The 72,089-nt window shown below is 41.1% G+C and overlaps 2 protein-coding genes and 1 non-coding gene across 3 annotated transcripts; 2 read left to right on the top strand and 1 right to left on the bottom strand.

Annotated features, from left to right (window-relative positions):
* Nucleotides 1–4,310: 4,310 nt before the first annotated feature.
* trnad-guc (transfer RNA aspartic acid (anticodon GUC)) lies at nt 4,311–4,382 on the top strand. The gene has a single exon. It is a non-coding gene; the product is annotated as a tRNA-Asp (tRNA).
* A 19,165-nt stretch (nt 4,383–23,547) lies between these two features.
* LOC139434457 (uncharacterized) lies at nt 23,548–39,325 on the top strand. The gene is made up of 9 exons (XM_071204290.1): nt 23,548–23,694; nt 23,942–24,013; nt 24,161–24,212; nt 24,330–24,442; nt 24,823–25,102; nt 25,185–25,294; nt 26,287–27,678; nt 28,169–28,182; nt 36,013–39,325. Exons 1-9 carry the CDS (start codon nt 23,548–23,550, stop codon nt 38,996–38,998), a joined length of 5,166 nt encoding a protein of 1,721 aa, XP_071060391.1. The 3' UTR covers nt 38,999–39,325.
* Nucleotides 39,326–49,516: 10,191 nt separating this feature from the next.
* On the bottom strand, nt 49,517–50,776 carry LOC117453086 (PRKR-interacting protein 1-like). Its single transcript, XM_034091946.2, has one exon. The coding sequence runs from the start codon at nt 50,571–50,573 to the stop codon at nt 50,151–50,153; it is 423 nt and encodes a 140-aa protein (XP_033947837.1). The 5' UTR covers nt 50,574–50,776; the 3' UTR covers nt 49,517–50,150.
* Between the last annotated feature and the right edge of the window lie 21,313 nt (nt 50,777–72,089).

The following is a 72,089-nucleotide window of genomic DNA, read 5'->3' as shown; positions in this document are numbered from 1 at the left end:
ATGCTAAAACTTTAGGATTGTCTGTAGGCGTTTCACAGTGTTTTTAAAGTTTAAATGGAATATACAATGCATATTTTACTATGTTAGGAAAGTTATATACAAAACGTGAACGTTGATGAACGTTGATCGCCAGGTAGACAGAAAGTCCTGCGTAACGTACATAGAGCAGTTTGGCGTGGACCTACAGGTATACTTATTCCTGAGTGGCGTGGAAACGGTGCAGTTTGTGGGTTGCGAGGTTTTATTCCTGCACGACAAAACCTGGAAACTCGATATTTTAGATCGGGTCGCCGTTTAAAACTGGGCTTAAATAACAGACCAAGGCTGAAAGCTAAATGCCAGCGGTCTGTTATATGTTAAATCGGAGGGAGAGAACGCGAACCTCACCGAAATTGTGAGGGGACCGGCTCTCGTTTCCCTTTGTCTGTAAACTTAATTTGAAAAGCTAACGTGTGATAAAGGGCTCGCTACGACCTGGGTTTTAGGCCCCATGGAATGGTCCCATTCTTTATGAGTGTCGAAGCACCATTCGAGGTCTTGCTTGTCTGTTGAAATAAACATCACATTATCAGGCTGGACAAACTGTACGGGGAATACATCTGTGTGATTTTTACCTAAAATACCTGTGTGAGCGATTGTCTGTGGAACTCAGACAATGCACTCAGAAGAGTGAAGCTAATTTGTGATCTGCTGCTGCCATCTAGTGGCTGAAAGGGGGTAACACACCCTTGACATTTTTTTATTACATTGCTGGCCGGGATTGAAGAAGGGAAGCATGTTAATAGTAACAACGACAATAGCCCAGTATATTAATACAAGTGAACACATATTAATTAAGTCAGATAAATAAAAGCGAAGTGAATATGGAACGTCAGAATGGTAAAGACAATTCTGAAATTCCAGGGAGCAATGGGAACAGATTAAGAGATTGATTTTAAGTGGAATCAAACAGGGGGCTAAAGAAAAGGCTTGTACATTTAAATAAATAAGAAACATTGCATTGTGAATTTCGTGGTATTTGTCATTTACTAAGAATTTTACTTATATTTCAGAGCAATTAATTGCATACAGTAACGTTGAGGGGAAGTAAGAATGGGTTTTGCTGAGTATATGAAGTACATGCAGGTTAAAGTTTGATTCAAATTGAACATAATAGTGGATTATTCCACCTACATTGGACATGAAGAGATGATAATTTGTTGGGCATTGGATGGCGAGCTCACTGTGAGAAATATATATTGTCATGCAACAGTGAGGCTAAACTAGTGGGCCAGCAAGTTGGCATATTGAGGGTGGAACGAACAATGAGAGTAGATTAAGTTGTTTTGTCTTTCATGCTTTTCACCAAGGCTCATTTGAGTGGTTATTGTCTTAATGTAGTGTTGTTTTGTGTTATATTGTGTAAAATATGATGTACCCACAAGCATGTGGTTTATTTGTCACAGTTCATTTTAAAGTCAGCCCCCTCAGGGCTAGATCTCATCTCTGAGAGTCCATTGGGTTAATGAGTAAGAGGTCCTTTTGTTCTTCAGGCCACATGTTCAAGTCATTTGACCCCATGAGGTCAGGAGTCATTCTGTTAGACCACAATCTTGTGTAAGACAAATCATTGTTCTTTTGTCACATTTTGAATTACATAACATTTCATTTTGCTAAATCAATTTATCTATAAATGTTGTAGTTGGAGTTTGCTAACATTTTTTAGGAACGACATGGTCCTACACTTGGGTGAAATTATATTACTGTGATCGGATTAGTGTGCTCTGCAGGTTTTCTATTGTTCTAAGTAACAGTGGGATTTAAAAATATGAGGATGTTCTTTCGTAGTGTGTGGAATATGTGATGCTGGAAACATGTCAGTTTTTCAATTTATGGGAGAAAATGGTTTCCTGAAAGAGTTATGTTGGGTAGATATGTAGCAATGGATGAAACAATTTTTAGAGTGAGTTTTTGTAATATCATTAGTAGACATCAGTTATGTTGTTTAGATGGCATTTAACAATTAAGACAGATAGTATGATTAGAAAGAGTCAGAGTGGAAAGGGTTGGATTTATTTAACCTCAGTGTGCTAGCCTTGCTATAGGTAATGCATCCCGAGACCTGGACTCCCCCTCTGAGTTAGAAAAGCCAAGAACCCGACCCTCCAAGCAGACAAAAGACCTAACCCAACAGGAGGCTCCTCCTTCTCCATCGAACAGACAGAGAACCAGAGCTGAAACAACAAGACTGCAGCCAGAACTATCTCCACCTGTGGCACCCAGAACCAAACAGCTTGCTGACAGGCAGAGATCTACGCTCATCAGTCCCTCAGACGGGACCATGAAGTTCCAAGCTGAGCCACGAGATTTGGCACAAGAGCAAAGTGTGGGACATGAGAGCAGAATCCGCCCTCCATAAAAACAGCAGAGAGACTGTGAAGGAGGAGATGAAATGCAAAGCAGTACAAGAACAGTGGCATGATGGGGGCTGCAGATGTAACTGGGCCAATGGCTGCCTAAAAGAGTTACAGCGGATGGAGTTACAGCTGATGGACTGAAGAGAAGACAGAATCAGAGGAGTTGGCATGGTCGATTAGAAGTGAGGAGGCCGGGGTCACGGCTTGAGAAAACCAGGGGAGGAGAAAAGGAGAACGGGAATGAGTGAGTTTACACATAAACACACTTATTCACAAAACGCACATACATTTAAAGAACTTGAATTAACTTCAGTGGGTTCTAGAGTACAGAGTAGAACCATATTATTCAATCTTTTCATCATGTTAACAAAATATTCTTTAAGAGATTTGTATTCACGTGTGAATAAAGTAGTGATCTCATTTGTTACAATATTGATCACCATTAAAGGGATAGTTTTAGGAACCACTCTATAAGACAAATCTTTATCTGTATGGATAATGTTAAAGGGAGAGCTAGTGCCAAGCCAGATATAGTATTCCAATCTAAAGAATTGGTTTCACCATTGTGTCATAGTTATTACCATAGGAGGGCTTTAAGATGGAAATATGAAATGACTTTTGTTTTTAAATCCTTGATAAAGGAGGGAGTAATTGTTGCATGTTCGGACACCCAAGGTTCCACACACTGCTAAAGAGTTTAACATTGATTTGTAGGTGGACCAGAATTGAAGATGAGCTATGAAATGCATAGCAGAGCTACACAGATCCTAGTAATGTTTTGACACAAGATCTTGAGACAGGCTGGTCTCAGATTGTTCAGACTCTGAAGAAATTATGCGATGATTTGACAGCATAACTGTGCAAGAGTTTTCCAGAGGGTGGTGTAGAACAATAGGGTTAGTGTTTGAGAAGGGAGGCTGATTGTTTAAATGATGGTCTGGAATACTGAAAAGATTAAAGTTTAATATCCTTGTTTGGCAAACAAGACATCTGATTATTAGGTCACACATAATAATTTAGACATATAAACTAACTATGAGTAAAGGGATGAATGGAGTTCATATCCTTGGGAGGGTTAGTTATGTTGCAAATACTTCGCAGGGTATTTGCTAATGTATTTTGAAGAACAAATAACAAGGACACAAGTCCAATTTTGTTTTGTTTTTAGATTAAATTGTCCATTACCAAAACTGTTCACCTTGTGTCTAGATTTGGACTTTGAAGGTAAGGGAGTATTTAGGCTTATTTTTATACATCTGACATTTTAAAATATGTTGCATATTGAGAAGGAAAGATTGTTACACCCACTCTCATCCATATTGTACAGTATTCACCTGTACATTTAAAGAAGTGCCCTTATGAGAGTGTGTATAAGTGTTTTAAGTTCAAAGAGAAGGGGCACAAGTTAAGAGGTTGATGGTTAATGTCAGGAGCCATTTTTCTTTGTGGGGGAGTGTGTGACCCACACAGTGTGTGATCACAATTTTATGTTTATATTTAATATCATTTTATATTACCTGTTTAACAATGGACAGCAGGGGGCAGTAGATGGCAGAGTAACACTGCCGTAAAGGGGTTTGTTATTATTTACGCGTCTACCGTAAAATGTCTGACGTGATGACGGAGCTGTCCTTAGCTTGCCATTCTGGCAAGACCCGCCAAACGAGCAGTAAAAGGAATTCTCTGCTCATAATTTCTCCTGTTTTACAGGTCAGTAATGTGTACAGATTGTCACAAATGTTATAAATCACAATGTCTTAAGTTTGAAGTGGTGTTTAGATGTTGTTTATTATGTTTAATGCCGTGTAGAAGACCACCTCGTGGTGGCTGTGTGTGTAATGGCAGTCGCTAGTGATGCAAGTGAATTGTTTATAGCTAAGAAGTGTTTTAGGTGTGTTTTGTATGGTCTATGGGTCCTCGTTAGTATAGTGGACAGTATCTCTGCTTGTCACGCAGAAGACCGGGGTTCGATTCCCCGACGGGGAGCCATAATTGTAGTGGCCAAAATCCCGAAAGGTTTTTCTTGTAACCTTCACATCAACAGTTAATGTTTGGCCACATGTAGAGCTTGGGGCCTCGGAAGCAGTGTCAGACTCGCAGTACAAAAACCACTGGACGTTTCTGTTGCTCTTGAAGGTTTATTTCCAGGTAAAACATAAAACAAAATACGAAAACAATATTGAACATAAACTTAAACATCAGATCCTAATAATCTGTTTTCTACTCAGAATAAGGTTGCGTCTGCGTGTCAATGACGGTATTGCTGCTGCCTGCTGCCCTGCCGTCACACACCGCACCTCCAACTTAAAGCCTTAGCCCCGCCCCCTTCACCTGAGCCCTGCTGCCCTCTCACTGAAACAGAAAAATGCATTAATCAAGGTTCCAAATAAATCAAAACAAAATAAACTTAAATGCGGCTCCGACACACCGGCCCCTAATTGTTCTCTCAGAATCAATTACTCAAATTAGCAAAAAGGGAGCCGTAAAACGACCAACAAATAATGACTTTAGAAAAATAAAGTATATACATTACATCCCTTATTGATGTTTAAGGAAGACCTATTGTTCTTCCGTCTCCAGGAGGCGGCACAGCTTAGCTATGGGCCTATCAATAATGGAGGTTTTCGTCTGGAGCTTCACTGTACGGGTCAGACCTCTTGCATCAGGCTTGGTCTCCAGTACTCTGCCTAATGGCCACGACCCCCGTGGAGCAGTTGGGTCAACTACCAGAACGACATCTCCAACGCTAAAGTTTTTCCTCACTGTGTTCCATTTCTGTCTCTCTTGGAGCAGCAGAAGGTATTCCTGTGTCCATCTATGCCAGAACAGATCCGCCATGTACTGGACCTGCTTCCAGCAGCGCCTGACATAGAGGTCAGATCTCTGAAACGTTCCCGGAGGTAGGATAGGTTGCGTTTTTAGCAGGAGGATGTGATTGGGAGTCAGTGGTTCCAGGTCGTGCGGATCGGAGGACACGGTGGAGAGAGGACGGTTATTGAGGATGGACTCTACCTCGCAGAAGATGGTTTGTAGGCCTTCATCGTCGAGGGTTTGCTGATGGAGAGTGGAGGTCAGCACCTGGCGGACAGATCTTATGAGTCTTTCCCAGACTCCACCATAATGTGAGGCCGCCGGTGGATTGAAACTCCACTGGATTCCTTCTGGGTGCAAAGCGCCTTGGATTTTCCCTTCGTTTAGTGAACTCATGGCCTTTTTGAGCTCAGTGTGGGCACCCACCAGGTTTGTACCGTTGTCCGATCTGATATGCTTAACCTGACCTCTTCTGCAAACAAATCTTCTCAGAGCATGAATACATGAGTCTGTGTCTAACGAGTAAGCCACCTCCAGATGTACAGCTCTGCTACTCATGCAGGTAAACAGGGCTCCATACCGTTTAACCATACTCCTTCCTCGCTTCACTTTAAGCGGTCCAAAATAGTCCAATCCGACGTTGGTGAAAGGAGGGAGGTCAGGTAGGATTCTTTCTTGTGGCAAATCGGCCATTTTCTGCTCACCTGTCTTGCCTCTCACACGCCTACACACAACACACTTTGAGACTATTTTCCTTGCTGCTGAGTTTCCCTTTAAAACCCAGTACTTTTTACGGAGCTCTGAAAGCATGTAGTTTCTCCCGCTGTGTCCAGAGCGTTCATGGATGTGTCGTAGTAGGAGATCTGAAGTGTGAGCATCTTTGGGCAGAATATAAGGGTGCTTGGTCTCATCAGGCATTGCAGATCTGTGTAGGCGGCCGCCTACTCATGATGCCTTCATCCAGTATAGGGTCGAGCCTACAGATCTTACTGCTCTTCTGCACTCTAAATGGAGCGGTTTCCAGCGCTGCCATTTCCACTGGGAAGGATTGCTTTTGAATATAGGTGATGACTGACCTCTCTGCCTGTGAGAGGTCTTCCACTGTGAGGAGCTGTCCACCAAGTGTGGACCTGAAAGCAATTTGGTCAGTGCTCACCTTTTGGCTGCTCGAGCGGGTGGTGATGGGACCTGAGGAAAGCTCTTTACGCTTTTTGGCAGTCAACATCAGAGCATTCTTCACCTTGAGGTACCATGCCACTGCTTTAAGCAGCCTCTTCCAGTCAGAGAAGTATGAAATAAGACTGTCTGTGGGAGTTTCAATGATTGCCACTGTTGTGAATACAGCAGCGTTTTTCCTGACCTCTGGGTCATTTTGCAACAATGGCTCGGAGGTCAATGATTTTTCCACAGGCCAACTTTCCTCTGGCTTCCATAGGAACTCTGGGGCATGTTTCCATCTTTTTTGCTGCATGAATTTGACTGCACTCAATCCTCTCGAGGCGTCATCAGCAGGATTGTCCTTGTTGCTTACATATCTCCATTGAGACCGTTCACTATTGTCACGAATCAGTGACACTCTGTTGGCAACATAGGTCTTAAACCTAGTGTAGTCATTACCAATGTACTTGAGTACTGTTTGGCTATCCGTCCAGAAGACTGAGGGGTTTAAGTCCATGTGTAGTTATTTCCTCAGCATTTTGTCCACCTTCACCAACAGTGTTGCAGCTGCCAACTCCAGCCGCGGTACTGTGATGTGCTTTAAAGGAAGGACTCTGGATTTTCCTAGGACAAAGGCAACATGAACACCATCCTGAATGTTAACCTGCCTGATGTAGCTTACTGAGCCATAGCCATTCTCACTGGCATCTGAGAAGTGATGCAGCTGTGCAAACTTTTGTGTTCCATAGCTCTTTGGCTTCAGACAGCGAGGCACTTGGAAGTGTTTTATCCTCTCCAGACTTGCTATCCATTCGATCCATTTATCTGATGTAGTCTGGGGCAAAGGTTCGTCCCACCCAAAACCTCTCTGGCAGAGCTCTTGTAGCAACTGCTTGGCTGGGAGAATCAGAGGAGCCAGAAAGCCGAGTGGATCAAAGATTGAACTTACAACTGAAAGTATTCCTCTTCGTGTATGTGGCTTCTGGTTGAGATGGATGTTAAACTGGAAATTGTCAGAGTCCACACCCCACTGCAAACCCAATGTTCTTTCAATGGGGAGACTGTCTTTGTCGAGATCCAAAGTCCTAACATCCTTTGCCCTTTGCTCTGTGGGGATGGAGGCCAGAACTGCTCTGCTGTTGCTAACCCACTGGGTCAGCTGAAACCCGCCTCTCCTGCATAATGCAGTGAGGTCCTTTACTAGCTGGATGGCTTCAGATTCTTTTGCGACAGACTTTACACAGTCGTCAACATAAAAGCTGCTTCGGACAGTTTCAGCTACTTGAGGTGGGAACCCATGTTCATTGTCTTCAGCTGTTTTTTGTAGCGCAAAAATTGCACAGCTTGGGGAGGACACAGCACCAAAAATGTGCACCAGCATGCGATATTCTTTTGGGGGCTTACTGGTATCACCTTGTGGCCACCACAAAAACCGCAAGTAGTCCACATGAGATTTATCCATTCTGACCTGATGGAACATTGATTTTATGTCGGCCATAAATCCAATTGGCTCTTTGCGAAATCTCACAATGACTCCCACAAGAGAATTATTCAGATCAGGTCCCTGCAGTAGCTCCGTGTTCAGGGACATGCCTTGGTAAGAGGCTGCACAGTCAAAAACAACTCTAAGCTTTTTCTTTTTGAGGTGGTACACCCCATGGTGTGGTATGTACCATTTGTGTCCGGGTGACTGTGTCAGATCTTCCTGTGGGACCTCCTCTGCATAGTTGTTCTCCAAGATGTCGTTGAGAAATGCAACGTATTCATGCTTGTAGTGCTGGTCCCTCTTCATCTTCCTTTTTAAGCCCTGCAGGCGCTGTTCTGCAATTTGGCGGTTGTTAGGCATGCTGACATTGGCTTTCCTGAAAGGCAACTTTAGACTGTAGTGTCCGTTTTGCAGGGTAGCCTCACTGGCTACTTTCAAAAACATTTTGTCCTCAACTGACATCTCTGGCTTTTCCTCAGATGACACTTCGTTGAAGTCCTGGTTGTACTGTGACATTAGAAGCTCTTCCAAACTTGTGGCAGATATCCTATTCACAGTCACTCTCGACGTACTGCCCTCACCGCCATTTCTGAGTGGCCCATTTACAACCCACCCCAATAGAGTTTTTACTGCGTAGGGGCCCTCACCTTGGCTATTAATAACCTCCCATGGCTCTAACAGCTTTGGAGCATTCGTGCCAACTAATAATTCCACTTTAGCACTGATACTGGGAAGTTTGACTTTGTTCAGGTACGCCCACTGCGTTAAGTCATTCTGGTTGGGAATGCTACTGGAGGTGACTGGCATTTCTCTCTGGGTGAAAACGTCAGGAAGAGGTAGGAAGTTGTCGCTGTCCAGTGCTGAAACTTCAATTCCAGGTATGACGTGAGATGGCACCAGTTTTTTCTGATTCATTGTGCTTAACAGAATATGTGTTTTTCTGCCTTTCAGATTCAGTTTAGACATCAGCGCTTCGGAGCAGAAGGTAGCGGTGGAACCAGGGTCCAGGAGGGCATAGACTTGAAAGACTTGACTGCCTTTTGCTGCCTTAACTTGCACTGGGACAATGGACAGCACATGCTGTTGTTCTCCGGCCCCTATGTGGCCACATAACTCTGCTGATGTTCTGCCTGCTGCACCAGAGGGCCTTTCAGTCTGTTTAGTCGGACCATCTTTAACATAGATGTGCAGGGCACTTGGGTGGGCTTGCTTGCAAACTCTACAGGTGAGGCGTTGTTTACAGTCTCTACTAATGTGGCCTATAGAGAGACAGCCAAAGCATATGCCCTTGATCTTTACAAAGTTCAGCTTGTTCCTATGTGTTTCTTCTAAGAATTCTTTGCACAGTTCCAATGTGTGCTTGCACCTACAGAAGGGACAGGAGGGTTCAGGCTCTTTTGGGGAGATAGTGACACCTGTGGCAAAACTGCTGTCATACGCCTTTGAGATCTGTGACTTAACAGGACCTCTAGTCTTTACAGCCACCTTTCCTTTGGCAGCTGAGTGGTCTTGAAGGTCACCAAAAACTGGGTCTGCTGCTATGCGAGCTTGCCTTTCAATGAAATAGACAAGGTCTAAAATCCTTACTCTACGACTGCGCTCCTCTTGCAGTGCGTAAGCTTTGCTGCGCCATCTCTCCCTGAGCTTGTATGGTAGCTTAAGCACAATGCTTCTCATGTTGGACACTGTGTCTAGTTCCTCCAAGTACTCAATTTCCTCCATAGCGTTGCAGCAACTCCTTAGAAACATGGCGTAATCCTGCAGCGACCTTGAATCTTCAGATTGAACTAGGGGCCAGGATAGAGCTTTTTCCAGGTAAGCACAAGAGAGTTTGTATTCGTTCCCAAAGTTTTCCTTCAGTAAACCTTTTGCTTTCTGATAGCCTCTGTCTGGAGACATGTATTCACAGCTTTTGACTAGCCGTTGAGCTTGGCCTCTGGTGAACTGTATAAGGAACTGCAACCTGTCTCTGTTGTTGTCCGTTTTGTTTTCAATACAATGTTCAAAGGAGTGAATAAAGGACTTGTACTCCATGATGTGTCCTTCAAAGGGTGGAATATTTCCTTGTGACAGCGTCGAGAGAAGTTGTTGTTTCACTAGAATCCTCGTCAAGCTGCTTTGATTCTCCAGTATTTGAAACATGTGGTCATCCTTTGCTGTGCTGGGCATAGGGGGGCTTTGCCCTTGCGGCAGAGTTGGCTGTGTGTTTTGGGGTATGACAGGTGGAATATTGTGCACTAAAGTTGGTTGTGGCTGATGCTGATCATTAATGCTGTCTTCATGATGAACATGAGGCAAACTGTGTGCGTTATCTTCACGGACATTCAAAAAGGGAAAGTGAAGTGGGGCGCCTGTCTTGCTCCTAACAACTGGAGCACCTCTGTCACAAGGCTGAGCTGAAATGTCTGGCTTTGTATCCATCAGTGTGGTAGCTGCTGCTTCAGCCTGTACAGGGCCAAGCCTAGCTAATTCATTGTCTTTAAGATAATTAATTTTGGCTGCGTTGGCTGCTATTTCTGTTTGTAATTCAAGTGTTTCTCTTCTTTTTTGTAATATTTGTTCCTGTTTTTCAATGGCATGTTTTAATTCTAACATAGAAGCTTTGGCCAATAAGGCTGCTCTCTCTGCGTCAGCATTGATGCGTAGTGAGGAGGAGGAAGAGTGGCTGGATGTTATGGACCTCACTGAGTGTGTATCCACCTCGCTCAGACCGCCACCTTCATTTGCATATGCACCTTCTTCAGCTGGCAGACCTTCCACTTGAGTCAAGTCGAGTGAATCAGCATTTTCTATGTCAGTTATCCATTTCGTAACTTTGGCAAGGAATGAGTTTATGTGCGTACTTCTCGGCTGATACCATTTCTCATCGTCTTCTTTTCTTGCGCTCTCATCCAACATTTGCGCATATGAGACATGCAAGGCTTTAAAATCAACCGAAAGTTCGCTAAACTTCAACATGTTCCCTTTGACTTCATCCAGATATTCCTTATCGGTCATTAGGTTGCTCACAATGTTCATTCTCCGTGTTAAGTGCAAAGCTTTTCCTGATCTTAATGAGCGCAGCTGCGCCGCAGCCTCATCCATGTCTTTAACAGGTGGCAAGTCCACCTCATCAGAACTCGCCATTTTAAATCCAATATAAACTTCCAAAAAGTCTTCAAAATGTTTAGAAACAGTTCTTGTGGCTCCGCTATCCTTGTATTTTCAACACTTAACTCAGGTTACTTCATACGTTCATTTATAAGAGGCTGTATTTAACCACTGCTCTCTTTTTCTTCGTCACAGAAAAGTTGACAAATAAAAGATTCACTGTCCATAAACACAAATATCAGCGGTGAAATCTGCTTCTAAACATTTCAGGTATTTCTTCCAAACGAATAATCCTTCAGTGATGTTTGATCTGAAAGCGCATACCTCCTCTGAAGTGTTTCTTTGTTTGCTCCGACACGCGTTTGGTCCGCCACGGGTCGGCGTTTCCTTTGTCTTAGATTCCTACGATCCCTTTGATCCTCCAATAGTCCTCGTGTTTCCAATCACAGCTCGTCATTGACTAATTGTAGTGGCCAAAATCCCGAAAGGTTTTTCTTGTAACCTTCACATCAACAGTTAATGTTTGGCCACATGTAGAGCTTGGGGCCTCGGAAGCAGTGTCAGACTCGCAGTACAAAAACCACTGGACGTTTCTGTTGCTCTTGAAGGTTTATTTCCAGGTAAAACATAAAACAAAATACGAAAACAATATTGAACATAAACTTAAACATCAGATCCTAATAATCTGTTTTCTACTCAGAATAAGGTTGCGTCTGCGTGTCAATGACGGTATTGCTGCTGCCTGCTGCCTGCTGCCCTGCCGTCACACACCGCACCTCCAACTTAAAGCCTTAGCCCCGCCCCCTTCACCTGAGCCCTGCTGCCCTCTCACTGAAACAGAAAAATGCATTAATCAAGGTTCCAAATAAATCAAAACAAAATAAACTTAAATGCGGCTCCTACACTAGTGATGCAAGTGAATTGTTTATAGCTAAGAAGTGTTTTAGGTGTGTTTTGTATGGTCTATGGGTCCTATGGTCAGTCATACCTGAAAAGGTAATTAACAGTGTTTGAATACAGCACCAATATCTGTTTTGAAGCAGTACATTCTTATTTGGAGTCATGATGTTAATGACACTTGGTTATACACAAATGTGTTTATTTTGAATACTTCAAGCATACAAGTATATTTTGAAGACATGAACATGTGTTTATATTGAGAGCAGTAAAGGGCCAGGACAATTGTGTTTTGTGCCAATTGTTAATAAGTTCTGGCAAGACCCGCCAAACGAGCAGTAAAATAAATTCTCTGCTCATAATTTCTCCTGTTTTACAGGAAATACTATCTGTCATCGCGCCCTGCATAGCGGGGCCTGTTACACTTGCACATATTTTACTGACCATTGACCTTGCTGAATGACATTGAGTAGCATTCCAACAGTTTCTTGCATTATCGCAAAGGAAGACGTTTTCTTTAATAATGAAAGAAAATATTGTGGTAACACTTTATATTAAGGTACACAAATTAACCATCAACAAGTTGTTAATTAACATACATATTAGCAGCAGTGGCGAGCCGTCAGGGCCCTCTAGGCCCTCTGTGAGGGCCTAAGATAGTCTAAGAAATAATATTTGAAAACATTAAAAAAAAACATTTTTTTTAATTTTTTTTTTTTTTTATATGTTTTTGTTGTTATATTTTTCATTAGTTTTACCAAAATAACTTGATTTAATTGTATGTAAAATAATATTTCCAAAGAAATAAATCCTTCGAATCTGCCTGTTCAGTTTCTGTTGGAATGTGAAGGGTTAAATGCCGTCTCTGCGAGTTATGTGAAGACGGGAGAGCTTGTTGGTCCCTCTCTACATTCACAGAGGGCCAGCTGTAGTAACTCAACGAGAGAGTAATGTCAAATGACAGTACAATTGACCAATCATATCTTCCCTCTAAATGGGCGGGCTTTCTTTTCGCGGACTTTATGACAAGTTCCGCCCGCTGTGAGGTCTATGGGTCTATGCAGAGCCGTATAATAGAAGAGTTACGACATCTCCGTTCACTCCAATGGACCACTATTTTACAGCAATGGCGGATCGTGGAGCCTCTCAATCGTTCCCCGGAAGTTAGCGCCAAGGCTAGCAGAGCTGTGGAGTTGCAGCATAATAGACCGTTCGTGACGGACTTTTAAAGGTAAGAAGAAGTTTAAAGATTTATATTGCGGATATTATCAGTACATCTGATTCAAATTAACATGTGTATTAAAGGATGTCAGTGGATTATCCCTAAATTAGTAGATTTAGGGAACGTTTACAGATAACAGATCAAGCTAGGATACCGAAGCAAGTTAGCAACACACGTTGAACTGCCTTTCAATTGTAAATTCCGTTCTCTTAATGTCATTTGGTCCAACGTTGTTGAATTATAGGGTTTTCTAAACGGGATTGTATGCGGGGGTGGAGGGAGTTAAATATTAGATAAATATAACTTTGGTGCGTGTAAGAGTGAGTGTTTTTAGCAGAGCCATATTGTGTCCTTGTGATTCTGTTGATTATTACCTGTCTGTATAATGTTGCAGCTCAGCTGATTTTGGATTGATGGCAAAGGGAGAGTGAAAACACAAGGTACGTTTAATACTACTGTTTTATATAAGTAAGCATAAACATGTATTCTATCACTGTATTATATAAGTAATCTTGTTAGTAACTTACTGTATGGCAGGTGGAGGGGCAGTGATGTTACAGGTGGAGGAGTAAAACTGCAAGACTGCAAACTCTCAAGACAGAGAAATCAAAGTTTGTTCTCCAGAGAAGAGGTTGATTTCACTTCAATTTGTTCATATTTTCTAAAGATGTGGAAATGGCACCAAAAAAAACTTGAGAGCTGTAACCAAGACAACTGTAACAACATGAGTAGATAGCCACCAAGGTTTTCCCTCTCTTACTCCATTTTGCCAACCCAAACTTCCAGGTACATGACGGGACACCTTGCTTGTTTTTGTTGTTTGCGCTCCTCTGGCTGGGTGCTGGCAGGTGGAGGGCAGTGATCCCTTCCCTTCTTCCTTCAATCTTTGAGACTAATGTAAGTAGAAGACATGGCACTGTAAATGTTCGAACATTTAAAATATTATACCACTTAAAAATAAGAAATATTACTTTTGTTACTAAGAGTTCATACTTATTATACCTGTGTCACCTTTCACACTATCGCTGTGATCATGAGCTATGGGCTTTGTAGATACAGGGGCCCTTCTCTTTTTGACCACAGGGCGATGCACGAAGATGGTGGGTATAGCCTCTGCTCTCAGCCTAGTCTTGCCCTTTTTTGTCTTGACAAACGAGTGACTTGAGGTTACTTCACACACAGAACAACTCAGTTTTGTCTGCCCACATACATATTCCATAGTGGTTGAATACACAGTATTAGGAAACACTTTATACTTACTGGACATGTTATACTCATTACATACTGTATATAAAATATGACCAAGAATGTGAGACAACTTTATAGAAATTCATATCACATCTGTTACTGATGCCATTTGTCATACTTTGTTAAACTCACAAATAATAAAGTTCCATAACTTCAGTTGGGAACAGAGACCACACCTTATCTCCCCAAGGCATTTCCCATCCAATAGGTGTGCTATATAGGTGTGTATAACCCTTTGTCCTGTCTGTTACTCCCTCTTTCAGCACAAGAACCAGAGGGGGATTCAATGGAGCCTGAATACCTGCACTGAGACCCTCACCCTGCACCCTGAGTCTCAACTATCAGTGTTTTTCAAGCCTTTCCCTGTTTTTTTGTATTAAACAAAACATTAAGCTTTCCCAATGGTGTGGTTTTCGTTTTGTGAAAAAGTGCAAATGCAGTGTTTGTATATAAATCACATATTTTTTTGCTGTTGGTCGTGAAATTGCTCCTGTGTCAGTGGGGAAGCCATACATTAGTATTCCTTTCTCTGAGCGATTTGAGCATCCCCAGGCAGCACAGCAAACCATGGTGGCGACTAGGAGGCAGCACAGCAAACCAGGACGACACGGAGGAAAAGGCACCGACAAACTGCATGATATGCTATTCAATGTTTATTGAATTCCATGTATTTGCAATGGATGTTCCTAAAGCAACACATTTAACATCATCATCATCATCATCATCATCATCATCATCATCATCATCATCATCATCATCATCATCATCATCATCATCATCATCATCATCATCATCATCATCATCATCATCATCATCATCATGCTGCTGCTGCTGCTGCTGCTAGTCCTTTGATAGTCACCTGTCGGTCTCCTGTCCTTTCTGAAAGCCATAAAGATGACATTAGTCGTTTAGATAACTTGTGTCCTCAATTACCATGGGATTACTGAAACTACCATGAATTTAAGAAAATGGTAGAAATGAATCTAATCTGAGTTTTAAAGCATTACTTTAGATCCCCTCCCTCTAAATGTATCAATAAACATTAGAAAGTGATGTTCCTGACTACCATACAAGTTTAAGAAGATAATATTGGTTTTAAAGAATTCAAAGCTATAAATAAACAGCAACAGGCTCTTTAACCAAGGCACTGTTAGTAACATGTAAACTAGTTGTTCACACTAATCCTAATATTATCACTTAATATTAGCATATTTTATTTTTTAAAACATATTGATGTAAATACATACACATATCGATTTGTTGTATAAATATTGCAAATCAAAACCTTTATTCACTAATAATTACCAAAAATCGTAGTTCTATCTCCTGTTATCATTGCATTCACATTGCCCGCCATGAACTTCCGGGGAACGATCCTCGTCTACATGAACCACGTGACGATAACCGTTTTTGGACTTCCGTTGTCGTAACTCTTCTATTACGGCCCGTCTACACTACAGCGTTGACGCTGTCGACAGCGTCGAAAACTCCAATCTGCCCATTCACTTTCAATGGGGTGACGTCACGTTGCCTCGCTTTTTCGCCGAACTGAATTGTGGATAGCAGAGCGGTCCGTCTCCGCCGTCTCCGGCGTCAGAAGTTGAACAATGTTCAACTTCTGACGCCGGAGACGCCGGAGTAGCCAGCGCCAGCCAATCAAATCCCGTTTCTGAAAATCTGACAGCTGAAGCCGTAGCCAATCAAACCGCGTCTAAGCTGGGAGAGATATCCCGCCGTTCATTTCTATATTTCAAAAAAAGTTGGAGGAGAAACTAACTATCGCCGTAGCAATCACCCGGTTTTGTATGACCAGACCCTCTTCACCTACCGGGATACAAACCGGAGGAACCAGGCATGGAGAGAGGTGGCAGAGACAGTGGGTGAAACTGGTAGGTTTTCGCCTGTTTGGGGAGTTCATATATATATTGCTCCCATAAAATCCCTGGGGTTTTTTGCTTTGTATGTCGGGGGCGGGAGATTCATGTGATTGGTTGTTGGTCGTGTTGCTTGAATAAAATCCCCAAGCTCCAGACACGCCCAGCTCCAAGCTTTTTTTGAAGCTGTAGTGTGGACGCTCCGTTATACAGCTCTGGGTCTATGCAAGTGGTGCAGTGACGCGTCCTAAAACCCGGAAGTAAGCGGCGCTCGGATTCCCTCGACAGAAAGCAGTGGGATTTCTCCATAGGATTTTGGAAAATAGCTGGAAATAAGGTCTGTGGAAAACGAACCTGTTAGATAAATGCAGGTTTTGTTCAGCCGGATAATATCCACATGTCTACCCTACTTTTATTATTTTCTAATCATAAATCTAATCGATAGATTTATGATGGATAGATTTATAATTAGCATAAGTTCGTTCATGATGGCTCACTTCAGTGATAGTGATGACATCGTTGCAAAATTATTAACCGAGTCATTTTCAAGATTGAGTTACAATGATAAACTGGAGTGGCAAAGGATCAGCTGCATGGCCCGCAAGTGCTTCATCCAAAAGGACAGGAGGATGGACTTTGTGTTTCAGTGATTTATCATCAAAGGTAGGCCTAAGTCATTTTCAATGTGGGCCGCCGTGCCGACTTAATTCATTTGTATTTGTTACTTAGCTGTGGGTGCCCTGTCATGATAGGTGTTTATATAAATGGTGTTGTTCTGTGTGGTAGAGGGTCGCTGTCATTGATGCGTTTTGCACCCCGGGTCACTGTTTTGATATTCCGCTGTGACGTAATATCTCTTCTTTTTTTTCGAGGGAAGGGGAGCATGGTAGCAGGTCAGAGGGCCTAGGTATAAAAGTCAGGGCTCGCCACTGATTAGCAGTATATTGGCTCTTTATTAGTCATTATAAAACACTTAATGCCTTACTGCATGACCATATTCTACAAGTAATAAGCCATTAGTTGAGAGTTTTTCCTCAATAACCCTCTAATTAGTGCTTATTTATTGCAAGTAAGGAAGTTGGGTAACACTTTATATTAAGGTAGGGGAGAAGGGGGTAAGTTGAGCCAGTGGGTAAATTGAACCACCCCCTGTAACCAGGCAACGCCTTATAGTTGTAATCAAGTGACCAGAAATTATGCAAGCTCCACCCATTTCTCATTGCCTGTGAAAGAGAGATACTCATTGTGGTCTGGTAAGTAAAGATTTGTAAAAAAAAACGTTTTTTGCTTGTCAAGGTACATTTTCTAGATGTCAGCTATATCGGCTGTCATGTCAAAAAAAAAGTATCCAGGTTTAAACACATATATTGTATATGTTGATGTGTTGGCAGCGTATTAAACCATGTGAATCATTAAGCTAAAGATGACTCTGAATTTTAATGCTAGGCTATTTTTTCTAAAATGGTGGCTATGGGGTAAAGTGAACCATGGGCCTTGGGGTAAGTTAAGCCAGAGAAATGAATGAAAGTAGGCCAAGTTGATAATAAGAGCTCATTGTAGGCTACATTTAAAGTTGTATTTACCCTGTGTTTGATTGGTAAGATGTATGAAATTGTATCACCATTTGTATGATTACTTTTCCTTTTAACATGTTAAAAAAAAATCAATCAATTCAATTTAAATTTATATTAAAAATATTTGAAAAACTAAGCTTGTATTTAGTTTGTTATTTATTGTTTATAGTTACCTTTAGGATTTGTTGTAGGTATGCCCAGGTTTGAACAGTGGTTCAATTTACTCCCTGACCTGGATCAACTTACCCCTACACTGGGGCAAGTTTTTTTAGAAGTAATATTTTCACTGCCCTTGATCAAATATTAATTATTATCATTGCCATTGATAGGAGACATCTTGAATTATAGGTGTGTGTTTTCATTTTTACTATTTGTCATTTCTCCTTGCTTAGAGGACAGCATAACAACAAAATGGCTCAACTTACCCTTACACAAATTAACCATCAACTAGTTGTCAATTAACATGCATATTAGCAGTATATTGGCTCTTTATTAGTCATTATAAAACACTTATTAATGCCTTATTCCGCATGACCATATTCTACAAGTAATAAGCCATTAGTTGAGAGTTTTTCCTCAATAACCCTCTAATTAGTGCTTATTGCAAGTAAGGAAGTTGTTGTACATCAGTTTTGGTCAATGTTTTTGCTCAATATGGGCCTAATATGCTCTGTGCACAAGATGGCGTCTATCAACTTCCGGCGACTGGGTGTGCGGCTGAGTACTTCCGGTTTGAGTACAGAGTTTTGACAGCTTGACAGTTTGTTATGTCACACCGAGAGCAAGAATGAGCGGATTTCGGGGTAAAGAAAAGCGATTGGCCTTCCAGCGTGTAAGATAGTCGGCACTACATTGCTGTGTGCCCCTTCGTACAAATTTGTCCCGTTATCAGAATCAGAATACCTTTATATCACAGCGTTGAAGCAGGAAAGAGCCACAGACAGCTTAGTGTTGAATATCTTATGCGTTAAAAAGTACTAAGTTATAATATAATAAACAATATGCTAAAAAAGTACTAAGTTATAATATAATAAACAATATGCTAAAAAAAAAGATAAAAAGTTACATAATTTTCAAAAATACAGATAAAAAACAAATCAAATCTACAAATCAAATCCTGTAGCAGTTCTTAGGATTTAGCAGCCCGGTATATATATTACAGTTATTAAAGATGGCATATGTATATAAAGTATATATTGCACATAAAGCACATATTGCACATAGTTTGACGGTATTTAACAGCAGCAAGTTACACAATGTTATAATCGGGAGATAAGTTTCCATTCATTTCGGCAAGCCTGGGCAACAACGATTAAAAGATTTCTTGCTCCCAAACCAATTAACTACAAAAAGCAGTTATACCATACTATGTTTAGGTACTAATGAATTATATCCTCAAAACAAACGCACACAAATAACAAAGGAACATACATAATTTAATAAATCCACAATATGATAACATTTTACAGATTAATTTAATAAACTTTTACAAAACATAGGTTGATGTTATATCGGGGGGAAAATACATATTTAAACATTTCAATTAGTCTCTGCATATTTAAGTAATGCTAGTTTATATAACAGATGAACAATATCCAGAAAGTAGATGTAAAAAATATATATAATGTGTGCATTTCCAACATATCCTCTGAAAGAGTGTTAGTCGTTGAGTTGAGTAGTTCGTTTTTTTTTCGTGGTGCGATGTCTGCTGAGAAGTCCTTGTATGCCTCGTTGACTTTGAGGACATCTGGGTCTGGCAGCTCCCCCCGCACGGCCTTGTAACGTGTACTCCTTTGAACAAGTTTATATGATAATTAGGACTTTAAGAACAATTTTACACTCAGACAACAATCACAAAGTTGGAGCAGGCTACATACAATTACTTAGGACAATATATATTACCTTACACCGTCAGCAACTGTAAACTGCTTTGGCTTAGTGGAAGTGAACACCATGTCACTCACTCTGCCTGGTTTCACACCCTATTAATTACACAAAATAATTGTCAAATTAATTGAAAAGGTCGTTGATGCAACATACTAAATCAGCTCTTGGCACAAAGGAAATACTCATTAAACCATGGATTGGTTGTGAACATACTGTACTTACCATGGTTCTTGGCTTGTGCAATTGCTGCTCTGTTTCAGTGCAGCTGAGGACAGGTTGAGTGTGGAGTAGTGTGCACCTGTGCGGTCTGGAACAGCAGTGCAACATTGTGGTTGCAAAGTGCTGTTCCAGCTACACAGGAACACTTTGTCACTGCAATCTCCACAGGTGAACAGTTCTTAAAACAAAATGTCAGTCATTTTACATTTAGGACACTGCTTCAACACAACACAGACAAATGAGAAAGCTGAGAGCAGGCTGATCAGGCAAGTAATAGGTGTGGGAAAAGGCTAAACCATGTCAGGTTGTCAGTCACATCACATACACAGAAGTGCTTCTGTTTGGAATACTGTCATTTAAGGACATTCAAAACAGATACGCTTGTATAGCCTGTCTCAGCTATCTCAATGTATTATCTTATATTATAACTACATAAAATAGTGTTAGTAGAATGTTGAACAGCTTAACATAGATGTAGGGTACAAAACCCGCACTTACCAAACACTGGCCAATACAAATAATTGGACCCTACATGGATTATACTAACCATTCAGTAAAGAACAGCAGCCATCACAACCAGTTTCTGGGGTTTCCATGAAAGCAGAGACGGTTTTCAACCTCTCATTAAGAATCTTTGATGAAAGCTAAATTTGGGTTTAGCTAATGTATCATTTTACACGAGAGGGTTACAAAACGAAAATAAATCTGTAGCCCCTTCATGCTACACACACATAGCTAGCTACCAGTTGATGTGAGCAAATGTATTGTCACTATGTAATCTGTTGCAACATGTCAGCTAGCTGGGCTTATTTGAATCCTAAATCACAGGTTACCTACTCTTGCCACATCAAAACCCCAGAACATGAACCTGATTGAGGCTTTGAACCGATTAACACTTTTTATTTTCCTCCCTACTCTGAGATTGTGAGGCTTTTCATGCTTTCTCATGGACCTGTAACAGCTAGCCCTGATGCGTACTCTCCCTGAAGGTAGATCTTTGTTTGAAACTGTGGGGAATTGAATATCATTCATGTTATCCAAAAAAACGTAATAGTACATCATTAAAACACTTTACACTGTATCAAGACTGTCAAGTTGTCAAAGTTAGCCAGTAACTACAGCTTTGTTGGTCACTTACCTTCATAATTGTCGATGTAACTGGATATGTAGCTACATTTTGAACCCCTTTTCTCTTTTGCTCCTCGGGGCTGAGCCTGCCGCTTGTACCAGCCGATGTACATCACTGATGTTAACCTTCGGTAGGTCTAGGAGACATCGAATGTAAAATAGTGCCTATATAATATCTTATGCTATCTATACGCTATCTATCGCTCTTCCCTCTACCGCTCTACAGTAAGGCAAGGCAAGGCAAGTTTATTTATATAGCACTTTTCAACACAAGGCAATTCAAAGTGCTTTACAAAAAATGAAAGACATTAAGCATTAAAAAAGAAAAGCTAATAAAATAAACATTAAAAGGAAAAATACATGGATAAAAGTTACAGTGCAGTTTAAGATATGAATAGTTCAATTAAAAGCAGCAACAAAAAGAAAAGTCTTCAGCCTGGATTTAAAAGTAGTAAGAGTTGCAGCGGACCTGCAGGTTTCTGGGAGTTTGTTCCAGATATTTGGAGAATAATAACTGAACGCTGCTTTACCATGTTTAGTTCTGACTCTGGGGACAGAAAGCTGACCAGTCCCTGAAGACCTGAGAGATCTGGATGGTTCATAATTTAGCAGGAGGTCAGTAATGTATTTTGGGCCTAAACCATTCAGTGCTTTATAAACCAGCAGCAATATTTTGAAATCTATTCTTTGACACACAGGAAGCCAGTGTAAAGACTTCAGAACTGGAGTGATGTGATCCACTTTCTTAGTGTTAGTGAGGACTCGAGCAGCGGCGTTCTGAATCAGCTGCAGCTTTCTAATAGATTTTTTAGTGAGACCTGTGAAGACACCATTGCAGTAGTCGAGTCTACTGAAGATAAAGGCATGGACAAGTTTTTCCAAATCCTGCTGTGACATTAGTCTTTTAATCCTAGATATATTCTTTAGGTGATAGTAGGCTGATTTAGTAACTGTTTTAATGTGACTGTTGAAACTCAGGTCAGAGTCCATGACTACACCTAGATTTCTGGCTTTATCTGTTGTTTTGAACATTGCACAATTAAGCTCAGCGCTAACTTTTATACATTCTGACTTGGCTCCAAAAACCATTACCTCAGTTTTATCTTTGTTTAATTGGAGAAAGTTCTGACACATCCAGTCATTGATTTGTTCAATGCACTTACTCAGTGTTTGAATTGGAGCATAGTCTCCTGGTGAAATCGTTACGTACATTTGTGTGTCATCTGCATAGCGATGGTAACTTATTTTGTTGTTCTTCATTATCTGAGCCAGTGGTAGCATGTAGATGTTAAAGAGAAGAGGCCCCAAGATGGAGCCTTGAGGAACCCCACATGTCATATTTGTCAACTCAGATGTGTAATTACTGTGACGACCCCTCCCCCCTTCTGCCTGGCTGTGCTCCCTGCCTTGCTGTCCTCTGGCAGGTACTGGGAGTGTCGTCCTGTTTGTGCCCGCCCATCTAGAGGCGGAGCCACAAGAAGGTATAAAGGTTGCCCAGCTGCAAGGATCACTCTCATTCAGATCCTGGCATGCTGCAGCAACCTCAGCCTACAGCCTGTTAGGTTTGATGCACCCTCCAACATGCTACAACACCCTTCCACACACCCACACACTGCTCACACTACTGGCAGTCTGATTCTTACATACACTATTCATCAGAGGTGGTTTTCTATATCCTGTTAAATAAACAGATTGTTGGCATTTAACTCTGTGTGGCCTCCCTATTTGTTCCAGCCTTGGAAGGTTGTAACAAGTGGGGCTCGTCCGAGATCATTTCCGGTGCTGGATAAAGGACATGGTGACCTATTTCAGTCAGGGAGTGTTCACACAGCTTGTTGGTTGACTCTGAGTTTTGTAGGGGAAAATAGGTCAGGTTGATCTTACTCTATGTCTAAGTAACTGGTCTTACTCACAGTTGTGTTTCTGTCCAAGGCAAGCTATGTTTTCCGGTATTGCTGTTTGGTGTTAAAGACTGTCAAATGTTTGGAACCCTTATTCCTGTTAGGTATAAGCAATGAGAGACACAAGTTGTCTCCATTGAACCTTTTTTTGTTTTTGTTTGTTGTTTTTGTGTAGTAAGTGGCTAGAGCATTTGCTCGGGTGCACTCCATGACTGCCTAGGTGATTTTCAATTGCTGAGAACTAACCGGGTCACTGGGCTTTTGTGCTTAAAATCCTCCCACAATTCTACACGAAAACTAGGGTTGAGTGAGTCAGTAAGCATTTGGTAAGGTAGTTAGCCAGAGGAGTGGGGTCTCATATGTAAAACTGTCTTTCACTATCAGTTACTGCTGGAAAAACCTTGCCTTGGTCGGTAAACAGTTAAATGGCTTCTATTGAAGATTTTGTTGAGTCCCCAAATGAGGATTTGTTGGGTACTTATAAAAAAGATCAGCTTTTGAGAGTGGCTGACCATTACGGTCTTGAACTTCCCAAAAAGTTGAATAAAGAGGAGTTGTTGGTAGAAATAAAGGCACAGTTAGTGGAAAAAAGTGTTTTGTCTGTCTTTCTGGGGCCTACCTCCCAACAGTCAATTGAGTCAGGTAATGTTTCAGGTATGGTTCCAGTCCTGTCTGGACTTGGGGTTGGACTGTCATGTAAAGAACAGAAGGAGCTTCTAATGCTACACTTGGAACGTGATGTGGAGATAGAAAAGTTGAGACAAAATGCCCGTCTTCAGGAAGCAGAGATCGCTCAAGTTCAGGTTAGACAAAAACTAGACTTGGAGCACTATAGATTGGAGCTGATGAGTGAAGGTAAGCTTCCATCTGAGACCAGGAGAGCTGCAGAGACCGTAGGTCAGGTTCCTACAAATCAAGCATTTGATATTGCTGTTAATTTGAGGATAGTTCCGAGGTTCAACAAAAAGGACCCAGACATTTTCTTTGTTATTTGAGCGTCTAGCAGAGGCACGAGACTGGTCTGATGTTGAGCGCACCCTTCTGCTTCAGTGTGTCTTCACTGGAAAGGCCCAGGAGGCTTTCGCTGCCATGACTGCTGACGACAGTAGCAATTACCAGTTGGTAAAAGCTGCTGTACTTCAGGCATTTGAGTTAGTACCTGAAGCATATCGACAGCGCTTTAGGTTACTCAGAAAAGAGAAGCAGTCACATATGGAGTTTGCTCGTGATTTAACCACTAGTCTCAACCGTTGGTGTGTTTCCTCACAGGTAAAAACTCTGGAAGATCTGCAGGAGCTTATCTTGCTTGAGCAATTCAAAGGTACCTTCCCTGACCGTGTTGTTACCTACATTAATGAGCAGAAAGTAAACCTAGTTTCAGAGGCAGCCAAGCTGGCAGATGAGTTTACTCTGACCCATAGGTGTTTTTTGGCGACAGCTGTGATCGTGGAGATGCGGGATACAAAGAGAGTAGTGCGGGGGCTCACTTCAGTAAAGGTGTTTCAGAAGGAAAGGATAAGTTTCCAGCTAGGATTGACTGTGGGAATCGGGGTAAGTTTGACCCCAATCGTATCTGTAATTACTGTTTTAATAAAGGACACTGGAGAAACGATTGTCCTGAGTGGAAGAGAAAGTCCAGGCCTGGGCCTGTGTCGGCAAGAGCGTCTGGGGCTGTAGCATCGTTACGTGCAGTGGAAAGGGAAAATGTCATTGCGGCTGTGCGGAAACACACTCAGTCCTCCTTATCTGAATCGGTAATTCAGGCTCTTGTCAGTGAACATGAGGAGATAGACCCTGGTTATAAAGCTTTTGTGTCTGATGGTTTTGTTTCACTGGTCGGGAGCAAAGACAAAGTACCGGTAAAGATATTAAGGGACTCAGGGGCGTTGGACTCGTTTATTGTTGGTTCTGTGTTACCTTTCTCTCCTAAGACAGACACCGGTTCCAGTGTTGAGGTCCGGGGGATGGGATTAACTGTCTTCTCTGCTCCACAGCATAAACTAACATTAGTCTCCAGTCTGCTGCAAGGGGTAGTGGTCATGGGAGTGCGTCCTTCTCTGCCTATTGGGGGCATACAGATCATCTTGGGAAATGACCTGGCTGGTGATCGGGTATGGCCTGAGTCTCCAATCTCCCAGGTAGAAGGTGCTAAGTTCCCCAAAACCCCTTCTGTGATGCCTGCCAGTGGCGCAGTAACATGTGCTGCCAGCCGTATTGTTTGTGACCTTACAAAAGATTAAAAAAAAGAATCTGTATTTCCTGTGCCTACCTTTCCTTTGCCTTTGTCTTGTAGCGACCTTGGGAAAGAGCAAAAGAACGATCCCACCCTTCAGGCTCTGTACAGCCAAGTTCTACCAGATGAGGAGTTCAGAAGTGCAGCCCGTGGTTATTTTCTCCAGGACGGTTTGTTGGTGAGAAAGTGGGTTCTCCAGGGAGATTGTTTTATGGGTGAGGAAGTTGTGTTACCCAGTAAGTTAAGACTCACTGTGCTTCAGACTGCTCATGATGGCATAGCAGGTCACCTAGGTGTGAAAACATATAATCGGGTTGGCCGTTATTTTTACTGGCCACTTCTGAAGAAAGACATTGCTGCTTTCATTAAAACTTGCAACACTTGTCAGTTGACTGGAAAAACGAATCAGGTCATTAAACCTGCGCCTCTGTATCCAATTCCAGTTGTTGGTAATCCATTTGAGCATCTGATTGTAGATTGTGTTGGACCATTACCACGCTCCAAAGCAGGGAACAACGTTTTGCTTACAGTAATGTGTCAGGCTACACGTTATTCTGCTGCCTATCCCCTTAGGAATGTCACCACCAGGTCAGTTGTAAAAGCACTGACACAATTTATAACTATTTTTGGTCTCCCGAAGATTATCCAGTCAGATCAGGGGACTAACTTCACTTCAAAGTTGTTTGCTGAGGTGTTACAGCAGTTGAATATCAAACATTCACAGTCAAGTGCCTATCATCCTCAGAGCCAGGGAGCACTTGAGAGGTTCCACCAATCCTTGAAGTCTCTCCTCCGTTCATATTGTACAGAGTTGGAACGTGACTGGGAAGAAGGGTTACCCTGGTTGATGCTGGCGGCAAGGGAGGTTTCACAGGGGAGTTTAGGTTTTAGCCCTAATGACCTGGTTTTTGGTCACAATGTAAGGGGCCCGTTGGCCACCCTACACGAGGATTGGCAAGCCAAGAAGGCCCCGTCAAGTTTGATAGACTATGTCCATGGTTTCAAACACCGCTTGTATCGGGCTAATCAAATGGCAAGAGAAAAGCTACAGTCTGCTCAAACTAAAATGAAAAGCCTCTATGATCGACGTGCAGAACGTTGTGAGTTGAGTCCTGGGGATCAGGTTTTAGCACTGCTGCCTGTAGTTGGCTCCCCGTTTCAGGCCAAGTTCTCTGGCCCTTATACAGTGTCCAAGAAGTTGTCAGACCTCAACTATTTGATAGCGACCCCTGACCGGAAGAAGTCGGTGCAGTTTTGCCATATAAACTTGCTAAAACCGTATTTTTCCCGTAAACCTGTGCCAGGTGTGGTTTGTTCTGTTTCCTCAGATGCTGCAGTGGTGACAGTGGGTCACCCATCACCATCTCTGGATGTGGGGGCAGGGGTTAAGGTTGAAGAGGAGTATTCCCCAGATGATGGTCTGTTGAGAGGACGGCTTAAGAATTCGGAGTCACTGGCTAATCTGGGTGGAATGCGGGGTCATTTAACCGAACCGCGGCGCACAGAGTTGGTCGATCTAGTTAAAAACTACCCCTGCCTGTTTGGAGACACTCCATCTCGCACCCACCTTATAGAACACGATATTGAGGTGGGTGATGCTAAACCGGTACGACAGCGGTTTTACCGCATGTCTCCGGACAAACGAGAGCATTTAGAGGCAGAAGTTAAGTATATGCTGGAGAATAACATTGCTTCTAGTTGGTCTTCTCCTTGTTTGCTGGTTACGAAACCAGATGGTACATTTAGACCATGTACTGATCTCCGCAAGGTGAATTTAGTGACCAAACCTGACTCGTTTCCACTCCCTCGCATGGAGGACTGTGTGGACCAGGTCGGTTCTGCTAAGTTTGTCAGTAAATTTGACCTGCTAAAGGGTTACTGGCAGGTCCCGTTAACGGCTAGAGCTAGGGAGATCGCCTCATTTATCACGTCCAGTGGGTTGTACTCATACACCGTAATGCCATTTGGGTTACGAAATGCCCCAGCCACGTTTCAACGCCTGATGAACCAGGTGGTGTCAGGTCTTGCTGGCTGTGCTGTGTATCTGGATGATGTTGTGGTATACAGTGACACTTGGGAGGAACATCTCCAACACATTAATGCGCTGTTTGAACGTCTTGCCTGGGCTTGTCTGACCGTTAACTTGGCAAAGTGTGAGTTTGCTAAGGCAACGGTCACCTACCTGGGTAAAGTAGTTGGCCAAGGACAGGTTAAGCCAGTGAGGGCAAAGGTGCTGGCAATTGACCGGTTCCCTGTTCCCACAACCAGAAAAGAACTCTCTCGTTTTCTGGGCATGGTGGGGTACTATCGTGGGTTCTGTCAGAATTTCTCTACGGTGGTTGCGCCCCTCACCTCTCTTCTCAGCCCTAAGGTCAAGTTTGAATGGTCTCCTCAATGTCAACAGGCTTTTGAGGCTGCGAAAACTGTGTTGTGCTCTGCTCCTGTCCTAGCAGCTCCCCAGATGGACCAGCCCTTCATTCTTCATGTGGATGCTAGTAAGGTTGGAGCTGGGGCAGTACTCGCGCAGGTTGATGAGAGCGGCTCCGAATGCCCGGTGAGTTTCTTCTCTAAGAAATGTAACTCATCAATTAAACTATTCGATCATTGAAAAGGAGGCACTGGCACTCATCTGGGCATTAAAACATTTTGAGGTGTATGTTGGGAGTGGAGTTGGGACCCTGGTGGTCTATACAGATCATAACCCCTAACCTTTCTGCACTCGCTCCAGAATCCAAATCAACGCCTTATGCGTTGGTGTCTCTTCCTCCAGCCTTTTAATCTGGACATTAGGCATGTCAAAGGTGTGGATAATACAGTGGCTGATGCCATGTCCAGGGCTATAACCTCCTAGGTTAACTAGTGTTTTTCTCCCTGCAGGGGTGTCTGTTTTTTCTGTTTTGCCCTCTCTTAAAATGCTTCTTAGGTACCAAAGTTGCTGAGGGGTTGAGCAAGAGGCTACAGATGTGCTTGCAGGTTGTATGAACATTTCAAGGTTAACTTTGGTTTTGTCTATTGTGTTTTGTGGTTGTGTTTTTGTGCCTCAGGTTGGAGGATCCTAGTGGGTCCTCCATTTTAAGGGAGGGGGTGTGACGACCCCTCCCCCCTTCTGCCTGGCTGTGCTCCCTGCCTTGCTGTCCTCTGGCAGGTACTGGGAGTGTCGTCCTGTTTGTGCCCGCCCATCTAGAGGCGGAGCCACAAGAAGGTATAAAGGTTGCCCAGCTGCAAGGATCACTCTCATTCAGATCCTGGCATGCTGCAGCAACCTCAGCCTACAGCCTGTTAGGTTTGATGCACCCTCCAACATGCTACAACACCCTTCCACACACCCACACACTGCTCACACTACTGGCAGTCTGATTCTTACATACACTATTCATCAGAGGTGGTTTTCTATATCCTGTTAAATAAACAGATTTTTGGCATTTAACTCTGTGTGGCCTCCCTATTTGTTCCAGCCTTGGAAGGTTGTAACATTACCTATAGAAACAAAGTTGTTTCTGTCCTTTAAGTAGGATTCAAACCAATTTAGAACTGTTTCCGAAAGTCCCACCCAGTTTTCCAGTCGGTCTAGTAATATGTGGGGAGATTTTTCCCTGGAAGTCGCGGAGTGACGGAGCGGCTGCACGTTGTTGTTTGGGCCCCCTTTTTCCACCTGCCCAGTTGTGCTGTGGCAGGGACCTGCTTCCACTTGTCGTGTGCTGCTGTCCTGGCGAGATTTTACCCCGGGGGCGTAACGGAGAGACCGGAGTGGCTTCGCGTTCGGGCTGCGGCCTGCTTTACACCTGCTGTAGCGGAGGCCTGTATCCACCTGCTCCACCTGTCGTGCTCTACGGTGCCGGGGACGTTTTACCACGGGGATATCGCTGAGAGACCGGAGCGCCTCTACGCCTCGAGCTGGTCCTGCTTCGCCTATCCTGCTGTAGGCCTACTGAGGAGGTTCTGCACCGGGGATATCGCGAGGAGAACGGAGCGCCTCCACATTTCGGGCCTGCTTGCATGCCTATCCGGTTGCTCTGCTGGTCTGGGAAAATGGCCCATATCGGGATTCTGCTATGCCTGTTAACTATTTTGGACTATGAGAAGATCTCTAGTCATTCTGAGAAGACTACTGGATTCAGGTCTGTTCTGCCACCTGCAGTGGGCATCCCCTGCAAAGGTTCGGATGTGTTACACAAACAATTACCGGTTGCCTTGTCACAGACAATCTGCTCGACAAAATATGTTTGTCTTTTTTATTTTCCTGCGATGATGGTTCTTCAGGACTGCTTCTTAAGCTCTAATCACACTCTCGCAGACTTTTCCGGTGTTTCTAAATTAGATGACAATGTATGTGTGTCATTTAAGAGGAAAAGATGCCTGGTTTTTTTGTTGTTATTACTGTCAGGAAATGTACAACCTAACCCTGGTCCGCCCAGTAGTAATGGTCAGATCGCTACTCCTGCTGATTTTAAAGCTAGGTCTGGGTTGGGTTTCATCCACTTGAATGTGCGCAGTCTGTTAGGTAAACTAGATTTTGTCCGTATCTGGGCAAAATCGACTGACGCTGACGTCATTGTCTTATCTGAAACATGGCTAAATAAGTCTATTTTGGCCTCTGACATTGCCTTAAATGGTTTTAATGTGTATCGTACCGACCGGCCTAATAAAGGTGGTGGCGTTGCAATTTATGTTAAGAATAAGTTCAGTGTAACCACATTAATTTCCAAATCGATCAGTAAGCAGCAATTTTTAGCCTTAAATATAGAAGTGGCAAAGGGTCAACAGGTCATGGTGGTGGGCCGCTACAGACCCCCCTCAGCTGTCAAAGACTCCTTGTCTTCACTAGCAAATCTTTTATCACAACTAGACTACAAGGAAATAGTGCTACTTGGAGATTTTAACTGGGACTGGTTAACTGCAGTGTCAGAGGATTTTAAAAACCTTTGTATCTCTTTAAATGTTACTCAGATTGTGGACAGTCCTACTCGCCCAAATATTAAGTCTCCTAATAAATCCTCCCTAATTGATCTCATTTTAACTAATGTTCCCCATAAATATTCTTCTGTGGGAGTATTTGCAAATGATCTGAGCGATCACTGTGTTGTAGCCACAATTAGGGACACTAAGGTCCAAAAGGTTAAACCTCGCATTATCATCAAGAGAGACATAAAACATTTTGTGGAGCAGGGTTTTGTGCATGATCTGTTTGATTTTGATTGGGGTAAAATCGATCTGTGTGCTGATGTTGAAACCGCATGGTCTTATTTTTATCTTGGTTTTATGGAGATCATTGATAGACATGCACCCCTGCGTAAATTTAGTTCAGTTTTACCACTTTTACTGTTGATGTTGTTCATGAAGCCTTATCTAAGCTAGATCCTAGGAAACCGGCTGGCCCGGACAACTTAGAACCTTTCTTTTTAAAGATAGCTGCAGACTTTATTGCTCCACCTCTTACTTCTCTTTTTAACCTCTCCCTCAGCACAAATACAATTCCAAAAGTATGGAAGTCTGCTTATGTCTTGCCTTTACTGAAAGGAGGGGAGGCAACTATTTTAAATAACTATAGGCCAATCTCTAAATTGTCAGTTCTGGCTAAGGTTCTTGAACGCCTAGTGAGTGAACAGGTAAAGGAGTTTTTATGTACAAATGACATCCTGTTTAAACATCAGTCAGGATTCAGAAAGAAACACAGCACCATCACTGCCACAATGAAAGTGGTGAATGACATTACTAGTATTTTAGATAATAAGCAGAGTTGTGCAGCTCTGTTTATTGACCTTTCCAAAGCGTTTGACACCGTTGATCATCTCATCTTAAAGCAGAGGCTACTCAGTATTGGCCTATCCAGCCTTGCAGTGGGGTGGTTTGTGAACTACCTCTCTGAAATGTCCCAATGTGTTCATTTTGATGGACTGTCTTCTGAGTGGTTAAACATTTCTAATGGTGTACCACAAGGTTCTGTTTTAGGACCACTTTTATTCTCCATATATATTAACAGCGTAGGTGATAATGTGGATGAAGCTACTTTACATTTTTATGCGGATGATACTGTGATGTATTGTGCAGGTCCCTCCATTAAGGAGGCTGGTGTTAAATTACAGGCTGTTTTTAACACTATTCAGACTCGGTTCTCTGAATTAAAGCTTCTTTTAAATGTGGATAAAGCCAAGGTAATGCTCTTTTCAAAAGCAAAAAAGACACCAGAGCCTGTTTTAGATATTGTAACTACGCAAGGAACACAACTTGAAGTTGTTGCCTGTTACAAATACCTTGGTATCTGGCTTGATGATTGTCTCTCTTTTAAACTTCATGTCAATAACCTGCTAAAAAAACTGAGGGTTAGGCTAGGGTTCTTTTTCAGAAACAAGTCCTGTTTCTCGCTTGAGGCCAGGAAAAGGCTAGTCACTGACCTTTTTACCTGTGCTGGACTATGGGGATCTGGTCTATATGAATGCACCTGCCAATTGCCTGGTCAAGTTAGATGCTGCGTATCACAGTGCACTGAGATTTGTGACAAACTGTAAAGCATTAACCCATCACTGTACCCTGTATGCAAGGGCTGGTTTGCTTTCACTAACTGTACGGAGGCTCAGTCACTGGTACATTTTTATATACAAAGCCATGCTAGGGAAACTTCCATCTTATATCTGCTCCCTGATCTCACGGAAAATTGTAAGTGGCTACTGCCTGAGATCGAATGCTGTGGTTTTATTAAATGTGCCAACTGCTAGGACTGTCTTAGGGAAGACAGCTTTTAGATGCGCAGCTCCTCTGTCTTGGAATAGTCTGCAAATTAAATGGAAACTGAACAATCTGGTGCCACTAAATGTTTTTAAAGCTCGGTTGGATGCTAGTCAATCAGAAGCTATTGGTACCTGTTTATGTGGATAATTATGTAAATGATGCTGGATGATGTCCTTTTGTTGTTCTGTTTATGCTTTTATGTTTCATGTGGAACTACTTGAACAGGTCTCCCTTGGAAAAGAGATCAATGATCTCAATGGGATTTTATCTGTATAAATAAAGGTTTGAAATGAAATGAATATGCTGTGGTCAACAGTGTCAAACGCAGCACTGAGATCTAATAATACTAACACTGAAGTTCTGCCACTGTCTGTGTTTAAGTGAATGTTTAAGACCTTTACAAGAGCAGTCTCAGTGCTGTGGTTTGGACGAAAGCCTGACTGGAACACATCGAAACAGTTATTTAAATGCAAGAAATTACTCAACTGTTGAAAAACAACTTTTTCAATGATTTTACCTAGAAATGGGAGGTTTGATATGGGCCTGTAATTGTTCATTACTGAAGCATCTAGATTATTCTTTTTTAAGAACGGTTTAATGACTGCAGTTTTCAGGGCCTGTGGAAAAATACCTGAGTGAAGAGATGTGTTTTCTATATGAAGTAGTTCTGAGGCCATGCAAGGCAAAACATCTTTGAAAAATCTTGTTGGAATAATATCAAGGCAGCAGGAGGAGGACTTCAGAAGTTGTATAATGTCCTCTAGGTTTTTATCATTAATCTGATGAAATTGTGTCATGATGTCTGAATTGATGTTAGTTGGACACAGAGACAACACATTTGCTGTTCCTGATGCAGAGGCACTGCCTGCTTGTCTGATTTTCTGAATTTTGTCAGTGAAAAAGTAAGCAAAATCATTGCACACCCTGGTGGATAGAAATTCAGAGGCCACTGACACTGGGGTTAGTTAGTCTGTCGACGGTAGCAAACAAGGCACGTGCGTTGTTTTTGTTTTTGGTAATGATGTCGGAGAAGAACGATTGTCGTGCGTTTTTCAATTCCAAATTATAAAGGCCAAGTCTCTCTTTATAAATGTCAAAGTGAACCTGGAGATTTGTTTTTCGCCCCCTGCGTTCAGCTTTTCGACATTCTCTTTTTTCTGTTTTCACGGTCATGGCCTTTCTCCATGGAGATATTTTCTTCCCATTCACTTCCTTTACCTTAATTGGAGCAATGGCATCTATAACATTTGTAATTGTTGAATTAAAAATGATCTACTAGCTAATTTACTGAGGTGTTAGCAGGGGCAAGTGTGGTACAACAATTTTGAGTAAACATTTCCCTAGTATTTTCAGTTAAATATCGCTTTGTGGTTATCTCTTTTTGAACATTTTTGTGAGCAAAAATAGAGCTCTCAAAGAAAACACAGGAATGGTCAGAGTGCAACATCAGTCACCACTACCTCAGAGATATTCAGACCCTTTGAGATAATTAAGTCCAGAGTGTGCCCCTTATTATGCGTGGGCTCCGTCAAATGCTGAGTCAGTCCATAGCTATCAAGAACACAAAACAGTTCTTTAGCCCCTCTGTCCTGGGGGTTGTCAACATGGATGTACAAATCACCAACAATGACTAGTCGGTCAAAGTCAATACACACTATAGACAGCAGTTCAGTAAACGGGCGGTGGAGACTCCTCCGTGTGTCTCATAGGTCTCCCATAATCAGAACATTCCTCAGGCGGGTGCAGTGATAATTCTTCAGGGTTTTCTGAGCGATGTGTTGTGTCTTTCTCCTGTTTTGATTCCTCTTGCCGCTTGTCCTTGGCAGAGGGAACAGATTGATGATGCAGGCAGTTGAATATGTTAGAGATAAACAATTTCACTCCTGACTTGTTCAGGCAAACTCCATTTGCCTTGAAAAGATGTCTGCGGTCCCAGAAAAAGTTAAAATTGTCAATATAATTGACAGAATGGTCAGTACAGACAGTTGAAAGCCAGGTGTTCAGTGCAAACAATCTGCTGAATGTCTCCACTCCTCTTCTGACTGGCGGTAGAGGGCCACTGATGAACACATCTGCATTTAGAGAACTGGCAGTTTCCAACAAACATGTAAAGTCTTCTTTCAGCACTTCTGACTGTTGTTTCACAACATAATTTGTTCCAATGTGTAGTACCACATTCTTCACAGTCAGATGTTCAGCCCCAATATGCAGGATCTTCTCAGCCAAGTCAGAGACCACATCCTTGGGAAAACAGAGTACTTTGGTGTTGTTCTTATTACACAGACCTTTACATCTCTTACAGCAGAGTCACCCACAATCAGAGTTTCAGGCCCAGTCGTTAGCTTTCCCTCTAGCCTTTTACTTTTGGAGTAGCTATTGGTCCTTACCCTGCTGTGTGAAGAGGACGGGTTATCCAGGTCATCAGAAAGAGATCTCCGGCTCTGTTATCCGTCCTCCCAAATCGCATGAAAATGATTTACTCTTAGGCTTTTCACCCAGAGAGTTCCAGGGAGGACTACCACTTGTAGATTTATTACCCGGTACACAGCCCTCCTGTTCCTTGGAATCCTTGTAGCTGCTAACTAGCTGTGAGTTAGCATACCCTTTTTCATTATTTTGCAACACTGGTAAAGTGGTGTCATTCCCACGACATAGTCCATTCACTGCCACGTTAACTTCCAACCGTTGCATTTTCATTTCCAACACAGCCATCTTCTGTAGAAGTTTGTGGAAGTCATCTGTAGAGAATGGAGGCATTTTGCTATCAACTAGCTTAAGCTAAATAGCATGCAGTAGCCTACCAGGCTTTAGCTGTTGCTAGGCCACGCTACTGTAAGACTGAGGTCGTCGTAAAAATGTTGAAATATGGCTGAAATCCTCCGTCTATTTACGAAGATGAACTGTCCCAGTGATAAGTTAATGTCCAGGAGCCGCTGCTCGAAGTTTTCAGAGAATAACAATAGGAAAATCAGCATAAAAAGTAAGCGTAGGCAAGACCAAGCAGAAAAGCGTCTGCACTGTAAGAAAGATAAGATATCAACCAGTAGACCGGAAGTTTACAACCGCACACCCAGCCGCCGGAAGTTGATAGACGCCATCTTGTGCAACTAGCCCATAAGGCCAATATGGTTTAGCTGCGGTAGTAGTACCACAAGAATAGTGTTAATTGTGTCTAAATAATTCAAAATTAGGTATTTATATCTAAGAATATGTGTTGGGGTATTGACAGTTCAGCTACCAATAGCAAGGTGATATTGACCCGTATGTTTCATATTTGCACATTTATATATTTGTAAAATGTGTACTGAAGGTTAGACAGGAAACCGGCTATAGAAAGTAGGAGAAAGTGAACTGAATAGCATGGCAGTAGACATCAATGAGTAGACTGCTACTCATTTCCCCTTTGCAACCTGAAGAGTAAAAGGGTAATACATTCCGTCCGAAAGCAATGACTGTAAGGATTAGTAACATTTTTGTGTTTATGTGATCACATTTGGAGATGTTTAAACGGTTTAAACACAATGAGAAAATGCGTTAGCATTCGCGCTAGCATTTGCGTTAGCATTCGCGCTAGCGTTAGCATACACAGTAGCATACATGCTAGCGTTAACCATACTAGCCTGTACCGTTCTTATTATACATCCATGGCCTGTACACATGCTCATTGCACAGCTAGCATTAGATATAGTTACCTTGTTTACACTTGGAGGTCCTATGTGTTAATCCAACCCAGTCTCACGGCATTTCGTGTTCACCAACACGATTTTTAATCTATTGATTCGTGTTCACCAACACGATTTGCCCCTTTTTTTCGTGTTGCACAGCACGATTTTAAAAGCAATGTATTTCTACTGCCTGTAGCACGTCTTTTTCTCCGGTCGTGTCATGGGAGACCGGAAGCTGTGTGGTTAATAAAAACATGTTCTTACTCAATATCAAGCCACAGTTATTGCTTTTATTTTAAATCGTATAATTTCGGACTTTTGTTGCCGTCTGTGAGGAAAATAAATGGGGCTCAGAGCCTCAGAATACGGAAATCTGTATTTTTAAATATTTTTTTCCTTCTAATTCGTTATTCTTTTCAAAATAACACTGTTATTTACTCACCCATAGGAATCCCGAACCCAATAAAATACCCAATATTAGCGGTGTGTGTGTCTGCCCAAGGACAATTTAAGGTAAAACCTAATAGAGGTGTCATACATAATAACCTAATAAAAGTAAATGTAACAACTACTACAGTGCAACAAAACAGGAAGATTAAATGTGGTCTCTTAAACATAAGATCTCTAGCATCTAAAGCAATATTGGTAAATTATTTAATATCAGATTATAATATTGATATATGCTGTCTCACTGAAACTTGGTTGAGACATGAAGAATATGTCAGCATAAATGAGGCCACTCCACCCAGCCATGTCAACACTCATATTGCTCGAGGCACAGGCCGAGGAGGTGGAGTTGCAGCAATCTTTGACTCAAGTTTACTTATCAATACTAAACCAAAATGTAATTATACCTCTTTTGAAAGTCTCGTTATTAGTCTTACGCATCCGACCTGGAAAACTTTGCAGCCAATCTTATTTGTTACAGTGTATCGTGCACCAGGTCCTTATTCAGAATTCTTATCAGAATTCTCTGAGTTTTTATCAACTTTGGTTCTTAAAACAGACAAAGTAATTATCGTAGGTGACTTTAATATTCATGTTGACGATGATAAAAATAGCCTTACTGTTGCATTTAACTCTATATTAGATTCTGTTGGTTTCTGTCAGAGTGTAAATAAACCAACCCACTGTTATAATCACACTCTCGACCTTGTTCTGACTTATGGTATTGAAATTGAGCAACTATTAGTCGAACCGCATAATCCTGCTTTATCCGACCATTTCTTAGTAACTTTTGAAGTACTGTTACTAGACTACAAAGCATTAGTCAAAAGCTCTTGCAGCAGAAACCTATCTGTTAGTGCTATAGCCACATTTAAGGAAGAGATTCCACCAATACTTAACTCGATAGCATGTCTGCATGTAGGGGAGGAAACTTATACAAAATGTACACCACCCCAAATTGATCATGTTGTTGATAGTGCTATAGATGCGCTGCGAATAAAATTAGACTCTGTTGCTCCTTTGAAAAAGAAGAAAATAAAACAACATAGATTAGCTCCATGGCATAATGCCGAAACCCGCAAAATAAAGCAAAAGTCTAGACAACTTGAAAGGATATGGCGTTCCACTAAACTTGAAGAATCTCGTTTAATTTGGCATATTACTCTCAATGAATATAAGAAAGCACTGCGTAAAGCGAGAGCAGCCTACTACTCTTCATTAATAGATGAGAATAAGAATAATGCAAGATTTCTTTTCAGCACTGTAGCCAGGCTGACAGAGAGCCACAGCTCGATTGAGCCTTCTATTCCCTTAGCACTCAGTAGTAATGATTTTATGTGCTTTTTTAACGATAAAATTGTTACTCTTAGAAACAAAATTAATGACCTCTTGCCTTCGACCAGTATAGTGTTATCAACAGCTCCCGGAATCGTAAGTTCTAATATTACACTAGATAGTAAACTAGAATGCTTTTCAGCCATAAACCTTGAACAATTACATTCAATGATTCTCTCTTCTAAACCATCAACGTGCATGTTAGACCCAATTCCAACTAAGCTGTTGAAGGAAGTTTTTCCATTAATTAGCACTTCTTTATTAAATATTATGAATATGTCTTTATTATCAGGCTATGTTCCACAATCATTCAAAGTAGCAGTGATAAAACCGCTTCTTAAAAAGCACAACCTCGATCCAGAGGTTTTAGCCAACTATAGACCTATTTCTAATCTTCCGTTCCTCTCAAAAATTCTTGAGAAAGCGGTCGCAAAACAGTTGTGTGATTACTTAAAAAACAATGATTTATTTGAAGATTTTCAGTCTGGCTTTAGAACACATCATAGCACAGAGACAGCTCTGGTTAAAGTCACAAATGATATTCTAATAGCCTCAGACAAGGGACTTGTCTCTATTCTTGTTTTGCTCGATCTTAGTGCTGCATTTGATACTATCGACCATGATATCCTATTGCAAAGACTAGAGCACTTAGTTGGCATACAGGGAACTGCTTTAGGCTGGTTTAGGTCCTATCTATCTGAACGCTCTCAGTTTGTACGTGTTAACGATGAATCTTCCACGCAAACCAAAGTTAGCCATGGAGTGCCACAGGGCTCAGTGCTCGGACCTGTTTTGTTCACATTATATATGCTTCCGTTAGGCAATATTATAAGGAATCATTCTGTAAACTTTCATTGTTATGCGGATGATACTCAACTATATTTATCAATCAAGCCTGATGAAATTAATCATCTAAATAAAATTCAAGACTGCCTTAAGGACTTAAAAACGTGGATGACCTTAAACTTTTTGATGTTAAACACGACCAAAACTGAAGTTATTGTACTTGGCCCGAAGAATCTACGAAACAAATTATCTAAAGACATACTAACTATGGATGGCATTAATTTGGCCTCCAGTGAGACTGTAAGGAATCTTGGTGTTATATTTGATCAGGATTTATCCTTTAACGCCCACATAAAATCAATTTCAAGGACCGCCTACTTCCATCTACGTAACATTGCAAAAATCAGGCATATCTTGCCTCAAAACGATGCAGAGAAACTAGTCCATGCATTTGTTACTTCTAGGCTGGATTATTGTAACTCTTTATTATCAGGGAGTACCAAGAAGTCAATCAAGTCGCTTCAGCTGATTCAAAATGCTGCGGCTCGTGTACTAACCAGAGTTAGGAAAAGGGACCACATTACTCCTGTTCTGGCTGCCTTACACTGGCTCCCTATAGAACACAGGATAGAATTTAAAATTCTTCTTCTCGCCTACAAAGCCCTTAATGGGCAGGCGCCATCTTACCTTAAAGAACTCATTATACCCTACTGTCCTACTAGGGCATTGCGTTCCAAGAATGCAGGGTTGTTGGTTGTTCCTAGAATCTTTAAAAGTACAATGGGAGCCAGAGCCTTTTCTTATCAAGCTCCACATTTGTGGAATCAGCTTCCAGTTTGTGTTCGGGCGGCAGACACCCTATCCGTTTTTAAGAGTGCGCTTAAGACCTTCCTTTTTGATAAAGCTTATAGTTAGGGCTGATTAGATTCAGCCCCTAGTTTTGCTGATATAGGCTTAGTTTGTCGGGGGACATCTTACTTCTTCCTTCTCTCTGTCTATACCCGTGTACACTCATGTTCCGATTAACCCAGCCTCCCCAAATGTCTTTCTTTTTGGTGTCTATATACGCTGGGATCCGGAGTCATGGATGATCCTGCGGTCCTGTGTCCTGGATCGCGAGCGCTGGATCTTGAGTCGTGGCTGTGGTCCTGGATCATAGGTCCTGGATGGATATCCTCGTGGATTCATCTTCCTATTATACACACATGCATTTCCAAACATTTGGACTACCTATGTTGCAAATGTATTATCTTTTCAATTTACACACGGCATCTATTGCACGTCTGTCCGTCCTGGGAGAGGGATCCCTCCTCTGTTGCTCTCCCTGAGGTTTCTCCCATTTTTCCCTTTAAACTGGGTTTTCTTTGGAAGTTTTTCCTTGTACGATGTGAGGGTCTAAGGACAGAGGGTGTCGTATTGTCATACTGATATTCTGTACACACTGTGAAGACCACTGAGACAAATGTATCATTTGTGATATTGGGCTATATAAATAAACATTGATTGATTGATTGATTGACCAATAACACACAATTATCCTTGCTTTTATTTATTGGTTTAATTCCATAATCTCTGGCTTTTTTGGCGTCCGTCAGGAACTGAATTTCAAAATAAAAATAACCGGAAACAGACGTAGGCCTATAAGGGACATTTCGAGCATCATTGCGATTGTCAACATTTCTGAGTTTAGGATGGGCGAAGACACTACACTATCCATAATCCCCAGCTATCGTTTAGGACTACAGTCCCCGTAAGGTTATGCAGAGCGTCAAACAGCTGTGTGACATGGAATGAAGCCACGCCAGACTATCCAAAACTGGAATCGAACGCCCCCCCAGAACTACACATGCTGGCTATTGTGTTTCGCAAAATGTTCTATGGGACGTCTCTGCTGAACGTTTTCGTTTTTCCCACAATTAGAAGTTGCCAGTATTAAACACATTGATGTTATCAAATGTAAAACATATCATTAATAAATGGGTGAAAATCGCTTGTGTCCATAATGCGCAGCATTAATATATACCCACATGACAGCTCATTGTTACTTTGTAATTCTACTCCACGACAATTCAGAGGTTAACCTGGTATTTTTACTCCACTGCATTTATTTGAGTTACTTTGCAGATTCTGATTAATTATGTGAAATATAAACAACCCTTAAATCAGACTTTAGTTACATGTGACCTGAGTACAATTCAGTTAAGGTGATTGTCAAGTGCCAACAATCAGGAGAGATATTTTATAGTTGGTGCTTGAGAAGACTAAACATGTATCTGCAATTGACATGAATGGAAACGAGTAATAAAGTATATTCATTACTCGTTATTCTCTACTAATAGTTAATTAAAGACTGTATATTATGGCTATTTTGCACATCCCTTTCAAGATTTTCAAAGGTTTATTGACATATCATATACACAACTACAGTGTAGTTATGCAATGAATGAAACACTTGGGTCACAGGTTACTCAACAGTGCATTACAAGACATCTATCAATATGTGTGTACCACCACCATTAAACATATTCATATTCTGCACATTTCTTATTCTATATACATACATAAGAGTATAATTCATATGTATAATATCAGTTAAAATAAGTGCTTCAACATAGTTAACATTGCAGGAAAGCAATATATTAGACGTTAAGTACTTTGTCAGGCTTAATATTTATCTGTAGATAGATACCCCCAAAGTGTTTTTCTTATTTAAAAGAAGACCTTAATCTGTTATTTAATGTTTAAATAAAGGTTAATTCGTTTTTCTGTTTTGCACCTCCTCCTATTAATATCTGTGAACATCCTGCACCAAACTGTTTTGTTGTAGAGATCACTTATAGTATCTTCTTGATTTTTTATATTCTATATTTCTATCAGAACTTCTGCTTTCCCCCTATGAAAGTATGTACTCTTCATATTTGTATTCAAATAATATTTGATGAAAAAAATATTAAGAGTACATTATTGTTTTTATGTGTTATATTATAACGCATAAAAACAATAATTCAATAACATACTTTAACCACTAGGCGGTGCACACAAGGTAAACACAGCCATAATAACTTTGTATTATTAGTGTAGGACACGTTTTATTCATGCTTTCACATAATTTTACAGCATATTGCTATACTATTTCAGACTCAGTATTTACATTCTTACATTCAAAGAAAATCAGTAATATCTTTAAAAACTACAGTCCTTTTATATCAGCTGTGCACCGTTATGGTGTAAATATAACCTATCTGTGAATTAGATCAAATGTAAAAGTCAGCCGAATTAGGGTTGATACTGCAAGGAGACGTATTGTGTGAAGAGAAATTGAAGATGTTTAATTGTTGAATATATTTATGATCCACGTCAAGTATTCAGTTTCGGCGGCATTTTCTCAGTTTTTCCAAAGGTCTTCTCATCAGGGCTCTATAAATAAAGAACTACGGCAGATCTGTAATATACAATGCAGCCGAACCGTGTATTACAATGCCGTTATGTGATGACTTTCAAAGAGAAAAGCAAGAACACTCGGAATTAAGTATTATTTTATTCTTTTAAAATGTTTTCTGGATTTCATATCATATAAACACCAAATCCCAGCATGCATCGCGGCTAAAACATCCAATATGCGAGCATAAAACCATAGCTGAGGATCTTGGGTAATCGCTCGAAATGCCTACGTCTGTTTCCGGTTATTTTTATTTTGAAATTCAGTTCCTGACGGACGCCAAAAAAGCCCGAGATTATGGAATTAAACCAATAAATAAAAGAAAGGATTATTGAGTGTTATTGGTGAGTAAATAACAGTGTGTTATTTTGAAAAGAATAACAAATTAGAAGGAAAAAAAGATTTAAAAAATACAGATTTCAGTATCCTGAGGCTCTGAGCCCCATTTATTTTCCTCACAGACGGCAACAAAAGTCCGAAATTATACGATTTAAAATAAAAGCAATAACTGTGGCTTGATATTGAGTAAGAACATGTTTTTATGAACCACACAGCTTCCGGTCTTCCTCGACCCGACCGGAGAAAAAGACGTGCTGCAGGCAGTAGAAATACATTGCTTTTAAAATCGTGCTGTGCAACACAGAAAAAAAAAAGGGGCAAATCGTGTTGGTGAACACGAATCAATAGATTAAAAATCGTGTTGGTGAACACGAAATGCTGTGAGACTGGGTTGGTTAATCTGTGTATGTTACACTTGCATGTATGAGATCATTAAGTGCCTTGTAACTTCTTTTTTTATAGTTTCACTCCGTTTGAATGTCAGTGGCAAATAAGTCAATAAAGGAGCATGGCTGCTCATTCCCTGGCTCTCAAAAGAGTTTGGCTGGCTGTTTAATCTATGTTTACACTGAGACAGTACAACACATAGAGAGAACAGTATTGTGTAAGTACATACAAGCAGGTTACACAGTGTGATCAGAAATACATAAAATCTGTTAAAAAAAATCTGTTTTATTAAAACGTATGCTGCATTATGTGTTCTCAGCCTTGGAGAAACTTGACATGTTTTGTTATGTGTCTGAACCTCTCTTCAGTGGTTCATTAATAAAACATATTTCAACGTGTGCCTACTTTGTTCATGTACTGTTGAGGTTAATTTCAGTAGTTGTGTGCTATAATGTATTTACAAAGTGTGAAGAGGAGGGAACTTTAGAATAGGGAACCTGTTAGAGTCAAACTACTAGTTTATTGGTTATGAACAAGACTTCACTTTAAAGGGAAATGGAAACACTTTTCAAACTGCTTTCCATGCGACAATATTCCCATTAGGAAATGTATTTATCTAGTCTATTTCCAATGTAAACGATCGAGATACGCAAATTAATTTTTTGAAATATGTGCCTAATGACCATGGGCGTTTCCATTGCTCCGGGACTTTCCCAGTGACGTCACTGAGTGGGTACGGCTTCCTGGGCCAAAGCTCAATAACAAACAACATGGCGTGCAATGCACCAGTAGTTTACATTAAAATAAAACGGTCGTCTTCAGGAGTTTATTGTATTGCCCCAGGCTGCACAAATGGATTTTGTACGAAGAAGGAAGAAGTACATTTCCATAGGCTGCCACTAACGGATGAGAAGCTGCTCAAAGCATGGGTTATTTCCATGAAACGGTCCGATCCGCCGCTGAATCAGTACGCACGTGTGTGCAGCGAACACTTTAAAAATGACGATTATGTCCACAAAATGAGGTTTGATGAGTCTGGATGCCTGGTTCAATACAAAACATCGGATTTGAAGCCAGGATCTGTTCCCACAATATTCGATTTCTCAACGTATGCAGTCGGGAACACCGACCGTCCCAGCACGTCGGCCGCGCAAGACAATGACAGTGTCAACCAACGTGAAGTTCGAGCCACCAAACGAGTTGCTTCAGCTGCCGAGAGAGAGGTAAATATTGCAGCACTACCAGATTACTAGCTCACACATGTATTTACTGACACAGTGTGACCTTATTAATTAACGCAATCGCGTCCAAACTAAATGGTAGCTATTATTATGACGTACAATGGAGAATTGGGGGTGTTCTATAGCTCAACTAATTAAACTGGCATACACATGCTCATCTGTCGAAAACAGCCCTAAAATGGCTAGTATTGCTGGACTAGGTGTTCAATGGATGGTATTGCAGGACCCAGAGCGCACGGAGCACAGAGCGGACAGCAGATAACGGAATTGCAGTTGTATTGCTTATAGATTATCAGAAAATGTCAAAGGGGACACAGCCCCATTGGATATTAACCTATGGATTAACTACATCATCGTTGTAATGCCATTAAAGACCAGTTTAGACCAGACAATGAGGAAGGTAAGCCGTTAGCCTAGCGCATGTTAGAACCTAGCGCCACTTGTTTTGATGTACGTTTTTGTTGATAACCTCGCAAGTTTGTATCTTTCAGTGTTGAAGTGGGCACCGTTAGATTCTGTGTCTTTACGATCATAAACAATGTGTTGGATGTGCAGCTAGGATAAGTAATAAGGGAGCTAGGAGTGATTTTCGGTGCAGTAATAGGTTAGCATTTTTCGCTCGGGGCTAATTCAGAGGCTCACTGTTAGCATTGTGTGTTTTTTTTGAAAAAATAAATGAAAAAGATCAGTTAAATGAGTTTTTTCCCGTTATATGGATATAAAATATTCATAGTTTATTAAATATTAAGGTTCCTTAGATGTTGTTTCCTGCAAATGACGCGATTTCGGTTCCGTGGGGCATAAGAGGATAACAGAGTATGTTTTTATTTTTATTTAATTTTTCCGATGGCATCACCACACAATTGTTACATGTACACCAATCTGTGTTGTCCATTCGTCCCGGGTTTTGAGCAACATCTTCTTCCTCTGAGACCGAGTTGGTACTGGAACTGGTGGTATCCCACTCGGCGAGTTCAGAACCGTCGGTACTTTCGGCGGATTCCGGATCGTATGCCACTCTATTCGACCGAATTGGTTCATAAGCATAGGCCATGGGATGCCTGGTAACTGTAGATGCTTCCACATCAATGTCATCTCCCGACGAATAGTCAAATTCATCGTTCAAAACGTCGATCTCATTGCAAAATTCCTCCATCGCTGCCATATCTGCTACGTTGTGTTGACTTCCGGTATGGATACCCGGAGCGAAGACCCACCCAGTGACGTCACCATTTGGGACTCCCCTAATGGCGGCGGCCTGGTCCCGGAAGTCCCCACCCGGCCGGCGGATAATTAATTTTCTTTTGGCGAGTAATATCATATACAATAAATATTACGATCAATATCCATTGTAAAATGAATAAACCACCGGAATATTATATTTTTTTAAAACATCCTCAACATTCTCTCTCCACTTCAAAATATAATCCTCCACTTTAAAATACAATTCATTATAGTTTGCCATATATTGTCATATTTTCATTGTCCTAAGTATTTTAGTTTTTCAGCTTTTAAGGTTCTTTGTATATTTACATTTGAATTTGGTGTAAATATTTGTCTTTAGTATTCTTTTTTAATGATAAATAGTTTCTTAAAAATACTTATTTTTATTATCTATATTCAATTGATATTCAATCAAGATATTCTAACTAAATAGAGATACAGTTTGGCATCACTATACAATAACATATTTGATGAAGGGAACACTTTGCTTGTTAGGACTAAAGGAAACACATGATGAGCTCTGGCATTCACTGAATGTTAAATTAATTGTATTTGTTTACAAGAATGTCACACGGTACCTTGAAGGAGTTCTGAAAATAATGGGAGAGATAAGTGGATGTACAATGAAGCTGTTACTCCATCACCTGATGTTGGAAGAAACTCAGTTTTGAGTAACTTGGAACTTGTTTACACTTTATTATACCTGCCTCCTGTCTTCTACTGCGTTTGGGTCCAACTTTTGCTAAATCTGTAAAAAACACATATCTGCATAAATAATATACATACTGTGCAAGCCTCTTGGTGTGCGCTACTTCCCTTTTTATTTTGTAATTTATAGGGATGCACGATAATTATCGGGCCGATAATTATCGGTCCGATATTAGGAATTATGACGTCATCCCGATAAACCCGATAACAGTATTAATAGCCCCGATAATATACAATATATTTTTTGGGTAAAAAAGAAAGAAAAAAATACTGCGGTGTGGGTGGATTGGGATGAGGGGCGCTTGTTTTTCACTCAGCTCCTCCCGTTTTGCCAGTACTGTGGTATTAGTGGTTTAGGAAGAGGGGAGTTCTTCACAAATCCAGCGCTCCCTAATACTTCGAACCTGATCAGTCACCTGAAACATCGCCATCGCTACGATGGTGTGTTAATAGCGTACGAAGACAATAATACAATACAAAGTGTGTGTGTGTGTGTGTGTGTGTGTGTGTGTGTGTGTGTGTGTGTGTGTGTGTGCACGCGCGCGCGCGTTGGAGCTATGTGCAATTCAAGGCATATGCTCGAACCGGAGCTGCCTGGAAGCTGCAATCATGTTCATGTATCCGTGCTGAGTGTGCTGACTTTTCGTACAATGTCCCACTGTCTGGCTTCCTGCATAAAGTAAAGTGCTCGGCGCAGTTGTGGCGAAATGTCGCTCCTCTGTTTTCATTTAAACATCTCCTTATATCCGTTAGCGCAGCTAGCTAGCACCAGATGCTAACAACAACAATGCACGTAAGGTCTCTCTCGCTCGCTCGGGCCACACATACACACACCCTCCCGGTCCTCCAGATGGCCAGTCGGTGCCTGCCGGTGAGCGTGGAAGTGTGGTCTGCCACAAGCGGGCGGCTGGAGCGGGGCTGTCAGCATCAGCTTGTAGATGGTATTTTAAAGTCGATGCGCTCTGAAACTACGGGGCGGCCAAGGAAAAAAAATACACATGCGTTAAAATAATTAGTGGCGTAATTTTTTTTTTGTTATCGGTATTGGTATCGGTCTTGAGAAGCAGGAAGTTATCGGTATCGGTTTCAAAAAACCAATATCGTGCATCCCTAGTAATTTATTTATGCTTTCATAGGGCTTCTCCCCCTTTTTTCCCTTCTGATCACATGTTAATACATTCCACAAGTTTTGAGTGTAAATTATATATTATCCTCCATGCCACAGTGACTGAGGCAGCACTGCACTACATGCCCAGACTAAACGTATTCCTTTGGTCACACTTTGAGTCTCGGAGGCAAAGCAGAAGTTTTGAAAGTGGAGCGCGAAAAGGATTCCCGAACATCCTTTCACAAACAAACCTTTCCCCTGCAGACCTGAGCCTGCACCCCGCCGTGAACCTTGTTAGGATGAAGACATTACGGCCCGGCTGTGAACCTGTGATAGACGCTCAGCTAATTCCATATTTCATCTCGAATTGTGTGACCAACGGAGACAGAAAGAAAAACAAGGATTCCACAAGACCGGGTTTGAAGGCATTAGCTGTTCTGGGAGCCTATTCTAGTCAATAAGGTAATTTTTGAGTTTGATAATACTTGTTCTTCTTTATTAATACATTCATTTTGTTTGGAAATGGGTCAGACTTGGTGGGTTTAACCTTTGGTATTTTGATTGCATCAATTTGGAATTATGAGAGAAAGGGTCAGATCACTGCAGCACATTTTTCTTCAAGCCTTCTGCTCAGGATCAACTCATTCCACATGTGAAAGTGTCTTTAAAAAAAAAAAGAATCACAAATCGCTCCCGATGGTGAGGTAAGGTATGTGTGTATGAATGAGTGGCAAATAGGAGAGGAGTTTGTGAGAAAAAAACATACGGAAATAGTCATTTAAAATCAACCTTAAACCATTTGTCATCATGACAATGGAGATACCCTGAGGTGCGTCATGTTCAACATCACAGAGGCATCGGTTAACAATGATCCTGCTCACGAAAGACAAAATCCATATGTGAGTAGGTTTTTTGTCTATAGGGATTATGGTCTATACCTCACCATGATCAATGTAGTTATCATTACAATAAGATTGTACTCACCAACCTGACTGCGATCTAGAAATCACCAGCACACCAAAGTCAGCCTGACAAATAAATGAACCTGTGCTGCATTTTACCTGATTTCAATTGAAAGGTTTCAGGTTCAAATTTGTATGTTTTGCCTCTACTGTGACATGTTTACAGGGTCAACCTTTTAGAAATGTCCCGCCCCTTAGCCTATCAAGTACAATATAGCGTTAGCCAATAGAAGCGCCAGTGTTACATGCTGAGTCAAAATGGAGGCATTTGAAGACTATTGGGGGCCCCTTTACTTGAAATTATGTTATTTGTTTAGCTTTTGAGCCCACCCTTTCTAACTTGGTCTCAAGGCTTACAGTACAGGCCAGTGTGACATGTACAATTAAGGGAGTAACTATAAAAGGCGAGTCAACATGTTCATCAGAAGTGTAAATGTAAGAACTCCCCCAAGATCTTCAAAAAGATGCCCCCCTGTTTTCATGATGAAGACTCTAATTGGTCATGCACACATTTTGTTTTTCCTTGTATCTAAAAAGGTCCTGAAGTTGTCATATAACTAAATCTAAAATAAACCCGGATAGCAGGGGATTTGCGTGACCGCAATATGTTTGCAAGCGAAGGGAAAGCTTCAGTAATGACCAATCACATCCCCTTCAAAAGCAGCAACAGGTGTTACAGGGAATGCCTTAGGTCTCTGAGGTAGAGTAAAGAAAATCCAAAGGTCCCAAAAATAATTAAAGCTGCGCGCAGCGATGAGCTGGTCTTCAACGTACCGTGCAGGTCCGCTGTTGTCCGCACGTCAACGAGTCACGAAGTTGTCTTCGTGACAATGTCTATATGATGCAATTGTGCAAACACTGACACCGCTCACTTCATATGATCTGTGTCAACCTTCAGCAGCAGCGTCTCATTGGTGTTCGGACAAACATGACTTCCATCAGTGGAAATGCTTAGATGCCCTGAGGGCTGCATCGTTACCAAATTTTGGGCAGCTTGGAGCATTTCTAATGAAGTTATGTGAAAACCGTGTTTCATAGCGAGCATTGTATTTCCATGGCAACGGCATTTGACGAAATAAAAAAACTGACATGTAGATGTCTTCAGAACTAGACTGTTAGCACACGTGAAGTTTTACCACTTTTTGACCATTTTCATACGAGTTATAGCAATATCGTGTTTTACGGCGAGGGATTTGTTGCCATAGAAACGGCTTTTGAGGAAAACTCACAAGTGGCACGTAGACATGTTGAGGGCCAGACCATTAACCATCATCTGAAGTCTGGTGCGGTTTTGACCATTTTCCGTGAAGTTACAGCGGCATCATGTTTTATGGCGAGGGATCCATCGAAATGCCACATTATGAAACCTCAGATTTGACGTAGATATGTTCAGGGCAGCAGTGTTACCCATCATGTGACGTTTGGCAGTAACTGTGATATTTGTCTCATAGGTCACTTTGCTCTCAGTCCAGCACTCCTCTTGGTACAAGCCGGAGTCTGAATGGGTCAGGTTGTGGATCATGTAGGAAGACATATTGGCCATGCTGATAAGTGGTTGTTTCCGGTCTTTTTTGAGCCCACCCTTTCTAACTTGTTCTCAAGGCTTACAGTACAGGCCAGTGTATCTGTTAAATGCAGAATAGATAGAGGAGAGCGCAGAACACACTTGGCCATGACCTTTTTTTGATTGACAGTTTTGCTCTCAAGCTAAATGACTGTGGTTGCTTCTTGTTAAGGGAAATGTTTACATATGTCCTCAGTTGATATATATATATATATATAGAGAGATTATGTCTATTCTGTACTGTAGGGATGTGATGTTATTATTGAACCACTGTGAGGCACTGATGTGTTATGTGCTACGTAAGGACGAAGGCTTGCGTCATATGTTAAACCATGCCTGTGAAGCTGACAATTGAGCGGCCCAGACCAAGCAAGGAGGCAGAGGCAGAACGTCCAAAATACAACCCGGTGTGGGCATTTATTACGTCATAAACATGACACAGCATCAATCTGCTGCCCACGTGAACACAGTCACCACCAGAATCTCACACACACACTCCCTCTCTAACAGCAAAACCCCAAAGCCTAAATGCCCAACCCAATCAACCCAACAGGACACAGGTGAGGGGGGAGGAGACAACACAGGGCACAAGGTGCACACAATCAATGACAGACATGGGGAAAGGGGAACACTTTTCAACAACAAAAAACTAAACAACCCATAACGGAGGCCGAGATCTATGAGTCCAGAGATCACCTCCGTGACATTTCCTTACCCCTCTCCCCTGGAAGCACAGTGTCTTGGAAATCTTGGCTTCCCTACAAGGGTTCTGCTTCCCCTTGTGCAGCTTGGTTTCCTCAGGGGGGGGCGTGTAGTCAGAAGGAAGCTTCCCTTTCTTTCTCTTCGGGATCTGATTCTCCTCCCCATGCGCTCCTGCTGGTTCTGCTCTCTGACACTCTCTCTCTCCTGACGGACCTTCTTGGCTATCTTTGCCATCCGCATCTTGCGCCTCAGTCTTTTTCGCTTCCTCCCGAGCCCCGCTGCTCCATCACCGGCCGCCCGTTTGCTCAGCTCCACTTCATCGAGACACTCGATGTCCTCATTCACTTTCCCCGACATCCTGTCCAGAAAGTCCCGCCCTTGGTACTCCCTGCGTCAGAGGCCCCGGCAAACGTGGAACTCCCCGCTGCCCGCACCGGCGCCGGAACCCATCACATCCCGGACGAACTCCGGAGTTTTGGCAATTATCAAAGGCTGAGACGACTCCTTTCCTCCAGGTTTCCTTGGCTTGTTATTCTTCTGCGTGTGCGCCGCCATCTTTCCAACCGTTCTCGATGCTTCTGCCTTCCTCTCTTCTTTCCTCCGTAACCGGAACTGCTCCTCTTTCTGCTCTTGCACCAATCTCCGGTTCTCCGCCAGGATCTCTGATGCCTCAGCGGCAGAGCCAGCGCCCATCGAGCCTCCAGCCAATCTGCCGTCTTCCCTCCGGAGTCTCCGTTCCTCTTCCTGTGCAAACTGCTGCTCATCGGCTGCCTGAAGCTGCAGGAGTGACCTCATCATCTCCCGCAGTTCCTCCATCACTCTCACCTCCTCACTTGGTCAAATCTCACTTCTGACACCAATTGTGAAGCTGACAATTGAGCGGCCCAGACCAAGCAAGGAGGCAGAGGCAGAGGCAGAACGTCCAAAATACAACCCGGTGTGGGCATTTATTACGTCATAAACATGACACAGCATCAATCTGCTGCCCATGTGAACACAGTCACCAGCCACCACCAGGATCTCTCACACACACTCCCTCTCTAACAGCAAAACCCCAGAGCCTAAATGCCCAACCCAATCAACCCAACAGGACACAGGTGAGGGGGGAGGAGACAACACAAGGCACCAGGTGCACACAATCAACGACAGACATAGGGAAAGGGGAACACTTTTCAACAACAAAAAACTAAACAACCCGTAACGGAGGCCGAGATCTATGAGCCCAGAGATCACCTCCGTGACAATGCCCAAGGGCTAAACAGTTCATCGTCTGCCTCTCAACTATTTCTCCCTGAGTGCAACGTATGAGGAAGCTGCCATCCTCAACATCAACACTTCTATTGACACAAAAATACTGAGAAATAAATCAGTCTAGTGATTGCATGTTTTACACAAATACTTGCAAAATAGTAATTACTGTAAGAAACACAACTTACATTTCACATTATATCAGCACCGAAGACAAGCTTTGTATTTTCATGATTGTTGTTATTGTAACCCTGATTTCTTGGTATTGTTCCCGAGTCATTCTGAGCTACACACATTTCATTTTAGATATGTAACAGGAGGCCAAGTCCAAGTGTTTGCGTGCTGTTGTGAGTCTCTACTAGATGAATCATGGGTGTACAGTCAACTATGCTAGGCTAAATTGAAAAACATCACGTTGTGAAGTTTCTGAAGTTTTTAAAGCAATAGGGCCGATTTGATAAAACGTGCCAATAACACCGTTTCAACTATAGATAAAACAATTAATTCAGTGTTCTGGTGCCAAATGTTGGCAGCACCAGAGAAAGGCAGTTTCAAAGCAAATGGACAATGCATTCAATTATTTATAACACTGTTTGCATCAGCTAATTTTATTGTGAACAGTTTACCGTACATGTAATGTATGTCTGTCCTTTTCCTTTCTTTACAACTGTTCATATGGTAAACTTCATACGTGGCGGGTGGATTGCTGAGGAACAAGTACAGAGTTGAATTCAAGCTCTTAAGATGTACACAACATATTTATTAGTAGTTCAGCCTGTATAGGAGATTGAGAATGGACTACTTGCTCTCCAGAAAGGCATGCTAGGTTAAACCCTTTTTTTTTGGACGTGATCTGGAGCCAGAGTCCGTGCAGTAGTGATCAGGTGGTATATTTGGAAATTAATATATCCTACATGACAAACAAGCTGAACAAATTAGTATGCAAATTAATAACATCAATCAATTTGAAATATGGATGCACCTTGCTAACGTAGCTAGCATCCCTAATATTAGCTGGTATCTTAGCATGTGTTCTGCTAAATGTACGTGGCCCCCAGTCGGACCTCGTTTCTCTCCAGCTTCATCCTCTCATGATTTGATCCAATACACATTGTGTGTAAAGATAAATAATTCTGGATCCAATTATATTGCCAAGCCTCCCATAACCAAGTGCATCTTCTTAAAAACACAAAAAGCATTGACACAGTTTCTTTATAGTAGGCTACAGTATCCTCAGTAATGGCACTGGTAATATTTTCTTTTTGAAACTGCAAACAGGATAACTTCTCTGCAACTGAAACGGATGCAAGATTTGACTTGCTTGCATACACAAAAAACTAAGCAATACATGTACAATCTAGAAGTAAAAATACATTTGTATTCCTGTTATTTTTCAAGGTTGTTTCACAAAGTCACCAGGCATCTTCCGAACATAAATGGAGACAGTGAAATGCTCTCAACATATTTGACTGTGTTTCACTTTTATTCCCCTGTGAAATGTTCATTCAGCTGGATGAATAAACATTATAAAGTGACAGACAGTCAATCTTAAAGGGGGGGGAAATTGTCCACTCTGTGTACTTTCCCTGTCATGTCTTCTAAGCATCTGCTGCAAATAAGGGCTGCTGGAAAAAATGCCTGCGAGTTTGAAAAGTTGATAATGGCGTTTTCAAAGGATGACAAATCATAAAAGCATCTGTGAGGCGCATGCAGCCTTGATGGGCTAAATGCCACACAGTGGCTTCATGACTAATAGTACTACACAGAGGCTTTTAAGACTTCTCTTTTACACCCATTTGTCAAAAACAATTCATGTGTACAGACTCAACACTTTTGTCATTTGTTTGGACACTTGTGCCAGTCCAGCGACTGAAACTTAAACTTTATTATCAAAAAACAAAGACTTAAAAGACTTGAAAGGTCAAAAGAATATTTTATGTATGTTTAGAAAACACAAAATACTGTTTCAAAATGTTTTATGCTGTAATCGACATACATAAGCACACACAGTTCACGTGGAAAGTGAAACACATAGAGCATACAAGTTAAGTGTATGCCAGGTAGTTTTGTTCGTCTTTGTAATCTGGTAGTGAAAATCAATGGCTGCCTTTTTATTTTTCAGGGGGAGGTTCATACAACTTGAATCCATGAATGCAGAATAGAGACCCATACAATTGTTTGTCCTTATAGTGTGTATATGTAGGAATTTAAAGTAATTATTTAAAGGTACTTTAAAAGGTAGGTTTCAGACACATCACACACATCAGCATGTGTAACAGTTGTAAATATGCAGTGGTGTTTATTTGTAAATCATTTAGTATAATCACACAAATTCTGTGTTTTATATTTAATAATTCTGTGTTCTTTATTTATTGATTGTTCAATACCTTACAAGGACGGAGATGAAATATCTACATACATCTTATAAGAGTATAATACATATGTATAATATCAGTTAAAATAAGTGCTTCAACATAGTTAACATTGCTGGAGGTATGCACACATATTGATAGATGTCTTGTAATGCACTATTGAGGAACCTGCGACCCAAGTTTTTCATTCATTACATAACTACACCGTTTGTGTATATGATATGTCAATAAACCTTAGAAAGTCTTGAAATCTTGAAAGGGATGTGCAAAATAGTCATTATATACAGTCTTTAATTAACTATTAGTAGAGAATAACGAGTAATGAATATACTTTATAGGGATCCTATTAATATCTAATAATATCAATAACATGCTTTAACCACTAGGTGTCCCTTTATATCAGCTGTGCACCATTATGGTGTAAATACAGCCTATCTACCAATTGGATCAAATATAAAAGTCAGCCGAATTAGTGTTGATACTGCAAGGCGATATATTGTGTGAAAAGAAATGTAAGATGTTGTTTAATTGTTGATATATTTATGATCCACGTCATGTATTCAGTGTTTAGTTCCTCATGTTTATCTAGAAGTCTTCTCATCAGGGCTCTATAAATAGAGAACTACGGCAGATATGTAATATTTATTGCAGCCGAACCGTGTATTATAATGCCGTTACGTGATGACTTTCAAAGAGAAAAGCAAGCACACTCAGAATAAAGTATTATTTTATTTAAAAAAAATGTTTTTGGTCTGTTTCCGGTATTTGTTAATGACGATGTGATGTGAGATGTGAGACTGGAATTGCACAGGGGAAAATAACGTATGCCACAATTTTGGATGCGGATTTTGTTAAACTAATATGTTTGCGCTGTGGACCAACACTATACATTGACGGGGAAGGGGGTAGCAATAAAGATAACACCATTACACGACATAACAGAAATAATATCGATAGCAGCGTCCATAGCAACCACCTTGGTAACAATGAAAACGTTATATCGATACAATTTCCTGAAGTAATCTTCGTAATAACTAGCAAACTAAAGATCATATACATCCACGGCACACATAATCTGAAATAACAACTCATATTTCTCGCATCAAATGACATCAAAACGCAGTTGAATGGCCAAACTAACTTTAAAATAGGCATTTTCCACCGAGAATAAAACGAAGTTCGGCCATGTTTTTTTTTTCTGCAGGGAGAAATTTGAAGATCACGTGACATAGACGCCAGCCATTGGAATGAATGGTGAAAAAAAATGTAGGAATCTTACAATTTCAGAGGCGTTTTTTTGTAGGAATACTACGTCCTACGTTGTGGACCAACGTAGTTTTTACACGTTTTTTTGTGAGACTGGGTTGTCTATTCGGACAGTGAGCTGACAGAGAGGTTTCGTTTCGGCAAACAAGCCCTTTATGAATGAATCGAGGAGATCTCCCCTCAACTACAGCATGGATCAGACAGAAACGCTGCGCTCTCCCCAACCTTGCAGGCAGTGGCGGCGCCAGAGTATTTTTGTTGGTTAATCTATGGTAGGGCTAACCCATACAGTGGTGGGGCTCAAGTCAGTATTTGCAATGTAATTACATACACGCTCCCCTTGACAGTGAAATGCCACGCGTGAGGTTTAGATTATTTCCTCAATCCAAATGTAACTGTATGAAATAAAAAGGCACATTTGTCTTGTAGTAAATACAAAGGGCGACCTGGAGCCAATCCTGCAATTTCCCCACAAGTGAAAGAGTTGACATGCTGAAAACCCAACCCCTGCAGGGGGGTCTGGGGGGATTCTCCCACAGGAGATTTTTTGAAATACTAACATAAAATACACATTCTGGTACTCTCTTGAGAATAAAAATAAATAAATCTATTACTACACGACATATTTAAAAAATTAATCCCATTTTAGTTTTTTGTTACTTTGTTCTGAAAGCGGAACCTGCTGCTCCTCACAGAGAGAAGAGGGAAGAGGCTGTGTGAATTACTTTACATTGTGGATAAGGGTGGATTGATTTCTCTCAACACGTAATGTTGTATCGATGTATGTAGAGATGTACTACAGCAAAAGTATTCTCCGTCGGGACTTCCTGCAACAACACCACGCCGTTATCGTGATTCTGATTGGCCAGAAGACATTATCAAAGATGTTCTATTGAGAAGACGATCACTACGTGACAAAAGTTTTCAAAACCGTTTCTAGTCTTCAGTATTTCCAGACAAGTGGCTACTGAAATCAATCTTACCAACTGCTGTCTGTGCAATTTACTCCGCGCGAGTTGGCGGACTTTATTTTGCTTACTTTAACATCATTTTTCATGGTGGGGCTAAGGTGGGGCTAAGGTGGGGCTAAGCCATTTCTTGGTATGGCTGTAGCCTACCCCAGCCATACCCTGGCGCCGCCACTGCTTGCAGGTGCTGATTGCGCTCAGATCTTACTCTAACGGGGCCTTTTCTTAAAGTGTACAGCTTGCTTTGAATGGAGAAGTTTGAGTGTTAAATTATGTAGACGTGTGTTGCTTGGCAACAATTACTGTTTCGCGTGTATTGACGTGGACGCGCATCTTAAGATTAGGCGCAGCTACCACCGTGACTAGTCAGGCTTGGTGCACTCGGTGTAAATTCAAATCACTAAGTCGGACGTAGCTAAGCCCGACGTTAGAGTTAAGACCTACTTTTTTTACGCCCAGCTGGTGCACTCCACTCCTGATCTGAACATGTTGATATCTTGAGTTTGTTGCACAGGAAGATATTGATCTTATGGTTAGAGTTGAGGTGGTCCAGACACCAGTTTGGGCGACTTGGGCTGTGATGTAGAGTGGTTGTCACCCAATGGAAGGGTTGGGGGTTTGATCCTGATGTAAACTTTGGCAAGATACTTAACCCCAAGCTGCTCCTGATGGCATGGCCGATGTGTGTGGATGTTAGTTTATTGTATGGCAACCTCTCTATGAATGGCTGTAAACTGGTAAATGCTGCACCAAGAGGGTAAAGAGGTGGTACCCCATGGATCGGTGCTGGGTCGCAGTTCTCTTTTCTATGTACATGTTCCCTCTTGACCACATCATCTATAAGCACAACATCAGTTTCCATTTTTATGAAGATGACACCCAGATGTATTTAACGAACCACTCCCTAACACTGTTCATTTACTCAACTGCCTCCAGGATATCCACAAATGGATGTCTCAAAATGTCCTGCAGCTAAATGCTGTTAATAATAATAATTGAAGCTGCGAGCAGCGATGAGCTGCTGGACTATTAGCATAGATGTGAAGATTGAGAACTTTTTGACAATTTTCATTGGAGTTACAGTATAGCAATATAGTGTCTTACGGCAAGGGATGCATTGCCATGGCAACAACTTGACAAACAAGTGGCTAATGGACACCACCATCATCTGGAGTGCACCAGCTTGGCGTAAAAAAGTAGGTCTTAACTCTAACGTCGGGCTTAGCTACGTCCGACTTAGTGATTTGAATTTACACCGAGTACAACCAAGCCTGACTAGTCACGGTAGTAGCTGCGCCTAGTCTTAAAATGCGCGTCCACGTCAATACAGTAACAGTAACTGTTGCCAAGCTACACACCTCTACATAATTGAACACTCAAACGTCTCCATTCAAAGCAGCCCGTTAGCGTAAAATCTGAGCGTAATCAGCACCTGCAAGGTTGGGGAGAGCGTAGCGTTTCTGTCTGATCCATGCTGTAGTTGAGGGGAGATCCCCTCGATTAATTCTAAAAGGGCTTGTCTGCCGAAACTAAACCTCTCTATCAGTTCACTGTCCGAATAGATGTCCAGTGGGTTTGTTCGATCACAAATGGCTCTTTCTTGTCTTAATGCCCTTTCACGTAGGACGTAGAGTTACGACCAGTCTTACGTTCAGCTGGTGCACTCCACTCCTGAAGTCTGGAGCTGTTTGGACCATTTTCCATGGAATTCTGACAACATCGTGTTTCATGGCAAGGGATGCATTGCCATGGCAACAACTTGCCAAACAAGTGGCAAATGGTCATGTTAAGGGCCGGACCATTAACCATCATCTGAAGTCTGGAGCTGTTCGGACCATTTTCCATGGAGTTTTGATAACATCGTGTTTAATGGTGAGGGATGTGTTTCCATGGAAACGGCATATAATGAGACCTCTGATTTGACATAAAGCTGTTCAGGGCTGCAGTGTTAACCATCATGTGAAGTATGGGGGCGTTCGGAGCATGTCAGTTGTAGGTATGACATCATTGTTTTCCCTTGTCGAGGGATCGCCCAGCATCGAGTGAACGGGAAAATGGCAACGCATCACGCCGTGCGCTTTGCGAGCGATTACAATAGGGTCCTAGCAGACCTCTGGTCTCAGACCCTAATAAACAATCCTAAATATTTTGTTTGTACTTGGATATCAGGCCGATGTCATGATCTTGGTTTTAGTATATCCTGTTTTTAAAAAAACAGGGTCCGTGTGTCAAATCTGTGTTTACTTCCTGTCCTTGTGGGTTTTTCCTCCTGTTTTGATTGTCTGTCCTGGCCTTCTTAGTTCCAGCTGTTCCCCATTATCCCTGCAACCACCTGACCTTCTGCACACCTGCATTTAATCCCCTCGTTAGTCCAGTGTTTATTTAATTCCTGGTTTTTGTTTAGTCTTTGTCAGATTTTTGTATGTTGTAACGTGAAGTTCTGTTTGCCTGTTAAAAGTTCCTGTTTCCTGCAATCTCATGCATTTGGGTCAATGTGCAAACAGTTAGTTGCTTAAAACATTTAAACTCTGCTCTCCTGTGTCATGAGTCCACTAAGCATAGACAAGTGTATAAGCCAAATGGCTGTTGCTTTTTGTCCAATAAAAACAAAATATATATATTATTCCACAGTCCTCATATCTAAACTAACACTTGCAAAATAATTTATGGGAGAGTTGCTACTTTGTGTGTAGAAAGGCTGACTTTTATTGATGATTTAAATAATTAATAAAGGTATCCATAGCTGTGAATAAATTATGCTTTGGGTTTTGGTCTGTTTCTCTGCCAATGACTTGGATCTTAACAGCAAGAAACACGAGAGAACACGAGCCACGGTGGTGCTTCATACTCTGCAATCTGTATTACTGTGCATTTTTATTTATTAATTATGTGTTGACATTGTGCACACAGACAGTTTCCCGCACCCCAAGCCCTGAACTTACTCCAAGCTTATTTAATCATGTTTCAGGTCAGGTCTCATATAGAGGAGTCGGGTCTGGAATCGATGTAGAGATAATTGCATGTTGAGTTTGCGTTGGGCTTTGATTTGCTCGATGATTATGATGTGCACCATGATCACGCCCAGGTTTGAGGTGTGATCTACTTGTAATGGTTTTGAGATCGAGCGACTGTGAAGGGTTAGGGTCATTTCATAATTTCCGTACTCATCAAACCACTAACCGCTCATGCCTGGTATAGCATCTGCATTTTTTTTATGTCTCCTCCACAAATGTATTTAGGCCTTCACCAGTTGTTTGTTTTCTACTTGCTTAATGTTGCATTAAGCAAGTAGAAAAGCATTGCGTAGGATTTGCGTAGGAGAGCAGGAATGCACCTCCAAGCCTCTTCTGTGAGATGGTTTCACTTCTCGTTAACATCATCTTTGCTCATTGTGAATCCCTGAATTGCTCATTTTGATTTCCAATTTCAGATTCAGTGTTTTGCCCACTGAGAGAGTTTCTCATACCGCAATTTGTCTGAATTTCAAACAAATACTGTGGGGAGATTATCCCATCTTAATCAAACATACTTCAACACGTCCACCATGTGTACTACTTTGTCCTTTTGAGCTCGTCCTCAGCAAGGGTTCTTTATATGCCAAAACATATGTTGTACGGCAGTATCTGATGTCTTTATATAAAGAGTTTAAGAAAAGCAACATGACAGACATTTGTGGAGAACACAGTAACCTGATGAAGCGAAACAAAATGTGTCATAGCAAAGCATGTTCCCCTCTGCGAACAGAACTGTCCCCTCGGTCTCAGTTTGCGACTGACAGTGCGCATCCTCTAAATGCTGTGAGCGGAGCTTCGAGGGCACAAACTGGATAAACCCTGTCTCTGTACTCGCTGTCGCTCCAGGCCAGTGGAGGGATTTTCCTCAGGGAAGTCACGGCTGTGTGGAAGTGGTGAAAGAGATGGTGAACAGCCAACCCAGTCTCATGGCATTTCGTGTTCACCAACACGATATTTAATCTATTGATTCGTGTTCACCAACACGATTTCCCCCTTTTTTTCGTGTTGCACAGCACGATTTTAAAAGCAATGTATTTCTACTGGTAATGTGTTTTGTGCCTGCAGCAACGTCTTTTTTCCGGTCGGGTCATGGAAAACCGGAAGCTGTGTGGTTCATAAAAACATGTTCTTACTCAATATCAAGCCATAATTATTGCTTTTATTTTAAATCGTATAATTTCGGACTTTTGTTGCCGCCTGTGAGGAAAATAAATAGGGCTCAGAGCCTCAGGATACTGAAATCTGTATTTTTAAAATATTATTTTCTTCTAATTTGTTATTCTTTTCAAAATAACACACTGTTATTTACTCACCAATAACACACAATTATCCTTGCTTTTATTTATTGGTTTAATTCCATAATCTCGGGCTTTTTTGGCGTCCGTCAGGAACTGAATTTCAAAATAAAAATAACCGGAAACAGACGTAGGCATTTCGAGCGATTACCCAAGATCCTGAGCTATGGTTTAAGCTCCCTGATTGGATGTTTTAGCCGCAATGCATGCTGGGATTTGGTGTTTATATTATATGAAATCCGGAAAACATTTTAAAAGAATAAAAGAATACTTAATTCCATTTGGACTACCTATGTTGCAAATGTATTATATTTTCAATTTACACACGGCATCTATTGCACGTCTGTCCGTCCTGGGAGAGGGATCCCTCCTCTGTTGCTCTCCCTGAGGTTTCTCCCATTTTTCCCTTTAAACTGGGTTTTCTTTGGAAGTTTTTCCTTGTACGATGTGAGGGTCTAAGGACAGAGGGTGTCGTATTGTCATACTGATATTCTGTACACACTGTGAAGACCACTGAGACAAATGTAACATTTGTGATATTGGGCTATATAAATAAACATTGATTGATTGATTGATTGATTAATTCCGAGTGATCTTGCTTTTCTCTTTGAAAGTCATCACATAACGGCATTGTAATACACGGTTCGGCTGCATTACATATTACAGATCTGTCGTAGTTCTTTATTTATAGAGCCCTGATGAGAAGACCTTTGGAAAAACTGGAAGAAATGCCGCCGAAAGTGAATACTTGACGTGGATCATAAATATATCAACATTTAAACAACATCTTCAATTTCTCTTCACACAATACGTCTCCTTGCAGGATCAACACTAATTCGGCTGACTTTTACATTTGATCTAATTCATAGATAGGTTATATTTACACCATAACGGTGCACAGCTGATATAAAAGGACTTTTAGTTTTTAAAGATATTACTGATTTTCTTTGAATGTAAGAATGTAAATACTGAGTCTGAAATAGTATAGCAATATGCTGTACAATTATGTGAAAGCATGAATAAAACTACACATCTTCAGATGTTGTACATACATAAGTGTCCTACACTAATAATACAAAGTTATTATGGCTGTGTGTACCTTGTGTGCACCGCCCAGTGGTTAAAGCACGTTATTGAATTATTGTTTTTATGTGTTATATTTGATTAAAAAATATTAAGAGTACATACTTTCATAGGGGGAAAGTAGAAGGTCTGTGATAGAAATATAGAATATAAAAAATCAAGCAGATACTATAAGTGATCTCTACAATAAAACAGTTTAGTGCAGGATGTACAAAGATATTAATAGGAGGAGGTGCAAAACAGAAAAACGAATTAACCTTTATTTAAACATTAAATAACAGATTAAGGTCTTCTTTTAAATAAGAAAACAACTTTGGGGGTATCTATCTACAGATAAATATTAAGCCTGACAAAGTACTTAACGTCTAATATATTGCTTTCCTGCAATGTTAACTATGTTGAAGAAAGTATTTTAACTGATATTATACAGTACATATGGATTATACTCTTATGTGTGTAGATAGAATAAGAAATGTGCAGAATATGACAGTTTAATGGTGGATGTACACACATATTGATAGATGTCTTGTAATGCGCTGTTGAGGAACCTGTGACCCAAGTTTTTCATTCATTGCATAACTACACCGTAGTTGTGTATATGATATGTCAATAAACCTTTGAAAATCTTGAAATCTTGAAAGGGATGTGCAAAATAGCCATAATATATAGTCTTTAATTAACTATTAGTAGAGAATAACGAGTAATTAATATACTTTATTACTCATTTCCATTCATGTCAATTGCAGATAAATGTTTAGTCTTCTCAAGCACCAACTATCAAATATCTCTCCTGATTGTTGGCACTTGACAATCACCTTCCCTGAATTTTACTCAGGTGTAACTAAAGTCTGATTTAAGGGTTGTTTATATTTCACATCATTAATCAGAATCTGCAAAGTAACTCAAATAAGTGTAGTGGAGTAAAAATACCAGGTTAACCTCTGAATTGTAGTGGAGTAGAATTACAAAGTAACAATGAGCTGTCATGTGGGTATATATTAATGCAGCGCATTATGGACACAAGCGATTTTCACCCATTTATTAATTATATGTTCAGAATCGAAAACGTTCAGTAAAGACATCCCATAGAACATTTTGCGAAACACAATAGCCAGCGTGTAGTTCTGGGGGGGCGTTCGATTCCAGTTTTGGATAGTCTGGCGTGGTTTCGTTCCATTTCAAACAGCTGTTTGACGCTCGTTGTAACCTTGGCGCACTGCCACTCCAACATCCAATCCCAGAGTTTGAAGATGAATCACGGGGACTGTAGTCCTAAGCGATAGCTGGGGATTATGGGTAGTGTAGTGTCTTCGGCCATCCTAAACTCAGAAATGTTGACAATCGCAATGATGCTCGAAATGTCCCTTATAGGCCTACGTCTGTTTCCGGTTATTTTTATTTTGAAATTCAGTTCCTGACGGACGCCAAAAAAGCCCGAGATTATGGAATTAAACTAATAAATAAAAGCAAGGATAATTGTGTGTTATTGGTGAGTAAATAACAGTGTGTTATTTTGAAAAGAATAACAAATTAGAAGGAAAAAATATTTAAAAAATACAGATTTCAGTATTCTGAGGCTCTGAGCCCCATTTATTTTCCTCACAGACGGCAACAAAAGTCCGAAATTATACGATTTAAAATAAAAGCAATAATTGTGGCTTGATATTGAGTAAGAACATGTTTTTATGAACCACACAGCTTCCGGTCTTCCACGACCCGACCGGAGAAAAACACATTACCAGTAGAAATACATTACTTTTAAAATCGTGCTGCGCAACACGAAAAAAAGGGGAAAATCGTGTTGGTGAACACGAATCAATAGATTAAAAATCGCGTTGGTGAACACGAAATGCCATGAGACTGGGTTGGAACAGCTTTCTTAATGTCAGCCCTAATACCCAGGCAGACATGTAGGGACTAATCGAGTATTGCACTTCCCAGAGCAACACAAGGAAAAAGGACTACCAGCTCATCTTTTCATCATTATACAATTGTTTTGTGCCGCTGATGTGCCAACAACCTGGATTACCAGCCTAAACTCCTTCCCCTTTTTTATGTAATTTAATTTAAGTGTGACATATTGTGTAATATTTTATTTTCAAGGATAAAAAGAACCTTGCTAGCCATAGACAGTACCTTGCCAGGGAAGAAGGACCCTTAAATGAGATATAGAGCCTGTAGGCATAACCTTCTGCCCTACTGAGTATGAGAGTGAAAAGCCAACCAAGCATGAACAGGCTGTCTTGTCCACTCACATACTGACACATTGCTGATTCATAAACAGCCGCCTTTTCTCTTTTTATCTTCAAGTTTGATGCTTGACACATCAAGGAGCGGTGAAAAGATAGAAAAGGCATTTTACCATTTCATGACAAGGAGTAGAAGAAAGAAGAAAGATAAAACAAAGTGTTAAAGTAGAATTATTATTTTAGGTGATGGATGGTTCCATTTCTATCTCCTGGAGTGATCCAAAGACCGAGATTCTCTTTTATGTTTGTCTTTTTGTCCATTTTAGAGGCAGTAAGATTTATACAATTGAAATTCCCAACAAACCTGGTTGTATTTAGGTGTTTAGTGCTAATTCTCAAATGTGTGCATGCTCAACTAAGACGGTGATGGTTTACATTCTGCCTGCTAAATATTAGCATGTTAGCATGTTGACGTTAGCCTAAATCCCTACTGTGCCTTAATACTGAGCTACTAGACTGTAACCTCTTTCTGCCCTTTCATGAAACCTCCATGTGTTTTGTTAGAGGTCAAAACTTTCTTATTTACATGTAACACTTTAAAAGAATAACTTCAGCAGTGTTCCGATCTCAGATTAAAGGAAAACTGATCAAACTTCAAATTGACTTTTGGCTTCCAACTGTAGATTAAGTTCAGAGTGATTTCAGATTTCTTTGCTGAATGTTATGACAGTCACAACATTAGTCTGTCCCGATTGGTGTCAACATAGGAAATCCGTTTTTGCTCTCTCTGATGAAAAAAAAACTGGCAGAAGATATTCCTTTTTAAATGTTACGATTTGACGCATTTCTAAACGTTCTTTGAGACATGCTGTCACAACGACCCAGACTTCAAAGATGACAGTTATTGACGTGCGAAAATGGATCCGGTTGAAGAACTCTGTCAGTAATCTCCTCTAAATGTTATTCTTAATCCTCTCCAGCCTTGAAATATGATTGAAGTGGCAGCTCACAGTCTCATTCAATGTGTGTTTTAGTTTTAAGAAAGGGACAGATAAGCAGAGGTTCAGAGGGTTAGGTTTTCTAATTTTGAGTTTCTATCGTGATCATGTTGCTTCTGTTGAATCTGTAGCCTTTTTCCAACAATTATCAAAAATAAAACCACCTTAAGATCATGTGTAGTTATGTATAAAATACCATCAACAATGTTTCTAAATGTCTTAAATCCGAGATAAATCCATAATTTAAATAATGTAGCGGTTGGTTTTCTATGATAGAAACTCTCCTAGATTTATTTTTCATCCATTTTTAAACCACATTTGTTTAGTTAACTTTTTAAATCCTGGTGTGTTAAACAAAATATTTTAACCTTATAAAAGATTTTACCAGACGTCTGGATCTTCAGTCAGAGAAACAAGCCGGGCCAACAGTGCTCTGGCACTCTGGGACATACATTTTTCTGGCTGGCTTCGTCAGAGAAACACTGACTTTTAAATAGAAATGTCTTTATTCAGTTTTTTTTACCAATTTTAATCATGGGGCCTGTTTGTTTTGAAGAGGAGCAGACCTGTGTCAACAATTTGGCTCCTGGAAAAAATCTTCTAAACGATGATCATTGAAGGACTCCGGGAGTAGCCAACTACTGCAACCCCCCCAGCCTGCCTCTCCCATGAACCTACTTCACAACACAACAATCTCTCTCTTTGTTTTGATTCAAAGATCCCAAGTGGTGAATTACTACATATTTTATGTTAAATGGAACAATTCCCCGCACTTTGCTTGCTCTGCACTCCGTGAGTTTCAAGTTACAACAATACCTAAGCAAAAACAGATGTTAGATAGTCTGGAGTGCCATGTCTGTATTATTCAGTGTTTGTCTGGGTATTCACAGCATTTGAAGTGTCTATGTGGTGGGAAAAAACACAATAGAAAGCAGATTACACATGAAGATCAGAAGAAACTTTACTACACATGCAAGAGTTATATTCTGAGATTTAATTAAATAAAAGAAGCAAGGCCCTTCATGACGTTTATCTGCATGCTTTGGTTCGCCCTCTGCTTTAAAGATAGCAGGGAATTATTTGTTTTCAGTATAACTTCCTCTCGCATTTTGGGTGTGTCAGTCAGTTTTTATTGTGTGTGTGTGTGTGTATTTAATTGCCTCCAGCTTGTCAGACATCCCTCACTGTTAAGTGCCAATCATCTCAGAAAATTACATTTTGTTCCATATCCCCTCTTCTATGAGCAGTGAATCATTCTAATCAGGTTCTCTCACCACTGCAGTTTTTGCACAATAATTAAATTCTCCCTTAATTCAAAAGATCGGCCTGCCTCTCAACTGTCCATCATACAAAATGTTTCTTCTAGGGCAGTGGTTCCCAAAAGTTTAAAAGGGTGATTTGTAAAATATCCATAAAGAAAAAGTAAATCTGTTTACAGTTCTGTTTCATATGTTGAGAGATGTATCCATAGATCTCTTCATTTTGCTCTCAAAGTGCACCAGATTGATGCTTTTAACTTCAATATTTAAAAATAAATCTTCCCGGGGGAGCTTGCCCCCGGACCCCCCTATGTGAGGTCCACACACCACCTATAAAAATAGCACTTTACCCCTGCTTACACCTATGCCTCGAGCCTTCATTGTAACTGTCACACTGTGTATTTGCGTGGAGATTGTTGCAGTAGAAAATTCCACTGTAGCGACCGGTACATTAATGGGAAACCCTAAATGTTTGAGCACCCTCTATGAAACGTCAAGCTACCCCACAGCACCCCAAAATAAATATCTGGCGCCGCCACTGAGCCTGACTATTTGTGTTGGGGGGGCCCGACTTTTTTTTTTCTCAGAAAAAAGTTTGAGAACCACTGCCCTAGGGGATTTACAGCCAAATGGGATGGATGTGAGGAAAGTATGTCTGTAAGTAGGTATCAATTGTGGAAAGCTTCTCTGGTAAATTAAGCTGCTTGAACATGAACATGAACATAAACATTATAATGTAAGCATTGGAAATGCCAAGGAGCATCAAAGTGATTGAAGCAAATTGTAGTATTCTACAGGAATAAGTATAAACAAACATGCATGTGACTAGTCTGCATGACAATAATTTCATGCAACGATAGAGCTGTCACAATATCCTATTTTTACGATACGATTTTCATGACCAAACATGTTAGGATTCTGTTTCCTGTTTGCAAGCCTTGCCTTCATTGCTGATGCATTTCACAGAGACAGAGATCACACCAGCCCAAGAAGTTTGTATATCCTCTCAGTGGCTCAGAGGAAAGACAATCTCACCTGTCGTGCATCTCCCACAGCTTTGCTCCCATCCTCATCTCAAACACAACAATCTTTCGCCTCCGCCGCTCACAATCTTCAAGTCATCAGCCTCTGCTGAGGTGACACCCAGGTTTCAAATTAAGCTTTCACACCACCAAGTCCGCTTGGCACTGGGATCTTATCACACTTTGGCATGCTCTATATGCTTTGCTGTGATGCGACAGTAGAGAAATACATTTTAAGAGACCTTCTCCTACACACTCCACCCCTTGCCTGCCTCCATTGGACTCTATCATGACTAGTGACATATTATGTAACACTAGCGCTTCTATCGGGATGTTAAAGTTGGGGTAGGTACGTTTGAGAAACCGGCTCGAGATACACTTTTTGTTATATTCCATGGAATGCTCTTAACATCCCGATAGCAATGAATATCTTAAGTGCTTTGGCAAAGAATCCATAAAAAAATGTCATCTGTGGAAGCCGTAATACTGTAAAAAGTACGGCCAATCATCTGAGCCGGCCCGGTTAAAATAACTGGATGGCCTACCTGCCTGTCAGCCTTCCATCTCGTGCACAAACTTATCTCGTGCCCTCATTGGTCATGTGCACGTTCATGTGTGTTGGAGGAGGGGCTCTATAAGGAAGTGGCAGATTTTCTCCGGTCGTGTATTTTCAAATTCTAGCGATCTGGAGCCGGTTTCTCAAACTTACCTACCCCACCTTTAGAGATGTTCTTTATAAAATGTTCCCTCAATGTTACATGATAACAAATGAAGAACATTCTCCAAGAAACATTCTGAAAATGTTTTCAGGATGTTATTGTTTTTTTATTAAACGTTCCTGTGATGGCAAATATGAAGACAGTCATGATCAACGTCAGATTTATTTCTGGAGCGCTTTAAAAAACAAACTTGTTGCATTTGTTTGAAAAGGATGTTTTAAAAAAAATCTGATGTCACCATATTTTCCTTTTGAAAAAAACAAACAAGCACGTAATTCATGATAAGTTGTAAGCAGATATTGTATGTTTGCGGTGGCATGTGTGAGTTCCCAGCTAGAAATCTTTGTTCTAGGAATGTGTTCAGCGGGACGTTTTATTTTGGTTCCCAGAATGTTCTTCTGAAAGGTAGGATAACGTTCTTTAACCTGTTAAGCCCCAAGCCTGTTTTTCAGGTCTCAGGCTCGAAAATGACATTTCCAGAACAAATGACCATAACTACACTTCTAAAAGGGGAAAATTAATAATCTTTCTGCTCAAAGTAATGATAAACCTGTGAGTTGGATTTAGAACAGTGAGAATCAATATAGATATTTTTTATTTTAAAGAAAATTCAGATTGAACATACTAAAAAAATGTAAATTATAGTGTCCGTCCAAAAATTATGTTTTACTTATAGTGAAAACCACCCTTGGATGATGGTAAGGTAGACTAAAAGCTTTAGGAATCCAAAGTAAAACATATAATAAGTACCCTGTATCAAGATTGATGCAAAAAAGTGACATTTGACCTTGTAACTCCACCTCTGGGGTCATTTGGGTGGAAATGGGCGTTTTTGCCGTTTCTCTGGAACCCAATGGTCGATTTTGATGATTGACATATATTTTGAACTGTTAGAGCCAATATAATCGAAAGGGAATTTCCACATACACACCAACGTTACCATTGAGAAGTGGGGGCTATGCGCACGCAGTTTGCCTAAATCCAGAGATGGGGACTCGAGTCTGCGACTCGGACTCGAGTCGCACTTAAGTCGCACACACAGAGACTTGAGACTTGACTTGGACTCGTGACCAAAATACTTCAGACTCGACTTGGACTCGTGTGTTGGGACTCGTGAACAATCATTGTGTTTTCTATTTTTGGCGTATTAAAGGTGGGGTAGGTACATTTGAGAGAAACCGGCTCGAGATCGCTAGAATTTGAAAATACACAACCGGAGATAATCTGCTAGAGGCTGCTACTTCCTTATAGAGCCCGCCTCCTCCAACACACACGAACGCGCACGTGACCAATGAGGGCACGAGATAAGTTTGTGCCCAGATGGAAGGCTGACAGGCAGGTAGGCCATCCAGTTATTTTAGCTGGGCTCATTACACGCAGACGTGCGCGCCTCTGTTACTACCTCGTAGTAACACCATGGCGACCGGCGGCACACCTGCAGCTGTACCGCTTGTAATTAGGTTCAACTACAAACACTTCGAACAAAACGCCGGTGGCACCAACAAAAGGAGCGCACACTGCAAAGTCTGCAATATCAAAATCAAGGATGCTGGCGCAACAACGTCGGATTTCATCAGGCACTTGAAAACTCACCCGGAGAGGTCAGTCACATTAACGCATGGACGGTTAGCAAACATGTTTAGCTCAGCATCAGCTATGTAATGTTAACTTATCTTGCTACTAGCTTTGTAACTGAATATTTGAAAAGATTAGTGAATGTTTGCTTGTCACACTTGTTTGAGTTGAGTGGCGTTGACATCCAACTCTTGACATGACATAAAAAAGGTCGGTAACGTTAATCATTACGTTCCGCTGCCACCATCTACTGGCTAACGTTAAACGTAGAAAATACATAGTTACATACATAAATACATCTGTGGGTTTATACAGTAGGCAGGTTACAGGTTTATTGTTGACCACGTAGCGTTAATGTTACAGGTTTATCAGGTTACCATGACACTGGCTTTGAGTGAGAGGATAGAGGAATATGTTTATTAATAGCAGACTTAAAAGATGTCATTAGAGACCCAGTGTATAATAACACAGTAAATGCTTTGAATTTCTTAGATATAGCTGTGCAGTATTCTTAACAGACTGGATAGCAGCAGACAATAGAAGGCTTATTACAACCAGAAGAGACATGAGACTTTTATTTTTTTAGAGACTTGAGACTTGACTTGGACTCGTGACCAAAGACTTGAGACTTGACCTGGACTTGCAAAAAAAGACTTGTGAACATCTCTGCCTAAATCAAATCAAATCAAGTTTTATTTATATAGCACATTTATAAACGATTTTTGGTCGAGCCAAAGTGCTGTACATATAATAAAAATAGCCTACAGTATAGTGTTAATTTCGTTGACTAAAGGCCCTGACACACCAAGCAGTCACCAGAGAGTCTGTGTGTGCCTTCTTAAATCGTTTGTTTACGTCCCTCACTTCCGCTTCGCTTCTCATGCACTGATTTGCTAGCTGAACAGCCAATCAGAGTGATTATTTGGTCCGACTGCCAGACCCGATGCATGGCCGATTCAACATGTTGAATCGGCCATGCATCGGGTCTGGCAGTCCAAATAAGGCGTGTCACGGTCGACGGTGCGGGACACACCAACCTGACTACGGCACCGCGAATGCCCGACAGCCTCTGACGGCCTCTGACTCCCAAAATCGGGTTGGTGTGTCAGGGCCTTAAAACAATTACGAAATATGTTCGTCAACGACCTTTTTTTCCATGACGAAAACGAGACGATGACGAGACGGCACCGACGACAGTAAACAATAACTGCCACAAAATCATCATGCCATATCGTTGACGAAAAGTGACGAGACGAAAATGTAGTTTACTAAATAAAAACTATGCCAAAATCTATAGGTTACTTACGTAACCCCAGTTCTCAGAGTAACATGAAGTGAGATGTCTCACTATGGGATGCGCCTCATCGCGGAGCAAACAGAAGCATCAATCTCATTACGCCAATCCTGATTGGCTGGTGATCTTGACGTCAGCGTCAGGGGAAATCACCCCATATAAGTAGCTTGCGCCACAACGCATGCGTCATTCAAAATAAGCACCTCTTCTCGCTTCACCATAGCAAGGAGGGCCGTCTGGTGAGACATCTCACTTCATGTTACTCTGAGTACTGGGGTTACGTAAGTAACCTATAGTTCTCATTCATAACACTCCGTTCGATGTCTCACTATGGGATATTGTAGCTCCCGTATAGAGAACCGCAGTGACGCGTCATAATACCCGGAAGTAAACTTCTTCCGGTTCCTTCGTGAAAAACGCAATGCAAATTTTCCATAGGATTTTGGAAAATAGCTCGAAATAAGGTCTGTGGTTGACACACATTTAAGAGAGGGATCATGTTTTGTTCAGCCGGATAATCTCCACATGTCTCCCCTACTTTTATAATTTTTTAATCATAAATCTAGTCGCCAAAAGCGAAATGCTAATGTTATGCTATAAACGAACTACAAGCCAGTACAGCAGCAGGGTCGCACGACTTCAACGTCACGCAAACTTAAGATCGTTTCAACTGACTTGCACTGAAACTGCACTTTGAACACTTTAAATATATTAACATTTTAAACTGTATACCCCGTTTATCTAGGCCCTTTTTGTTTTGTTTTATGTATACTGTACCACGTTTATCTAGGCCCTTTTTGTTTTGTTTTATGTATACATGTCACACTGTGGGAAACGATATTTCGATATTTCTGGATGTATAACACAATTTTTTACAATAAAGCTGACTTTGACTTCCGCGTGCTTGCATATTTTAACAAAGCTTTTCATTTTAGCCACACTGAATTTAACTAGAAGTCATGGCTGTGTCAATTACCAGTCTGATATCGTTTTACAAAGATGACAAGAAGATTGTAGATAGAGGAGAGAACCACTACAAGTCAGGACACGTAAAACAGTGCAGCCTAGATGAAGGTGTGCTTACCGGTGTTGTCAGGGCTAGCATGAGGGACAAGGTTTATAGAGTGTCGGTGAGCAGTGATAGCAAGAGTACCGTTAACCTAGAGTTAATTTATTCACATTAATTTCCATCAACAAATCCATTTTATGTGTCACATGAAATCTTTATTAGGCAAGGCAAGTTTATTTATATAGCACTTTTCAACACAAGGCAATTCAAAGTGCTTTACAAAAAATGAAAGACATTAAGAAATGGCATTTAAAATTAGTCATTAAAAAGAAAAGCTAATAAAATAAACATTAAAAGAAAAAATACATGGATAAAAGTTACAGTGCAGTCTAAGATGTGAATAGTTCAATTAAAAGCAGCGGCAAAAAGAAAAGTCTTCAGTCTGGATTTAAAAGTAGTAAGAGTTGCAGCGGACCTGCAGGTTTCTGGGAGTTTGTTCCAGATATTTTGAGCATAATAACTGAACGCTGCTTTTCCATGTTTAGTTCTGACTCTGGGGACAGAAAGCTGACCAGTCCCTGAAGACCTGAGAGATCTGGATGGTTCATCATTTAGCAGTAGGTCAGAAATGTATTTTGGGCCTAAACCATTCAAAGCTTTATAAACCAGCAGCAGTATTTTGAAATCTATTCTTTGACACACAGGAAGCCAGTGTAAAGACTTCAGAACAGGAGTGATGTGATCCACTTTCTTAGTGTCAGTGAGGACTCGAGCAGCGGCGTTCTGAATCAGCTGCAGCTTTCTAATAGATTTTTTAGTGAGACCTGTGAAGACACCATTACAGTAGTCCAGTCTACTGAAGATACAAGCATGGACAAGTTTTTCCAAATCCTGCTGTGACATTAGTCTTTTAATCCTAGATATATTCTTTAGGTGATAGTAGGCTGATTTAGTAACTGTTTTAATGTGACTGTTGAAACTCAGGTCAGAGTCCACGACTACACCTAGATTTCTGGCTTTA

Source organism: Pseudochaenichthys georgianus, chromosome 9 (genome assembly GCF_902827115.2).
Source record: "Pseudochaenichthys georgianus chromosome 9, fPseGeo1.2, whole genome shotgun sequence".
NCBI lineage: Eukaryota > Metazoa > Chordata > Actinopteri > Perciformes > Channichthyidae > Pseudochaenichthys > Pseudochaenichthys georgianus.
The sequence above is the reverse complement of the archived record's forward strand: the minus strand, read 5'-3'. Positions and strand labels throughout refer to the sequence as shown.

Bases quoted from the DNA above. Each gene is read 5' to 3' on its own strand.
- LOC117453086 (XM_034091946.2), bottom strand. From the start codon at position 50,573: ATGGAGGAACTGCGGGAGATGATGAGGTCACTCCTGCAGCTTCAGGCA.
- LOC139434457 (XM_071204290.1), top strand. From the start codon at position 23,548: ATGGTTCCAGTCCTGTCTGGACTTGGGGTTGGACTGTCATGTAAAGAA. The intron at 23,695-23,941 runs GTTAGACAAAAA...CTTCTGCTTCAG, and splicing joins CAGAGATCGCTCAAGTTCAG to TGTGTCTTCACTGGAAAGGC. The intron at 24,443-24,822 runs GTAAGTTTGACC...TTCTCTCCTAAG, and splicing joins GATTGACTGTGGGAATCGGG to ACAGACACCGGTTCCAGTGT.